The following is a 72089-nucleotide window of genomic DNA, read 5'->3' as shown; positions in this document are numbered from 1 at the left end:
CGTTAAAGGAAATGACATTGAAACTGAAATGATGTAAAAAATATGAGCGTTTAAGAATGGGAGAATACTGAAATGAATGGAAAATAAGTACCAGTACAAACTAAATCAGTTACTTACACAAAAACACCAAAGTAAACACTATTTACGTACGAAGGGCTTTCACCCTTTCACAGTAATGTGTGAACAGCACATGCCATAAAGCCCCACAGTATTCTGCATTGTTTCATTCCCCCTGATCTGATAAATACTTGATATAGCTAAACAGATAATTGCCCGTTCTTCAGATCACGCAGAATCACATTTAAATAACTTTATAAATCAAACAAACAACTTCATCGTACCAACTTTAAGCACATCTAGAAAGTGTAAACTGGTGTCAAACTATGTGTTGCCAGGTTTGTTGTCATGTGAGCACTGCCCTGTTTATAGAACACTGAATGGAAGAGTGACACCTGTCATTGTTAGATCACATGAAACTCAACATTCTAAATTCTAAAAAGAGATAAAACACAAGTAACAGCTTTTTTTTAACCAAACAACTGTTGGTCTTATGTAAATTTCAAAATGGAAAAAATAGGATTGGGATTGGTTCTTTTCCTATTCTTTAACTCCTGTTTTGGGGAGGATACAGGTGAGAAAAGGAGATTAATAACTTTAAAAAAACAGGCGCAGAAGGTGCCATCATATAACAAATAACAAACAAATATATAAATGTTTCTCCTGAATATAAAATTAATTTTAATGTAACATCATAACCTGTTATAAATGTCAATTATTGTTTAATTTAATTTGATTAGAATGGAACCCAGTTACTTATTTATTATTATTATTATTATTATTATTATTATTATTATTATTTATATTATTATTATTATTATTATTATTTGAAATCTAAAAAGTAAAAAAAAAAAAAAAAACCTGATAGGATCTGTTTGCTCCTAATTGGTTGTTCAGTGTTTCAAAGCGCATACTGTGCCGTACCATTCCTATTCGGTGTGTTCCCATAGTTGCTGATGATATTGGGCTACACCAGATGGACCGGATTTCTAATCTGCTCGCCCCCACTGAGTGCCAAGATCTGCACCAGTTCCTGACCAACCCAGAGCAGAACATCCTGGAGGAAGTAGACCGGATGTCCAAACAAAACAGCAACCTCGACATTAATGAGAAACGGAAGAAGCGATCCATCAGTAAGCATGCGCTTAAATTCACAATTACTTTCAGTGTCTGATCGATCTTTGATTTGTGGCTATTATATATATATATATATATATATATATATATATATATATATATATATATATATATATATATATATATATATACACACACACACCATTGGAAGACCAGTTTCTTGCCCTTGGGCAAAGCAGATCATAACAAGTGGGATGTTTGGAACGCACATTGGAAAGGAATCCTGACACAGAAGTACTTAAGTGCTTAGGATCATACCGTCATGATACCAGAAATTTACAACGTGAAAAGGCTACCACGGTGGCATCATTCTTGCCAAGAGTCTTTGTGCTTTTGTGCAATTGCCTCTTAGTACAGACCCACTCTATTGCCATTGAAAATTATTTGGTAGTGGAAATTAACTTCCATCCTTGGAATTACCCCAGTGCCATTGCCGGTGCTGCACACAGAGCCAAATCATTGGTGTCTTCCATGCTGTCCCCTGTTCACATTGTAAATAGTGATGATTAAAATCATCCCAGTTTTGTTTTCATTGCAATCTAAATATACCCTGCTATTACAAGCCTGGTCCATCTGTATGTATAACATAATCTAACAGATTGCTTGTGCGTGCATGCGTGCGTGCGTGCGTGCGTGCGTGCGTGTGTGTTTCAGCTACCCCTGCAGAGTGTACGAGGATCATGAAGGAGTGGCTGCTGGCCACTGCTGGAAACAGCATGTATTACGATAGACTCGCCAGAGCATTGCGGAAGATCGGGAGGTCAGATGTCTCAAGAGGTCAGACAGGGCATTTTTCTAAACTAAGTGCTGTAATCAGTGCATAAATAATTAGAGTCATTTGAACAATAGTAGTTGTTCAGTTAGCAGTTTTAATGATCTTAGCAGGAACTCTTAATGGACTTTGATAATAGATACTTTACACCATCTACACATATCTTATCAAGTGAGTTGTCCATTGTTTCTACCGCTGTTTCTTCTAAGGTTATTATTATAATTTAATATATTTTAAAACTTTGTCTGATTCAGAAAAGACTCTTATGTGAAAGGTGTGTGAAATGTTTACCCAACTCTGCAACTTTGGAAACGTTGAGTTTGTAATACAGAAAATCTCTTTACAAAATAATAGCAATCGAAAGGAACAAAATTTCTATTTTTTGGAACTCGTTTAACGAAGTGTCCGTAGTTGTTTTGTTCCCGCCAATGGATTGAATTCCTGTTTTCAATTTCTATGTCATTCTAAACAGGTGACTTGTCACCATAGCTGCAGTCTAGTTCAAATACATCGAAGTTCACTTTGGTTCATTTCCAGTGCAATTTAGCAGTTTTCCATGCTTTTCCCATGCTAATTAATTTACTTACCAGACAGCTGAGATTTACCAGCATGTGTTTTTATATGTTTTTACTACTCTTGTTCTGTGCTTTACTACAGTTTGCCATGGTGCAAAGTCATGCAGAGAATTAATTGCAATCAATGTCATTTTATTTATTATTCTTTGTTGTTTTTGTGTTCAGAAATGGGGAAGAACATCAACCAAGACAAGTCCTTGGGGATGAAGAAGTATGTGGAGGACTTCCAGAAGGGGGTCGAAGCCATGAAGTCTTCCATGATAGCAGCTGACTCAGACAAGTCTGCAGACAGGCTCCGCCAGGAGAGAGAATGTAAGACAAGACAGGCAGACAGACATGCTGTCAAACAAACGGATAGGCAGGCAGACAGAGCTGATATATAGAACTGTTCCAAAGATTTAATTTCACACTACCATCTACGTCACACAAAGTAATTAGAAATAAGTAATTCATATTTAATGGAATACAAAAATGCTACACCTCTGATTGCTGGGTCTTTTACACAGTGCTAGAGACGAACTGGGCCGACTTGGAGCTGATCATCGAGAGACAGCAGCTGCCTCCGTACCCTAGGAAACTCTTTGACGGGATTCGGCCTCTGATTTACGGGATCTTCTATGGCTTTTCCGGGGCGTTTCTTGTCGGCGGGATTGCTATCTTCTTCTCCATTAGGATCACGGAACGAGACTTTGAGGAACTGTTAATGCGTTCAACCTCCAGGAAGAAGCCCTGTCGCTACCAGAGGCTGCGTCACCCAGCCGATGTTCCATCCTCTTCCGATGAGGACAAGAGTGAAGACCACAAGAGCGAGCCCCCGAAGGGCAGGAAACCTGCAAAGAGATTCCGCGACTACTTCCCTGCCTTCAACCTCGGCAAAACAAATACTGGAAAGAATAAAGTCTGATGTACAGAGGGGGTTGTTGTTGATGTGACTCTGTGAATGGATGGTCACCTTAGTAAATACTGTGGTGAGATGATTGTTTTCATCTATATGCTATGCTGAGACACAGTGGTGATACAAATTTTGAACTGTCCCCTTTTTGTCACGTATTGGTTCAAAACAATCAGAAGTAAGCCTAGAAACAGTGCTACACATGCAGTGAATTGAATGTAAATACAAGTATAATTACACTACAAAGCTACTCGAGTGTGCTGGTGATTACGAGTTGAATTACTCAGAAATGTGGCAGTGTAATTGTCCACTGAATTCAGACAATGCTATGTTTAGCTCAGAACTAGTTTTGCTAGGGAACGCTCTGGCACCACATGGACAATTCTATCAGCAGTTCATTAATTAAACTGGTAGTGCTACTTATCACATCCAGTTAAAGAGACAATCACTCTTTTCTGCAGTTACATAAAGGGTGGAGGATACCAGATGATTATTAAGGCATAACCACAAATAATCAGCAAGGTGAGGAAAGATATGACTAACGAGGAACAAAGTCCTTCCTTCTGGACTGTGGTATCGGTCACAAAAAAAAACAAGCTCTCAAGAGAAGAGATTGAAACTGGAAACCAGATCAAGCCAATCAGACGGCACTCTAAATTAGCTTTCGACTCTTTTCAGGCGTTTGACTGACACACACATTATCCCTTAGTTTGTTTTCATTTCCACAAGGTGCCAACGCGTACATAATTGGATTCCCCATAGGACCCCCAGTCCTGGTTTATATTCTCAACAGTGCAAATTAAGAAACTTCATTAGGAAACATCATTCGCACTTAAACATTCAGCAGATTGCAAAGCAGTGGCTAATTATAAAAGCAACGGGTGGATGTCAGGAAGAACTGAAGGCTTAAATGAAATTTGCAGCCCATGACGTCAGTGCTGTTTCTGCTATGTTAGGATCAGGTTAGGGTGCACATCAGCTGGAGTTTCATTGTCTGTTTTTTTTTATTTGTTTTTTATTTAGATAATAATTCTGGTATCCATTTTTAATTTGATTTTGTTATGAATATTCAGATTTTAAAGAATGAATCACAGTCACGCAAGCAATGACAAAGTACTGATCCCATTAATACGAGCTGTCCCCATTAAATATTCCTGAATATTGAGTTGGAGCAGGGTGTTCCGTGGGGGAAGGGTTAGGGCAACAAGGCTGGATTTGGATTGGTAGATAGAGTAATTATTATTTTTTTGGTTAATTTTTTAGGCTTCAGGGTCAGGATGCATTGTATTGTGCAAGTATAGAAGTTACTAAAGCATTTTTTAAAATTAATTAACAGGGAAAGAAAGAGATCTGTTTGAAAGTGGTTAAAGATGTTTGTAAAAAGAAACATTTTTTTTGGCATGTGTGGACAAAACATTATTCATAACTGTCAAGGTCTCTTTATGAAACCAAGAGCTGTAGCGCCAAAACAAACAAACAGATTTTTGTCACATTGAGACTCACTTAGTTCAATTGAAATCCTCATTATTGGAAGAGAAGCGACATCATTCTGATTACATCAGCCAGTACAGGCAGCCTCACCATGCACTTTCTCCTGCACCTCCATTCACTTCTGGAACCAGTAGTTTTGCAAACTGTTGCCACTTTCAATCATTTCTCTCACCAACATAATTAGCGGATCTGGTGTTTGCATTTGATGTGCTATCGAAATTAGACAGTGCTAATTCCGGTCCTTGCTGAAACACTGTTAAAACGATGGGTATCCATGTCAAAGTACTGAGGAAAAGCTTAGCAAGCCAAGTGGGGCGAGCGTGCCGGAAAAACGGCTTCCTCTGCCAAGAACAGCAGAAACTACTTGGATATGCAGTACAGTATATAGTAAAGGTACATTTCGCACATACAAAACACTGGTTCAGTAGGTCTAACACTTTTATATTGCTACTTTCATATTTTAGTCATTAAAACCTCACAGATTGTCTCAGCCATTATCACCCCAGCAGAATATCTAAGCTTAAGTGAAACACAGTGATGAATTAATGGCAGTATAAAAATAATGTGGTAACACTTTAGAGTGATGGCAACATTCCACATGACAACATTCCACATATATATATATATATATATATATATATATATATATATATATATATATATATATATATATATATATATATATATATACACACACACACACACACACATATATATATATATATATATATATATATATAGATAGATAGATAGATAGATAGATAGATAGATAGATAGATAGATAGATAGATAGATAGATAGATAGTCGTTGATAGATGAAATGGTAGCCGTATAAGTCCAGAGATGATAGACAAAGAGAAGGAGATGTGGTCCCTTTAATTGGACTAACTAAATAATTAATCACAAGCTTTCAAGACATCAAAGGTCTGTTCTTCAGGTGAAAGTAGGAAAGAGAGATTGATGTTTACAATCTCAGTATTATAATCTCACAGTGTAAAAGGTATCAGATCTCCTTCTCTTTGTCTATATATATATATATATATATATATATATATATATATATACACACACACACACACACACAAAGAATATATAACTGCAGTGAACAAAAATGCAAAAATAAATGAAAACAAAAGAAAAGTTTTTCTTATTGGGTATTTAAATTAGTTCATTCTTGCTGGTGTTGCCTCTCTAATTGAACTAATTGCTTCATTATACAAATCTTGCCTAATGTGCTTCAGAAATCAGACAGCTCGCATTTATATTGCAGTGAGCTAAACAGCCATTAGAGATGTTTAGTTCTCAAATCCACATCTGAGCAAATCACATTGCATCAGAGCATTAACCTGAGTCCAGGAGAGGGGGTGATGGGTGCCGATCTCACTGTGTGTATGGCTGGCAGATTCTTTATTATTGATGGATCTCAACTGTGAGGACTGATACATGTATTTGCTATGAGCAACACACACACAAAGACTAGAGACTTCCTCAGCTCTGTGTGCTAGACTGAAATCTGAAATGAAAACAGCGCCACAAAACAGTTAGGAAAGAAGTACTAGAGTAAAGCCGAGCAAAACCATTCAAGTTGGAACGTGTTATTTATATTACTTTATTGTAATGGCATTCCTATTGAGCACAGAGAAAGTAATGTCAAATTTATTTAATCTCAAATGCATGTATTTGACCTTGAGATCTACATCTTTATTGAAAGGGAGTCCATATTGTAAAGTACTACGTTATTTTCAAGCATTTACTACAGCGTCACCTGTTGTTATTGTATCTGCGATACCTCTGATTCCGTACTTACGGTTACACTTTCTCAAATTGATTTGGTCTGTGGTTCTACTCTGCTTATAAAGCTAAGTTTTATGTTTGGAGATTTGTTTTGCTGTTTTGGCCAGTCATCTTCTCAATTTAGTTGTGTCCTGGATACAACATAAACTATGATGAATATTAAGATATTAAGAGACATTCTGGAGAGCTGGATCTGATATTCTGCACAACTAACCTTTCAAGTCCACCATTAAGCTGTTGTCTTCACAGTCTCACAGCTCTGGGGTGCCTGATCTACCGCAATGCATCTCAGCTTGTTGTTCACCTTCCTGTTGGACAGAATGATAACAATGGGACTGACAGCGGCGTAGAGGGAAGCAAAGAAGATCCGCAGGTCAGAGATGATGGAAGTGGCCAAAGTCTCGCTGATGGACAAGGTGTAGACCCACAGGATGTTGTCTATCCCGAAGAACAAGATATACAGGGTGACCAGAGTGACCACGGTTTTGGCTGCTCTCATCTCTGCCGACTCCTTCTGGTTCTGCTTGGCGCTCCTGATCAGCTTGGCATGCTTGCTGTGTCTGTATAAAATCACGAGGATGAAGATGTTAGCCAGGAGCATGAGGGTCATGGGGACCACATCCCTGGCGATTTGCACGGCTCCCACCGACGACTTCCACAGCTCACTAGGATATTTCACAAAGCAGAACATGATGTTGATGCTGTAGTTCAGTGAGGTGGAGTTGCTGTCTTTGCTGGCGGAGAACATTGCACTGGGAGCACTTAGGATGGTGTTCAAGATCCAAATAAAGACAAAGACTCCCACCAGGTACTGTGGGGCATGGAGTTTGATGCTGGACCACTTGGAGCCAGTGGGAGCAATGCTGAGACATTGGAATGCACTCAACACAAAGGTCAGCCATATGGAGAGAGCTCTGCAGGTCCTGTAGATGTAGATGACAATCTTGCAGCCCAAGTCAGTGAAGATGTTGACCACGTAGAAAGATGCCAAGGTCTCAAAGAGGCAGCGTTGAACCACCAACGTGAGGTTGACCACCATGAGATGAAGGACAATGATGTCAGCTGGCTGGAGCTTGCGGTCGAAGTAGGCTATGTGTGAGAAGGCAGATATGACCATCAGATTGCCTGGGATTCCCACAACTGTCAGGAAGAGATAGAGCAGTCCCCTGATGACCTCTTGCTCATTCATTATGTGCGTTAAGGAAAACAGTTGACAGTAATCTGCAGAAACAAAAGTTGACACATTTTTGACGAGGTACCTATCCTGAAGGTGAGACTGACATCTTGAAGAAATATTTGTCTACATTTTCAGACCTTTTCATTTGGAGGAATTAGGATTTTATGGCTAGGTGCATTTCACTTGACATGGATGACATGGCTAATAAATGACCTTTCCCACCTTTAAATGTGTTTACCTGAATGATTTAAAAATCTATATAATTTCCGTCAAATAGACAGCTAGCCCCTTGATGCTAAGCACTTGGCCTGACCTAATAGAAAGGTAATTCTGTTTGTGTTTGGTTATGCACAGACACCTGGTTGACAGGTTTCAGCTGTGTGACTGACGTGGAGATTAGGACAGTCAGCAGTGAAAATGCATTGACACTGAGCCTGATTAATGCTGCTGATGCCATATAGCACATAAGCACCATAGGAGCAGATCCGTGTTATGAAAAACAATGCATTTATAAAAGTGAAGGGTTCAATATAAGAAAAGTACATGCCTGTTTTTTCTTTTAAATTACAGGATGATCTGGCTACTTTTGCAACGCAATGAAGTCTTTAAAAAAAAAAAAAAGTAGTGCTATTGAACATGGAAAAGCCCATTATGACTTTAAAAAAAAACACATTATCCCTCATTCTCTTGGGCTAATCATGTCTTCTAGTGCAACCCAGTTAAAATGATTGAAAATAGGCTTACCTGATGGGGTGAAGCAGGTACCAGTAGTGCCCTCACCTCCCAGTTTGCCTGTATTTATACTGCAGGAAGCCCATGGGGAGGAGGAGAAGGAACAGCAAGGTGGATGAACTGGGCACTGAACTATAGCATAATGGTCCCAATATCCAGGGAGAGGGTGGTCTCTTAGGGTTTAAACAGCACAGAAGTTTTTAAAATCTTCTGGTGCTTTGCCTCTTTGAGTCATGCATAAATAACATTGAACCCCAAAGGTTGACTGAAGACTCTCATTATTATCACGCTCCTCATGCACATCACTTTAGAATGAGTTCTCAGAGGACCACTTTGAAAACTGCTGTTTTTTGCCTTTTGTTTCCCACTGAAAGCAATGTGCTGCATGTTAAACATGTATGGTTTTAAAAAGAGCAGATTTTGATATCACAACTGGGTTTTTTGTCATGTTTGCACCAGTGCTTTTCACCACAACTTTGCACCGATGCAAGTAGAACTGAAATCTAACCATACCATTAACTTGGCATCGGCAGGCCTTATGGGTAACACGTTTCGAATGAATGTGTATTTATATAGTAATTATTTAGTAAATAAATGTGTACTTACACATGACTGCAATGTTATTATACATAATTACAATGTGCTTAATGTGTACATATTTTTGCATAATATATGTAAGTACACAATTTTATCACAAAAGGGTTAGGGTTAGGATTAGGGCTATATAATGCAAAAAAATGCACACAGTAAATACATTGTGACAATGCATATTAGCATTGTAATGATGTGTAAGTGCACATGTATTTACAAAGCAACTGCTATGTAAATACACAGTAATTAGAGACACTTAATGTAAAGTGTTAGTGTTTTATGTTTGTTTTTACTGAGATCTGAGGTGGGTCCAATTACTGGTGCAGTTTTGGGCAATCTGTTATTTCTTCTGGAATTCATTTTAGAATGTGGTTAAAGTTTAATACTAACAGCCTTCATACCCATGAATTATCAGTGATAACCATGGTTACAAAATTACATTGCCTCTTGTTGCATAACAACTAGGAATGACCTGTACTGGCAGGCATATTCACATGCAGCGTGTTCCTTTTCACAAGGCTACAAGACTGCTTGTACATGTAGACAACCTCAATCCCAGTTTACTTCTTTAACCCTTTAAGCCATCATAAAGGCACATTTAACAAAACACCTATTAGAAACCTGAAATAATTTTTGCGAGTGCGCATTGCTTTATGAACATTTCATTTGAATGAATATGAAACAATACGAGTCTGTTCCGCCACATTGGCCAACACACCATTTGTTTTTATTTTATTTGAGGTGCTGTCATGGTTCTTTGGCTCCTTCTTCATTGACGTACTGTATTAAATGGGTGGGTTAAAGACAAATATTGTAACGGTCCGTGTTGTGTTTTCTAGGTCAGAACTGTGGCACGAGCAGGGGGCGTGGCCACGGACTGCGTGTTCTGTGATTGGTTGCTTATGTTCTGTTAATGTTCTGTTGTTAGGCACACTGGACCTGCAGGGCGGTGCTAGTAGCCTTCATCCTAGCCCTTGAAAGGATGGTCACAGAACTGTTCACGTGAAGCACACTGTCTGGTCTGTGACTGTTCACACGTAAACAGCACCTAAGAGGGGGAATAACTGCATGGGGGAGGGGGGGGTTCTGGTTGGCTGAGGGGCAATAACAATGTATCTGTTCATGTTTACCTGTTCAATCTATCTGTTCAACTCATTTACCCACTTTTTTATTTACCACTACACCACTGTATACAGGCACCTGCCTGTTCCCAATACCTGCTATCCTCACAAATGACAATATGGAAGTACCCCTCCGGACACTCCATTGGGTTCTGCTCAGTAAATATATTTCTATACTGTACAGTATATGGACCATGCTGTTTGGTTCTTTGGTGGCCTCGGGTGTATTGTTGTGTTGTCCGCTTTATTTCAAAGGTTTTTCCTCCTTTCTTTTTCCTCTGTGAGCATTTTTATTTTTTTATTTTTTTACTCTATTACTTCACTTACAAAGGCAGTTCAATAATGCAACACTGCTCTCTTGTGGTTGAATTGAATACTTCATAAAATATTAGCAATGTATTTGTGAATTGAGAATTGCATTGGAAGCGTTGTCAAACAGACCTGACCTCGAGCAAGGTTTGTAATGAAGTGTGTGTGGAGTCAGTATCAGGACCAGAGCCAGTAGTGAGTAATGATAATTAGGGTTGTTATGATTAAGAAGGTCACATTAATTGATTCTAGGTGACCTGGGTTAGAGTTTGGGTTTTGGGTTGGGGTTGGGGTTAGGGTTAAGGTTAGGGATGTGGTTGGGGTTCGAGCAAGACAATCAGTGCCTACAGGCCTTGTGGCAATCTATTTGTATGCATATGCAAGGTGTCAGCAGCTATTTGAGAAAGCAGACGTTTAATACGTCCCAATAACAATACCGGGAATTAAGAAGGCTGTGTGGTCCAGCGGTTAAAGAAAAGAGCTTGTAACCCCAAGGTCCCTGGTTCAATTCCCAGTCACTTAACCTCCTTGTGCTCCATCTTTCAGGTGAGATGTTGTTGTAAGTGACTCTGCAGCTGATGCATAGTTCACACACCCTAATACTTTGTAAGTTGCTAAACAAACAAATAATAATAATAATGCTGCCAGTTAGAAATCTCTCTCTGGAACTGCATGCTTCTATGCATCCATGACATTCAAAGACCACATTCAGATTGCATAGTTGTGCAATTGAAAACAGGATGACTTCTAGAAGCACTGATATGTACAGTGCTCCAAGTGGCTTTATACTGAGCTAGTCTGTTCTTTTTTAAAGCATTGTAGTTACTGTAAGGTGTTCATCACAGAGAGACAGAGAGAGGGTTGGGTTTGAGATTTTCACTGTCCCTTGAATTACACATTCTCTGTTTCTTTCCTGTCATTCATTGATCACCTTAATTCTTAAAATAAGATATCATTAATAGCCAATAAGTCGAAACCTCTATCAATTCATAGCAGTTGACAGAACAATTTGATCTGATTGATCACAGGTGCAGCTATCTGATGAGATCAGCATTAATTTACACTTAAATATAGTCCACAATTAAATAAAGCCCACAAAGCTTATCCATGCAATCACGTTTTTTTTTTTGTTCAAACGCAAGTCAAAACGAACACGAGGCCAGCGATGCTTCCTCTTTAATCTGATTCAGTTGCAGTTCAGTGGGGTTCCTACCTTATGCTTCATAGATGTGATTTTCAGACACAAACCAGACCTGTTGTACAAGGTTAGTATAGCACCGTGGCGAATGTGGAAGTAAATCTGCTGTTCTACTGATAGCGATAATCTCTCACTTTAAGTCTGGATAGTGTATTAGTTTTACATTACCAGAGTATACAGTCTGATCTCTATGGCGATTTCCTCACTCTCCCTCAGGCTCCCAATAACCAAGGGTTTTCTAGTTTTCTAACACCTGTCCCTACTAATGCGGTTTGCCTTACATCAATAACGGGGTTGGTCTTAATAAGAAACAAACTATGGCAAGTGCTGAGTGCACATGGCTACAGCAGCTCTCCTAGAAGAGCAAAATAATCCTCTTGGGTGTCCCCAGCCCTTACAGAATAGCGCTACAGCCTGAAAGCTACAGCTGCTCCAAGCATTGGCTCAGCTCATGTGTGCCTGTTTAGAGAACATCATTCCTCCGTGGGGATTTATAAAGGGCTCTCCCTGGAGTGGAAACGTGTTTACTTGTTGTCTTTGCACTTTAATTAGTTCTTTACTGCTGATAAGACACCCCCACTGTATTAACAATTATTAATGAATGTCGAGGGAAAACACACTGCATATGTAATTGTTGAGTAAAAAGCAGCATGCTGTGAGTGTGTTTTTGATTCTGTTTGTCTGCTGCATTTTTAATTCCTAAATGTTTCTTTTCACCCTTTAATTCCGAAGTGGTTTATTCTCACCAAAGACATTTTTTTTTTAATTAATAATATTTTTTTAAAAATAATAATTATAATAAAATAATATATATAATATTATATATATATATATATATATATATATATATATATATATATATATATATATATATATATATAAATCAAGCACAAAGACAAATTAAAAAGCAAAACTGCTGGAACGTTATATGAGGATCAAAAAATAACCTAATTCGTTTTTTGACTTTCGAATGCGCTTGGCACAGTAATCAGTTTGTTTCATGCATTTTATCAGAGGAGGAAAGCAAGTGTGGACTTGCTAGTTAATTAAGGCTGCTGCTTAGAAGAAATCTCAGTTTGCGTCACAGTGTTTTCTCCATTACCTCGACCTAATTGAACACCGGAGAGAAGGACTCACTGAAAACTGCTTTATGCTTTAATTATTAACACAATAATTAGAGAGAACCCTTATTGCACTCTAATTAGCTGATATCAGTTGTAATTAAATTACAGGAAAGAAATAGCATTTAAATCATCTTTTTATGAAAGTTCTGTGATTTACTGAAATCAAGGAAAGCCATACAGGTTGCACCGCTCACCGCCTACACACAGAAGCAAAAAGAGGAGTGAACAAATTTTAATGTTAATGATTCATGTTGCAACACTTATGTTCTTGACCTCTTTAAAAATCCTCTCTGAGTAGTCTTTTTTCATTTCAAATGCTACTTTTTTCTTTTTTAATCTGGCATGAAGCATTTGCTAAAAGAAAAATGTTACAAAACTCATTTAAATGTTTTTTGTTTTTTTTTCTTTTATGTTTTGAAACATCGCAAGAGGCACAAAGGCAATCAAACTAACTGCCCAGGCAGCAGGTTTCCTAAAGATAGAAATGTATATATGAGTTATCATTCCCATAGCATTCCTGGGTGGAAAAACACAAGCAAAAAGACTATTTTCAAACTTATTGTACGGCTTCAGTAGCCATTACGTTTTTAGTGCTGGGGAAGAGAGAAAATAAAAACACCTTTTTAAGAGGAAACCTCTGTGGATTTTGCTGGTCACCTGGTTTAAACCCTACACATACTGTGCTACATACCCCTTTTAAAGTGATGTTAACCTGTAGGCGATGGCAAGGAAGTCCAGGCTGACAGTACAATCGCCTCTGTCAGGTCAAAATTTAATGTGTTTTGTGCTTCACGGTTTTCAGTGGACTTTTGGAAGATGGAAGTCGCAGTTTTTTGTTTCTTTGCAAGTAAAGCGGTCACGCTACTGCTCTGGATTTCTCTTTCCCTGAATAACTGAATCTAAATGCCTGTCAACATCCGCTTCTCAGCAGTGATCTACAGTAACGTTGCAGGAGGTACAGAAGAGCTTACCTCCATGGCTGTGTAAACTCCTGCCGGATGCTGCTTTACATGATCTGCTACAGACACAGTTTTTGTCTATTTAGAGACATTCGTTTTCTTGTTTACAGTGTGTAGTATTTTAATTTCCTGCTAGATTGCATGTAGTGACATGACATAATCACTGGACAGCACTGTACATGGTGAATAGCACACGCAGGCACACAGCAGAGCTGTACAGCTTCATTAATGCGATTATTTTTTTTGCATGAAATACAAATAATAATTATGAAATAATTTATTTTTATTTCTTAAGAATATAGTATTGTGCAGCCTGTGAAATCATGATTTACACAGGGCATTAATTATTACCAATATCGATACTCAATATTGGTGACCATGCCTAGTTATATATTACTTATTCTGTATGCAATAGAAAATGCTTAATAAAATCACAGGTTCACTGAAACAGTAGTTTTTATACCACATCTCAAAGTGCATTTTGACCTTTCACTAAATGCTTAATACACACAACAGATGCTTAAGGTATTTTCTGTGAGGAGAACCCATGCACCTGGCGTGGACCAGAACAGATGTGAAATATTCATTGTTGGCCAACTGCAAATCTAGGAGTTCTTTTGTGTTCCATTCTGAAGTTTATAGACTGTTACTGTTAAGTAGTACATCAATAAACTTTGCACCTCAGCACAAACGGGAAAGAAGAATGCTATGCTGCTAGGATTCCTGTATTGGATGCTTATCTATCTATTTATCTATCTATCTATCTAGTGTGACACGTTGTCTTTTGTATCTAATGGAAGTTGACATACTCAAGATCTCATTAGCTCTTGAACTTGTTCTCTGTACATAATATGAATTACATTTTGAGACTCAGGGGGAAGCCAGGCTGGCTGCTATTCATCTTGCACTTTATAGCTGAGGCATATGGAGAATAAACACTCATGCAATCACTTTTTAGCTGAAAGTTTTTAAAATACCAACAAAGTAGAGCTAGTATTAATACAGGACGTTGCTCCAGGCTAAAAATGAAACAAAAGTTACATAGGCAAAGGAACTTTCTTCAAGGAATTTTAATGATCGAGAGCTTTGTAATCATTTCTAATGATATATACGTGTCATTGTATTATATTGTATTGTATTTACTATCTGCATCTTAGTAATTCAATGCCCTTTAATGTCATGCTGTTTTGCTATGTGATGGTTTTTGAATGAGAGTCCTGGCATCATGCTGAGTATTTTTTTAATGTATTTTTAATGTTATGTTGGTAACACTTTATTTTAAGGTGCTGCTTACTAATGTTTTATACATGTTTTATAAATGTATAATAGATGCTTAATAACTATGTTAAAGCATTATAGATTGTTTAGAACCATACAATAGTCATAGATGGAATTACATTTTTATAAAGGGGGTAGTTTTTAGCCACCTATTCTACTTTGGGATGTTTAAATGTAATTCCGTTGATGGCTATTGCATGGTTGTAAACCATCTATAATGCTTTATTAACACTTTATAACATAGTTATTAAGCATTTATTATATACTTCTAAAACATTTTTAAGCAGCACCTTAATTTTAAGTGTTACCGTTATGTTACCCTGTCCTGTGTTATTCTTTTAACCATTTTGCCTCAAAAGAAAAAAAAAAAAAACACTTTAAAAACTTTTAATTTTTTAATTTATTTATTTTTTTAATTACATGTCAAGGCTAAGATCATGAAAAACATTAGGCTTGTTCTTTACAAATATTCCATCAAGTTGAAATGGTCATAGAAGCAATGCCGTATTTTGGGCACATTTATTTAGGAATATAATGTAATATACAAACAATATTTTCCAGGTAATACCAGACAAGACCAGAGTGAGTATATTATCTCTTAAGTGTGTATTTACACTCCCAAACAAGATACTGCATCCAATGTGACACCGAATCATTGGTGTCCCAGTAAAGTTATGTACAGGGGCCTCAGGCAATATAAATAGTAAAGTTTAGAATAAAGTCAGTATCTCCATGACAAGTGGGAACACTTCTAAATCAGAGCTATGGTAAGATTAAAAACAAATCTGTTCCATTCACTTTTAAACCTGTTAAAACAGATAATGCGTTCCTAATAATTCTCCAGACACTACAATTTCACTATATATACACACACACACACACACACACACACACACACACACACACACACACACACACACGAGTAAAAGACAAACCAAAGTCCACTTGTTTGTTGTTTGCAGAGACTCGGTGGGTCGCACACTGAGGATGGCTCAATTGTATCCCTAATTCATTTTAGACTTGATGTTCAAGAAAGTAACAAGTAAGCGGCAATGTTTTACATGTAATGCATATATGTGTTTTTAAGTTACGGCACGGCAGCTTCTAGAACTCCATAGAGTTCACACAAAACGCTTCAAATGTAATTTAAAATGGTTCTATACTAATATTATATAATGCAGAAAACCATGTCATGTAGAGTTCTACAGTCCCTTCTTTTCTCTACATCAGTGGATTTGTGAACAGCAAATCTTATGTTTGCCATGTTTCAGATACTTAAGTTACAGTACTTTCCTATCGTTGTATGAAACCCTTTACTTACCTTTTACTGTGAGCATGGGTTCCCACTGCCATGCTCACCCAGAACGTAGAGTACCATTGCTTAGTCCTGATCTATTACAATGATCATTTTATCCAATTCTGTTGAGCATTTTGAATGTGTGTTCTACTGTACTTTTGATATGGTTTTAATCTTCTTCAGCTGCCTTGTTCACCATCTCCTTTTCAAAGCAGGTAAGCATTTAGCATGCAGTGTGAGAAAGGCTCTTCAGAATCATATTCAATTGTGTGAACAGCAGTGATGTAAAATTGATTTCAGTCACGCTTCAATGTATATTATAATAAAATACCATCACTGCAAAACAGTTTGTATGCTTGCACCAATAAACTGCAACGCTTAGGAATCAATAAGCAGATTGCCAAAAAAGTGGCTATAGCAAATATCTTTAATTCATACCGTTACATTATATTTCAGAACTTGTTAAAGCTCACACAAGCAATCATGTTCAGTCTTTACAATTGTGTCCCATGCTAATGTAGTTTAGTCTTAACTGTACTTCTGCACAAAGCATTCACGTTTAGTTGCATCACCCGATCCTCCCTGGCACAAATCCTCACCTACTCTTTTGCAGCAGTAGGATGTTATTATATATTGACATATTGAAGCCTATATCGCCAGGATTTCATTTCAGCTAAGGGTGAAACCTAAGAAAACCTAAGAACTAAGGGTCTTACAATACTGAGTACTCAGCCTGTTAACACTTTCAAATAATGGCTGCAAACTCCTAGTGAATTCCATCTGGATACCATAGACAGTGCTTACATCCACCATGAAAGAAAGACAGATTGATGACCACGATCAGTGCATAAGGGTCTCTCCAAAATGAAAATCGAAAGTTTCTAGCTGCACAGCAACCCTCGGGGAAAACAAACGAATGTGATCAGTACGTCTTTCTGCATGTTGCTCTTACCATGAAACCCTTGACATCAGGAATGATGAACTATTTACAGTTCTGTACGAACGTCTTGAAAGAATGTTCTAATATGTCAAACTGATAAGGCTCTAGACAAGCTTACCGCCAATTGCAAAACTTAATTAAACAGTAAATTATTGCAAGCATGGGCTTGCAGCCTAATTAATAGTTATGTAATTAACCACCTCCTTACCAGAAAAAACATTCTTAATTTATATGTTTTAATTAGTCTCCAGAGAACAATACCAAATGGTTTATTAGCGTGGGATTATCATAAGCATTAATTAAAATGATTTTTTAACAACCCCATGTCTGAGTACCACTTAGAAAGTGGACCACAAACAAAATCCACTGGCAACATGTTATACACCAGCAACCTGTTATTTTCAAAAGAACCAAGTCAGCTGAACAAAAAGTGACAAAAAGCAAGGTTTTTTGCTTTGCTAGCTCACCATTTGCATCTATTTACATAAATCTTATTCCAAAGGAAAGAACCTTTTTTTATTAATCATTTTGTATATATTACTACTTCACTTGATAAACTATCCCATATCTTTTTTAAAACTCCTTAGCAGTTTTAAAAAAGTTTCCAAAAATCTGTTCTGAACATGCATTCACTTTCCCCTCTCACCCTACACTCTGCATTGAATTGAAGTCATATCTTGGGTTAACTAGTTAAGATGTGTATTAATAAGGCATTAGCATGCCAATAAATGCATCAGACTGCAGTCCATTTTCCGGCAGACAATGTTTTTGAAAGGTGGTTTGGTGACCTAGCTGGATACGTCTGGGTTTCACTACTCCTCCGGCCAGGTCCCAAGTTAAGTTCGGTGGTCTCATCCGACCAACGTCGGAAATCCACTTCATAAATTGACCCAAAAACCTGCAGACCTTAATTGAGTGTAATTATTCGATCAGGAGTGGAGTGACTGGCATGAGGGGAATCACCTATAGTTTCATGAACATTACATTTCACAAGCACCAAAAGAAATAGACTTATCAATACAGACAATTTTGGGTAACACTTTACATTAAATGGCTCTAATTGATGTGTATTTACATAGTAGTTACTTGTAAATACATGTGTACTAACACATAATTACAATTTTACTATGCATAGTTACAACGTACTTAATGTGTACATTTTTTTGCACAATATAACCCTAGCCCTAACCCTATCCCTAAAACTAGCCCTAGAGCTAACCCTATCCCTAAACCTAACCCTAGCCCTAAACCTATCCCCCCTAACCCTAGCCCACCTAACTCTAAACCTAACCCTTTTCTGGTACAATTGTGTACTTACATATATTGTGCAAGAAAATGTACACTTTAAATACCTTGTAATGATGCATAATAACATTGTAATTACACAATCATTACAGAAACTTAATGTAATGTGGTACCTTGTTTAGTACATGTAGCCCCATTCAATATGTCTATATGCATATTTCTCCATTTACATTTTTGAAGTTTGCATCCATGTTCATTAGTGCTGCAATCCTGTTGGCCAGTGAATGGGAATAAATACTATACTATGTAAACTTTCCCAAAACTGCCCGATGTTCTGAACTGTGTGTTGCTTTTGAGCTGTGCTGAACAACTGTCTACTGCAATTGAGAGCTGTGTTGTCCTTTACTAGACATTTCAAACAAACTGAGTTCCTATACAGAATAATTGCACATGTGCATCCATAACAAAGTGTGCAGTAGGGGATGTTTCCTAATCCCTGTTGCTTCTCCAGCCCCCAGACACTCCCCCATCTCCCCCAGAGGGAGTGTTCTCCCTGGGGCCACCCTTACTCTAGTTCTCCAGACAGCAAGCATATATATTTGTTTCCTGGTTAAATATTCAAGATAAATGGCAAAGTTAATAAAGGATACTATGTGGCTATTATCTCAAATGCATGACACTTATAGATTAATTGATACTCTCTAAGTGTCACTCTTGGTAGGAGGGGGGGGGGGGGGTAATTAATATAAGTGCTGGCTACATTTTAGTTCTCAGACATGGCCAGACAAAGTCAAAACTGGCAGCAATCCTGCTGAAACCAAGAGAGAAGATAAGAGCTGGGATTAACGTGCCTCAAATAGCAATTGCACTGCTAATCAGACAGTGTAATATTTTGCTACTAATTGTTTATTTCTTGAAATTAATTTCAATGGATCATTTTAAATGCGCAGTCATGTTTGATTTTCCGAATCATCTTATACTGGAATATCTGTGGATGTCGTATAAAATGTATAAAATATATATTAGCAGTAGCATAATTAATGTATTTTCTGTCTTCTTGCAGGAAGAATGCAAGAGTGCTGTATGGACAATTAGTTAAAATCCCTGAAATAATTACTGGTTTAAAGTGCCTTACAGTAGTAGTTATCTAATTTGGCATCTCTATTTTATTTTTAGATTTCCATTCATATTGCTTTTTAAATAAGCATGCATGCATATGATTATAGGAACATGCAGTCGGCTCCAATGGACGCTACAACTAAAGTGAAATTCCAAAGGATTCCCTGTTCCATTCCTGGAGATTAACTTCATGGTTCCTTGCAAATCCAGGTGGAATATCAGACACAAACCAACATGTCCTCAGTAACAAAGTGGAAATATAACATTGGGAAGATGGCATCTCTATTTTATTTTGCAATCTTGTGTAACTGGAATACAGAATGGAAACCGGATCGCAAAACGGAATCATCCAAGATCACAACAGTATTATGCAATTGAAATAGCTCTGGGATATTGGTCTCCATGTCTATCAGAAATATCAGGATTGTATTCATTCAACAAATTACAATGATCCAGCTTCAGCTGCACACCTGAAAGGGATTGTTAAATAATGCTACACCAGAACATAGTACTACAGTCCTGTAATTGTACACTGCTGATCTGGAATTTCCCAACTCTCTGTGCTATATGTTTTCGTCCCCTTATTGCAGAGCCCCATCAAGCATCCCCCTGCTCAAGAGAGACTACATGTATCCCACCCTACCACCACGTGTAAGCCTGTAGCCTTCAGACTGGAAAAACCAGAGTTCCTTGACAGTTTCTTCAACAGAACATTTTAAGTCAAACATATTTCAGGTTTTAAGACCGTTGACATTTTTATTGCAAATGCAGATATTCCCAATACCCCTCCCAGCACCTCCCATTGTTATTTGTCTTTCCAAAGGACCCATTGTTTGTTAATTGTTATTATTTCCTTTTAATTAGGAAGCTAATACCAGAGGTTCCAATTTGTGTCTCCCTCACATAATCTGTTCTCTTAAGTGGCTCCTTTAGTGATACCCACAGGATACCAACATTGTCCTACGCAATATATTTGTTTTGTTATTCCCTTGTCATACTTCCCTGCGCTTTGTCATTCTTGACAATGCTTTACCATGCTTTCTTTACATTGCACTGTGTAAAAAACATGGTAAAGCATTGACAAGGATTTGCTGGGAACTGTCTGAAGAAGAATGCCAAATTACCTCTCCTTAACAGCTTTGCACTGTTGCACAGTGCTTCTACATTATTGTACAGCAGTAGACTTGTGACCCAATTACTCCATGTACTGTACACTACAAACTACCTGCGTCAGCTTTCAGTAACGTGTACTCATTAAACACCTGCTCATTTGTTTTTCACAGCACTGTAAGCACATAAGCACAGTGCAATTATCAATATGAAATTAAGGGGGTCTAATTGCCCGTTGCTTTAATTGGAAGCAGTGGGAATGGTGGCAGGTGATCCGTGTGTATTTTGCTACTGGTATTAACCACTGTCAAGGGAGTGGGCATTTGGACTGAAAGTCTTTTGATCTAAACTTTTTCTTTCTTAGATGTTCACAGTTCAACTGTAAAAGTCGTTCTTTATCATCTCGTTTGCTCAGGTAAAGAAAATGAGACTAATATATTATTTAAACACCACTTGGACATACAAAGATACTGAAATGTGCTTATGAACCATTGGGATAGCATTATAATCCCAATATATTACCTGGGAGACACCATAACAGAGCAATTAGTAATCGTTCCAGTATACAGTATATCACATAAGCAACATCATTAATTCCCTACATTCTTACCTCCATTAAACCCTGGCTCACAGCCAAAATGTAAAAACAGTGCACACACAGTGAGTCGCACTGCACAAACCCACACAGCTGGATCTATCAGAATACCCCACAGTTTTGGCAATCCCCATTCTAAGAAGGATAACTGTCCAAACTTGTAATTGTGTCTCAGGCCACACATACAGTGTAACATGCAGAAAGAACCCCCCCCCACCCCCCACCCCTCCAGGAGACAGTGGGAGTTCAAATATAAGCAGGGTCGTATTCTCTATGTATCTCCCAAAAGTAAAGGAAAAGAAAGTAAAGCAGAAGGAAAAATGCACAGCTACTTTAATACATATATTCACACTGGTTATAAAGCTGCGAACCAAATAACCGATACACACGGACGGAATAATAATGGATGGGGTTCTATAATGAGTTTATTATATAAAGTACTGTTTAGCGTTCAATCTATTTGCTACTCATTAAAACGGTTTACCTGGTACAGGTTTTTGTTTTGTTTCATTCGCCTATGTTCAGGACCATTAGTTGTATTTTTATTCTTCTGGGTATATGTTAAAATTGGCCAGGGGTCCTTTTTACCACCTGCGTTATTACACTATAAATACAGGATGCACCCTAAGCCTGCAATCCCAGCCAGCTCAGTGCTCTGTAAGGTATGTAGAACAGATGTGCTTTTAGCTTGGAAGATGTAAACAGCCTCTGTATATTAAGGAAGTTATGTCTCATAAAATAAGATATGTTCAGGTAATTTTCAGTGTTGTAGCATATGTAGCATATAGAGACTAGCTAAAGCATGTATTTTAAAGGAAATGTGTTTTTTGTTGATAACTTGGATTTGTTTTGTTAAACAAATTACTTAATTTAATTTAAATTCAAATAAATTAATTTAATTTAAGGCAGCACGGGCAGGTGGCAAGGTGTTTTGTTTTGTTAACTCTCCGTCATTTTCCAGGGATCGTCAGCAGGTTAAAGAGGCCAATGGATCTGCCAACTATCCTGAAAGCTGCGTCCAACCTGCTTCTCATTGCAGTGGGGATCCCGGGAAACCTCATCGTTCTGCTGGTGTTTGGCCACATTGGTTGCGTGGAGCGCAAACTACTGCCAGCCGACAGCATCGTCTTCATGCTGGCGTTTGTGCACCTGCTGATAATCCTCACCCGAGGAGTCCCACAAACCCTCTTTACACTGAACTACCGAGGTTTCTACGACTCCTCAACCTGCAAGTTTCTCATTTTCATCTACAGAACATCCAGGGTAACGTCCATGTCCATGACCTTCCTCCTCAGTGCTTACCAGAGCATCCTAATCGCGCCGGCCACCTCCCGGCTCTCGTACCTCAAGCTAAAGCTCCCCACGTTGATCCTGCCATCCTTTGTCTTCTTGTGGCTCCTGGATGGGGCAACGTCCATCCACGGCATCCTGTACACATCTCAGATCCGGAACATCACTGGTCTCAAATTCACTCTCAATCTGAGCTACTGTCTTGTGGAGTATCCTGACGAAGCGACCTACATAGGGACTGGCACCATGGAACTCACCAGAGATCTTTTTTTCGTGTTTTTCATGGTGGTCACCAGCGCGTACATTTTGTTTGTTCTCTATCGACACCGCCAGCAGGTAAAGGGCATTCGGAGCTCCGAGCAGAACCAGAACACACCAGAAATGCGGGCGGCCAAAATCGTGGTCACTTTCGTCACCCTCTTCGTGGTTTTCTTTGGAGTCGACAACATGACCTGGATCTATACCTTGACTGCGCACAAGGTCCCTGTCGATTTGAACAACGTGAGGGTTTTCTTCTCCTCGCTCTACGCCTCTGTCTCTCCCATAATCGTGATCGCTTCAAACAAGAAAGTTAAAAGCAAGCTGCAGTGCACTAAGACGGTTAAGATTTCTCAATCCAAGACAACTACTGTTTCCACTGCTTAGTCATACTGTACTTATTCCTCTGCTTTGTCGTTTACAGTAAAACTACATTTAAAATGTCCCAATACAGGAAGAATCCCTTCTAGATAACGTCCATCAAACTGTTTCTTACTTCTTGCTTTGGCATATGAACCATCAGTCACTCATAAAAGAAAAAGTCAAACCAGTTTTAATTGTTTTCTACATATGAAGATGCAGTAGGTTTGAAGCACAGAAGTGAGGGTCGGAGTCAGTCCACTGCTCTCGTGAAATATATGCATTAGGAGGTTTAATCAATGAATGATTAATCCCACCTGTGGGCTTTTTGCATTCAAACAGCATTATGTTAGGACTTATCTTTCAATACAATTTCACATGACTCGCAAACAGGTGTGATGAATCGATTTGCAGCAGTTTCCACACACAGGTGTAGTACATAATATCATTACATGTAGTTTTTCACATGCTTATTGAGCCACCATTGGGATTTAACAATGCCTATCACTTAGAAGAAACGGCAAGAAGATTTCTAATTGCTACTCTTATGTAGAATTGATTCTGTAATAGGTTTGTATCTGGCTCTTATCGTTACAGTACTGTTTCTAGCAATATTCATAGTTTAGCAGTATGAAGCATACACCAAAACATCACACAAGCATAAGAGTTGTTTTTGTTGTTTTTGTACCCCTTACTAATGCTGCCGTTCCCATACTGCTTATAATTGTGTTTAAAGTAACATGAATTAAAAATGTTCATTGTAAGAAACTTAATTTACCTGTAACTGTTTTTTGCAGGACACAATTGCAAATCTCAGCTGACTGATTCCTATTGCAGGTTTAAAGGTTTTCACTAATAAACATTGGATCACATTGTGATTTAAAATGCGTTATATGTTATATACATGTATTTCTTGGAGAGTTGCTACGTATTATAAAGTGCTATTGCTAGCTCTCTGGGTGTATTCCACTTACTCTCATTACATGATAGCTTTTGATTCCTAACTCACAGAAATAGAAACTCCCTGAAGGATCACAGTAGAGGAAAAACTAAAGAAAAGTGCACATTTAGCTTGTTTAATAAACAAAGCAGAACATCACAGCCTCACGTTGAAAGTTACTCAGCCGTCACCCTCATTGCGTGGGGAATAAGTAGCACAACCTCCCCAAGCACCACACATACACAAATACTTCTCATTTGAAATCTCCTTGGATCGAAGCATACTGTTCTTTTTATTTCAGTGTATGTCAGCTGTTACCCGCCTCAGAAAACACAGCCCTGACAGGCCCTCGACTGCACCTGTCCTATCCCAAACTTCACAGGTAGCTTTATAACAGGACTGCAGTGTAACCACCAATTGGGAGAGCAGGGAGATATGATCGGCCTCATTCAGCAGCGAAGCATCCAAATAACAATCTGCTCAAATATGATCAGAGCAGTTATACACACTCTGAAATGTTGCACAGAGTTCAATATGCAAGGGGATTTATTTATGGTCTATTTGACTACACTTGGAAAGTATTGTGACACAGCCGGTACACTCTTCCCTCAACATCAACTACACCATGACAATTCCTGATGCACCATACAAATATTAAAACAATAATAAAATAAAACATTTAAATGTGTGAAATATACACTCCATTGCCAGTCCAGCAATGTATAAGCATGCATGTTTTAGGGGAGAAAAAAAAAAAACCAGTACAGCACCTCCTTGTATGAGCAATGTAGTGCTTGTTATGTCACTGCAGGTAAGCATATTATTTAATGATAAAGGGATTATGGCACACCCTCATGGTAATTCTTATAAATGCTGGCTTTCAGGAGAACAAAATTACAAGAAACTCCTTTAATCAGGTATACTAAAATGTAGTACTGAAGATGCTAAACCACAACCAGCCTGTTTAAGCACGGTTATCATGCACAGTACAGGTGTGGCCAAATCTGTTTAAGAGATGGGTATTTCTTGCGGATTAGCTATCACTCTGATATATCCCTTTACATATTCACAGCAGCTACTGGATTAACAATAGAGAATTATACAGCGAATTATAATACTGGCTATTCTTGAACCAGGATCTAAAAAAAAAAAAAAAACAGAATCATTCGAAATGATTTTGACAAGGATACCTTTATCAAAGTTTACCATGATGAAAAGAGGGGACCTACTGTATCCCCATTTACATTTTTGAAGTTTGCATCCTTGTTCACTACTGCTGCAATGCTGTTGGCTGGCGAATGGGAATAAATACAATACTATGTGAACTTTCCCAAAACTGCCCGATGTTCTGAACTGTGTGGTGCTTTTGAGCTGTGCTGAACAACTGTCTACTGCAATTGAGAGCTGTGTTGTCCTTCATTAGCTGTAAAGTTAATCCATTAGTCATATTCACGACTACATTTAAAATCAAGAGTCTGGGTGTGCGACACACATACACAGACTGTGTATATATCTATATCTATATATATATATCTATATCTCTATCTATCTATCTATCTATCTATCTATCTATCTATATATATATATATATATATATATATATATATATATATATATATACTGTGTGTATATTATTATTAGTAGCATAATTAATGTATATTCTGTCTTGTAGGACATATTCCCTGAATATGATCGTGTGTATTAATGATATAACTGGATTAATTAATAAAACTGCTGTATTTTAGGAAAAAGAGCAAACTGCTGTGATTTAAGAAAAATAGCTCCTTTGGTTTCTGGCAGGAATACTGAACTGAAGATTACCAGGGCTAGGAGGAGGGCATCTGGACTGGATGAGGCTGAAAGGACAGTGAAGATACTGCAAAACTGCAAACACAAGCGGTTTGGTGCAAGGAAGACATAAAGTACAGATGTCAACCAGTCCCAACTGCAACAACAAGCTGCTGGACGAAAGGAAGCAGACAAAGGACAAATCTCAAAGATTTGTGAGTTAAAAAGGCAAGATACACAAACGATCTCATCAAAGTGGCTACTTAGCAGAGTGATAAGACTTTTGCGCTCCACATCAAATGCTAAACAAGGTGCTGTCACTCAGCTAAGCAAAGCTGCAACTCCGGGACTCTGCCTAAAAACAGAATCAAGATGGGACTCTACCTAAACCGACCCACGATGAGGAAGCAAGCTGCAGCAAGTCAATGACCACAAGCAACGAGACTGAGGCCTGGCTAGACAACGATTGTTACCAGACAAACCAGTCTGGGTCTGCTTTACACCTGAAACCACAGTGTCCAAAAGAAGCTGTGCCCTGCTACCTGCGTAGCTAAAAGATTCAACGAAGAGGACAGCGCGGATGGGCACTGTTGTGGATCCTATACCGAGGACTGAAGACTTTGTTGCAGCTGTTTGTTGATTCTGTCAAGAATTGAAAGTTTTGTTGCTGAGTTTGAACCAAAGTGGAATTGAAGACATTGTTGTGGAGAGGAGTGTGTGTGTGTGTGTGTGTGTGTGTGTGTGTGTGTGTGTGTGTGTGTGTGACAGAGCAGACACACAGGAGACAGGCGGTGCCATATTTCAACTGCCTGCTAGTCAAACATGAATGTAGAGAGAGCTTTGGAATTGTCTTTGTGCTTAGAGACTAAGAGATTTACTTTATAACTTTTCTGTTTATTATTTGTATACTTAAGAAAATACTACTATTGATTAACCATTCCTTGTGTCTGCGCGTGAATGTGTGTTCATAGTAAATCCTGGATATTTGGAACACATCAAAATTAAATATTGTTAGTAAGAGAAGTAATAAACCTAGATAAATATTAATTTATCAATTATTGAATTGTCCATACAGTCTTCTTGCAGGAAGAATGCAAGAGTGCTGTATGGACAATTAGTTAAAATCCCTGAAAGAATTACTGGTTTAAAGTGCCTTACAGTAGTAGTTATCTAATTTGGCATCGCTATTTTATTTTTAGATTTCCATTCATATTGCTTTTTAAATAAGCATGCATGCATATGATTATAGGAACATGCAGTCGGCTCCAATGGACGCTACAACTAAAGTGAAATTCCAAAGGATTCCCTGTTCCATTCCTGGAGATTAACTTCATGGCTCCTTGCAAACCCAGGTGGAATATCAGAGACAAACCAACATGTCCTCAGTAACAAAGTGGGAATATGACATTGGGAAGATGGCATCTCTATTTTATTTTGCAATCCTGCGTAACTGGAATACAGAATGGAAACCGGATCGCAAAACGGAATCATCCAAGATCACAACAGTATTATGCAATTGAAATAGCTCTGGGATATTGGTCTCCATGTCTATCGGAAATATCAGGATTGTATTGATTCAACAAATTACAATGATCCAGCTTCAGCTGCACACATGAAAGGGATTGTTAAATAATGCTACACCAGGACATAGTACAGCACTTTCCACTGTATTTAATGTACTATTTCATGTATTATGCTACTATCATGTATTATGAACTTTCCACTGTATTTAATGTATTATGCTTTTTTTTTTTTTTTTTTTTTTACTTTACTGTAACCTACTGACGACAATACAATGCATGTATTATGCATTTCTCTGTATTTAAAGTATTATGGATGTTCTTGTTGTCCACTATTAAAGGAGCTATATAAAAATATATATGTGATGGTATTCCACTATTAAAGGAGCTATATAAAATAAATACTGATTGATTGATTGACTGATTGATAGTTCTACGGTCCTGTAACAGTACACTGGGGGTTTGGGACTTCGCAAACTTCTGTGCCATATGTTTCCATCCCTTATTGCAGAGCCCCATCAAGCATCCCCCTGCTCAAGAGAGACTACATGTATCCCACACTACCACCACGTGTAAGCCTGTAGCCTTCAGGCTGGAAAAAACAGAGTTCCTTGACAGAACATTTTAAGTCAAACATATTTCAGGTTTTAAGACCGTTTATATTTTTATTGTAAATGCAGATATTCCCAATACCCTTCTCAGCATCTCCCATTGTTATTTAGCTTTCCAAAGGACTCACGGTTTGTTAATTGTTATTATTTCCTTTTAATTAGGAAGCTAATACCAGAGGTTCCAATTTGCGTCTCCCTCACATAATCTGTTCTCTTAAGTGGCTCCTTTAGTGATACCCACAGGATACCAGCATTGTCCTACGCAATATATTTGTTTTGTTACATATATTATTACTTTATTATTCTTGACAATGCTTTAGCATGCTTTCTTTACATTGCACTGTGTAAAAAACATGGTAAAGCACTGACAAGGATTTGCTGGGAACTGTCTGAAGAAGAATGCCAAATGACCTCTCCTTAACAGCTTTGCACTGTTGCACAGTGCTTCTACATTATTGTACAGCAGTAGGCTTGTGACCCAATTACTCCATGTACTGTACACTACAAACTACCTGCGTCAGCTTTCAGTAATGTGTACTCATTAAACACCTGCTCATTTGTTTTTCACAGACTGTAAGCACATAAGCACAGTGCAATTATCAATATGTAATTAAGGGGGTCTAATTGCCCGTTGCTTTAATGGGAAGCAGTGGGAATGGTGGCAGGTGATCCGTGTGTATTTTGCTACAGGTATTAACCATTGTCGAGGGTGTGGGCATTTGGACTGAAAGTCTTTTTATCTATCTATCTTTTTTGTCTTTTTTTCTTAGATGATCACAGTTCAGCTATAAAAGTCGTTCTTTATCATCTTGTTTGGTCAGGTAAAGAAACTGAGACTAATATATTATTTAAAAACCACGTGGACATACAGAGATACCGAAATGTGCTTTTGAACCATTGGTATAGCATTATAATCCCAATATATTACCCTGGAGAAACCATAGCAGAGCAATTAGTAATCATTCCAGTATACAGTACATCACATAAGCAACACCATTAACTCCCTACATTCTTACCTCTCTTAAACCCTGGCTCACAGCCAAAATGTAAAAACAGTGCACACACAGTGAGTCGGACTCCCCAAACCCATATAGCTGGATCTATCAGCATACCCCACAGTTTTGGCAATCCCCATTCTAAGAAGGATAACTGTCCAAACTTGTAATTGTACCACACACTGTCTTCTTAGGCTACACAGACAACAGGAGTTCAAATATAAGCAGGATCATATTCTGTATGTATCTACCAAATGAAAAGGAAAAGGAACGTAAAGGTGAATGAATAATGCACAGCTACTTTAATACATATACACACACTGGTTATTAAGCTACAAACCAGACAAACGATAGAAGTAGATGGAATAATAATGGTTAAGGTTCTATAATGAGTTTATTACATAAAGTACTGTTTAGTATTCCATGCATTTGCTACTCATTAAATCAGTTTACCTGGTACAGCGATTAGTTTTTGTTTTGTTTGGCTCGAATATGTTAAGGACCATTAGTTGTATTTTTATTCTTCTGGGTATATGTTAATATTGGCCAGGGGTCCTATTTCCCACCTGCATTATTAAACTCAACTATAAATACAGTATGCGCCCTGAGCCTGCAATCCCAGCCAGCTCAGTGCTCTGTAAGGTATGTAGAACACATGTGCTTTTAGCTTGGAAGATGTAAACAGCCTCTGGATATTAAGGAAGTTATGTCTCATAAAATAAGATATGTGCAGGTAATTTTCAGTGTTATAGCATACGTAGCATATAGAGATTAGCTAAAGCATTTATTTTAACACAGATGTGTTTTTTGTTGATAACTTGGATTTGTTTTGTTAAACAAATGACTTCAAATAAATTAATTTAAGGCAGCATGGGCAGGTGGCAAGGTGTTTTGTTTTGTTAACTCTCCGTCATTTTCCAGGGATCGTCAGCAGGTTAAAGAGGCCAATGGATCTGCCAACTATCCTGAAAGCTGCGTCCAACCTCCTTCTCATTGCAGTAGGGATCCCGGGAAACCTCATCGTTCTGCTGGTGTTTGGACACATCGGTTGCGTGGAGCGCAAACTGCTGCCAGCCGACAGCATCGTCTTCATGATGACTTTTGTACACCTACTGATAATCTTCAACCAAGGAATCCCAGAAACCCTCTTCTCACTGAACTACAGGGGATTCTACAGCTCCTCAATCTGCAAGTTTCTCATTTTCATCTACAGAACATCCAGGGCTATGTCCATGTCCATGACCTTCCTCCTCAGCGCTTACCAGAGCATCCTGATCGCGCCGGCAACCTCCCGGTTTTCGTGCCTAAAGCCAAAGCTCCCCACGCTGATCCTGCCATCCTTTGTCTTCTTGTGGCTCCTGGATGGGGCAACGACCATCCAAGGCATCGTGTACACATCTCAGATCCGGAACATCACCGGTCTCAAATTCACTCTCAATCTGACCTACTGTATTGTGGAGTATCCTAACGAAGCGTCCTATGTAGGGACCGGCACCATGGTCCTCTTCAGAGATCTCTTCTTCGTATTTTTCATGGTGGTCACCAGCGCGTACATTTTGTTTGTTCTCTATCGACACCGCCAGCAGGTAAAGGGCATTCGGAGCTCCGAGCAGAACCAGAACACGCCAGAAATGCGGGCGGCCAAAATCGTGGTCACTTTCGTCATCCTCTTCGTGGTTTTCTTCGGAGTCGACAACATAACCTGGGTCTACTCCTTGACTCAGCACAAGGTCCCTGTCGATTTGAATAATGTGAGGGTTTTCTTCTCCTCGCTCTACGCCTCTGTCTCTCCCATAGTCGTGATCGCTTCAAACAAGAAAGTCAACAGCAAGCTGCAGTGCACTAAGACGGTTAAGATTCCTCAATCCAAGACAACTACTGTTTACACTGTTTAGTCATACTGTACCTATTCCTCTGCTTCGTCATTTACAGTAAAACCAGATTTAAAACGTCCCAATGCAGGAAGAATCCCTTCTAGATAACATCCATCAAACTGGTTCTTACTTCTTGCTTTGGCACATGAACCATGAGCCACTCATAAAAGAAAAGAAAAACTTCAATCCAGTTTTAGTTGTTTTCTACATATGAAGATGCAGTAGGTTTAAAGCACAGAAGTGAGGGTCGGAGTCAGTCCACTGCTCTCATGTATATATGCATTAGGAGGTTTAATCAATGAATGATTAATCCCACCTGTGATCTTTGATTGATTAAAAATAACTGATTGCTTAATCTTGTCTATCTGAGAGCTGGATCAAAAAACTGGTCAATTTATATGTAAGTAAATATATGTATATTAAACATTAGCTGGCATTATAACATATTTGCATTAGAAGCATTATGTTAGGACTTTACTTGTAATTGTCTTTCAATACAATTTCACATGACTCGCAAACATGTGTGATGAATCGATTTGCAGCAGTTTCCACACACAGGTGTAGTACATAATATCATTACATGTGGTTTTTCACATGCTTATTGAGCCACCATTGGGATTTAACAATGCCTATCACTTAGAAGAAACTGCAACAAGATTTCTAATTGCTAATCCTCTGCAGGATTGATTTTGTAATAGGTTTGTATCTGGCTCTTATAGTTACAGTACTGTTTCTAGCAATATTCATAGTTTAGCAGTATGAAGCATACACCAAAACATCACACAAGCATAAGAGTTGTTTTTGTTGTTTTTGTGCCCCTTACTAATGCTGGCGTTCCCATACTGCTTATAATTGTGTTTAAAGTAACATGAATTAAAAATGTTCATTGTAAGAAACTTAATTTACCTGTAACTGTTTTTTGCAGGACACAATTGCAAATCTCAGCTGACTGATTCCTATTGCAGGTTTAAATGTTTTCACTAATAAACATTGGATCACATTGTGATTTAAAATGCGTTATATGTTATATACATGAATTTCTTGGAGAGTTGCTATGTATTATAAAATGCTATTGCTATCTCTCTGGGTGTATTCCACTTACTCTCATTACATGATAGCTTTTGATTCCTAACTCACAGAAATAGAAACTCCCTGAAGGATCACAGTAGAGGAAAAACTAAAGAAAAGTGCACATTTAGCTTGTTTAATAAACAAAGCAGAACATCACAGCCTCACGTTGAAAGTTACTCAGCCGTCACCCTCATTGTGTGGGGAATAAGTAGCACAACCTCCCCAAGCACCACACACACACAAATACTTCTCAACTGAAATCTCCTTGGATCGAAGCATACTGTTCTTTTTATTTCAGTGTATGTCAGCTGTTACCCGCCTCAGAAAACACAGCCCTGACAGGCCCTCGACTGCACCTGTCCTATCCCAAACTTCACAGGTAGCTTTATAACAGGACTGCAGTGTAACCACCAATTGGGAGAGCAGGGAGATATGATCGACCTCATTCAGCAGCGAAGCATCCAAATAACAATCTGCTCAAATATGATCAGAGCAGTTATACACACTCTGAAATGTTGCACAGAGTTCAATATGCAAGGGGATTTATTTATGGTCTATTTGACTACACTGGGAAAGTATTGTGACACAGCCGGTACACTCTTCCCTCAACATCAACTACACCATGACAATTCCTGATGCACCATACAAATATTAAAACAATAATAAAATAAAACATTTAAATGTGTGAAATATACACTCCATTGCCAGTCCAGCAATGTATAAGCATGCATGTTTTAGGGGAGAAAAAAAAAACCCAGTACAGCACCTCCTTGTATGAGCAATGTAGTGCTTGTTATGTCACTGCAGGTAAGCATATTATTTAATGATAAAGGGATTATGGCACACCCTCATGGTAATTGTTATAAATGCTGGCTTTCAGGAGAACAAAATTACAAGAAACTCCTTTATTCAGGTATACTAAAATGTAGTACTGAAGATGCTAAACCACAACCAGCCTGTTTAAGCACGGTTATCATGCACAGTACAGGTGTGGCCAAATCTGTTTAAGAGATGGGTATTTCTTGAGGATTAACTATGACTCTGATATATCCCTTTACATATTCACAGCAGCTACTGGATAAACCATAGAGAATTATACAGCGAATTATAATACTGGCTATTCTTGAACCAGGATCTAAAAAAAAAAAAAAAACCAGAATCATTCAAAATGATTTTGACAAGGATACCTTTATCAAAGTTTACCATGATGGAAAGAGGGGACCTACTGTATCCCCATTTACATTTTTGAAGTTTGCATCCTTGTTCACTACTGCTGCAATGCTGTTGGCTGGCGAATGGGAATAAATACAATACTATGTGAACTTTCCCAAAACTGCCCGATGTTCTGAACTGTGTGGTGCTTTTGAGCTGTGCTGAACAACTGTCTACTGCAATTGAGAGCTGTGTTGTCCTTCATTAGACATTTCAAACAAACTAAGTTCCTATACAGAATAATTGCATGTGTGCCTCCATAACAAAGTATGCAGTAGGGGATGTTTCCTAATCCCTGTTGCTTCTCCAGCCCCCAGACACTCCCCCGTCACCCCCAGGGGGAGTGTTCTCCCTGGGGCTACCCTTTGAGGCAGTGGGTGTAAAAATACAAAACCAAAGAACTATTCGCCTGCAACAGGACAACATGCCGGTTGACCCTTTGTGAACAAGCATCAAGGTAAGATTTAAACAAAAAGATATGCAGTATAGATTTATTTATAGCAATATAACATTTGTATCATTTAATATGGTGTAGCAAGCACAACAACAAAATTAATATTGAACAAACGGCTGTATTTACCATTACCAGAAAAAAACAGTAAAACATTCTCTGCTTTCAATTAAAAAATGTTCAGCTAGTTTATACACGATCAAGTCAAAAGTTCATTTTTATTTTCTACATTACATGTTTTTTATTCCTGTTCATTGAAAACATACAACATGGAAATGCTTTGCTGCCTTTATATGCAAACTTAATGCCTATATCAATTTGTTCCAGTAAATATATTCACATACAGTAGGGTTATATTCTAATTATCCAGACAGCAAGCATATATTTGTTTTCTGGATAAATATTTAAGATAAATGGCAAATTTAATAACGGATACTATGTGGCTATTATCTGAAATGCATGATATTTACAGATTCATTGATCCTCCCTAAGTGTCACTCTGTGGTGGTGGTGGTGGTGGTGGTGGTGGGGGGGGGGGTTGAGTTCCATTAATCAGTATTCACGACCGATGTAAAATCAAGAGTCTGTACCCAATGTTTACACATACATGGGTATGTATATATATCTATATATCTATCTATCTATCTATATCTATCTATATCTTATCTATCTATCTATCTATCTATATATATATATATATATATATATATATATATATATATATATATATATATACTGTGTATATATTATTAGTAGCATAATTAATGTATATTCTGTCTTGTAGGACATATTCCCTGAATATGATCGTGTGTATTAATGATATAACTGGATTAATTAATAAAACTGCTGTATTTTAGGAAAAAGAGCAAACTGCTGTGTCTTAAGAAAAATAGGCCCTTTGGTTTCTGGCAGGAATACTGAACTGAAGATTACCAGGGCTAGGAGGAGGGCATCTGGACTGGATGAGGCTGAAAGGACAGTGAAGATACTGCAAAACTGAAAACAGAAGCGGTTTGGTGCAAGGAAGACATAAAGTACAGATGTCAACCAGTCCCAACTGCAACAAGCTGCTGGACGAAAGGAAGCAGACAAAGGACAAATCTCAAAGATTTGTGAGTTAAAAAGGCAAGATACACAAACGATCTCATCAAAGTGGCTACTTAGCAGAGTGATAAGACTTTTGCGCTCCACATCAAATGCTAAACAATGTGCTGTCACTCAGCTAAGCAAAGCTGCAACTCCGGGACTCTGCCTAAAAACAGAATCAAGATGGGACTCTACCTAAACCGACCCACGACGAGGAAGCAAGCTGCAGCATGTCAATGACCACAAGCAACGAGACTGAGGCCTGGCTAGACAACGATTGTTACCAGACAAACCAGTCTGGGTCTGCTTTACACCTGAAACCACAGTGTCCAAAAGAAGCTGTGCCCTGCTACCTGCGTAGCTAAAAGATTCAACGAAGAGGACAGCGCGGATGGGCACTGTTGTGGATCCTATACCGAGGACTGAAGACTTTGTTGCAGCTGTTTGTTGATTCTGTCAAGAATTGAAAGTTTTGTTGCTGAGTTTGAACCAAAGTGGAATTGAAGACATTGTTGTGGAGAGGAGTGTGTGTGTGTGTGTGTGTGTGTGACAGAGCAGACACACAGGAGACAGGCGGTGCCATATTTCAACTGCCTGCTAGTCAAACATGAATGTAGAGAGAGCTTTGGAATTGTCTTTGTGCTTAGAGACTAAGAGATTTACTTTATAACTTTTCTGTTTATTATTTGTATACTTAAGAAAATACTACTATTGATTAACCATTCCTTGTGTCTGCGCGTGAATGTGTGTTCATAGTAAATCCTGGATATTTGGAACACATCAAAATTAAATATTGTTAGTAACAGAAGTAATAAACCTAGATAAATATTAATTTATCAATTATTGAATTGTCCATACAGTCTTCTTGCAGGAAGAATGCAAGAGTGCTGTATGGACAATTAGTTAAAATCCCTGAAAGAATTACTGGTTTAAAGTGCCTTACAGTAGTAGTTATCTAATTTGGCATCGCTATTTTATTTTTAGATTTCCATTCATATTGCTTTTTAAATAAGCATGCATGCATATGATTATAGGAACATGCAGTCGGCTCCAATGGACGCTACAACTAAAGTGAAATTCCAAAGGATTCCCTGTTCCATTCCTGGAGATTAACTTCATGGCTCCTTGCAAACCCAGGTGGAATATCAGAGACAAACCAACATGTCCTCAGTAACAAAGTGGGAATATGACATTGGGAAGATGGCATCTGTATTTTATTTTGCAATCCTGCGTAACTGGAATACAGAATGGAAACCGGATCGCAAAACGGAATCATCCAAGATCACAACAGTATTATGCAATTGAAATAGCTCTGGGATATTGGTCTCCATGTCTATCGGAAATATCAGGATTGTATTGATTCAACAAATTACAATGATCCAGCTTCAGCTGCACACATGAAAGGGATTGTTAAATAATGCTACACCAGGACATAGTACAGCACTTTTCACTGTATTTAATGTACTATTTTATGTATTATGCTACTATCATGTATTATGAACTTTCCACTGTATTTAATGTATTGTGCTTTTTTTTTTTTTTTTTTTACTGTAACCTACTGACGACAATACAATGCATGTATTATGCATTTCTCTGTATTTAAAGTATTATGGATGTTCTTGTTGTTACTGTGATGGTGGTCCACTATTAAAGGAGCTATATAAAATAAATACTGATTGATTGATTGACTGATTGATAGTTCTACGGTCCTGTAACAGTACACTGGGGGTTTGGGACTTCCCAAACTTCTGTGCCATATGTTTCCATCCCTTATTGCAGAGCCCCATCAAGCATCCCCTTGCTCAAGAGAGACTACATGTATCCCACACTACCACCACGTGTAAGCCTGTAGCCTTCAGGCTGGAAAAAACAGAGTTCCTTGACAGAACATTTTAAGTCAAACATATTTCAGGTTTTAAGACCGTTTATATTTTTATTGTAAATGCAGATATTCCCAATACCCTTCTCAGCATCTCCCATTGTTATTTAGCTTTCCAAAGGACTCATGGTTTGTTAATTGTTATTATTTCCTTTTAATTAGGAAGCTAATACCAGAGGTTCCAATTTGCGTCTCCCTCACATAATCTGTTCTCTTAAGTGGCTCCTTTAGTGATACCCACAGGATACCAGCATTGTCCTACGCAATATATTTGTTTTGTTACATATATTATTGCTTTATTATTCTTGACAATGCTTTAGCATGCTTTCTTTACATTGCACTGTGTAAAAAACATGGTAAAGCACTGACAAGGATTTGCTGGGAACTGTCTGAAGAAGAATGCCAAATTACCTCTCCTTAACAGCTTTGCACTGTTGCACAGTGCTTCTACATTATTGTACAGCAGTAGACTTGTGACCCAATTACTCCATGTACTGTACACTACAAACTACCTGCGTCAGCTTTCAGTAATGTGTACTCATTAAACACCTGCTCATTTGTTTTTCACAGCACTGTAAGCACATAAGCACAGTGCAATTATCAATATGTAATTAAGGGGGTCTAATTGCCCGTTGCTTTAATTGGAAGCAGTGGGAATGGTGGCAGGTGATCCGTGTGTATTTTGCTACTGGTATTAACCATTGTCAAGGGAGTGGGCATTTGGACTGAAAGTCTTTTGATCTAAACTTTTTCTTTCTTAGATGTTAACAGTTCAGCTGTAAAAGTTTGGTCAGATAAAGAAAATGAGACTAATACATTATATAAACACTACGTGGACATACAAAGATAGTGAAATGTGGTTATGAACCATTGGGATAGCATTATAATCCCAATATATTACCTTGTAGAAACTATAGCAGAGTATTAGTAAATATTACAATGGGAGTTCAAATATAAGCAGGATCATATTCTGTATGTATCTCCCAAAAGTAAAGGAAAAGAAAGTAAAGCAGAAGGAAAAACGCACAGCTACTTTAATACATATACTCACACTAGTTATAAAGCTGCGAACCAAATAACCATGGACAGAATAATAGACATGAACGGAATAATAATGGATGGGGCTCTATAATGAATTTATTAAATAAAGTACTGTTTAGCGTTCAATTTATTTGCTACTCATTAAAACGGTTTACCTGGTACAGGTTTTTGTTTTGTTTCGTTCGCCTATGTTCAGGACCATTAGTTGTATTTTTATTCTTCTGGGTATATGTTAATATTGGCCAAGGGTCCTTTTTCCCACCTGCATTATTAAACTCAACTATAAATACAGTATGCGCCCTGAGCCTGCAATCGCAGCCAGCTCAGTGCTCTGTAAGGTATGTAGAACACATGTGCTTTTAGCTTGGAAGATGTAAACAGCCTCTGGATTTTAAGGAAGTTATGTCTCATAAAATAAGATATGTTTAGTGTTATAGCATATGTAGCATACAGAGACTAGCTAAAGCATTCATTTTAAAGCAAATATGTTTTTTGTTGATAACTTGGATTTGTTTTGTTAAACAAATTACTTCAAATAAATTAATTTAAGGCAGCACGGGCAGGTGGCAAGGTGTTTTGTTTTGTTAACTCTCCGTCATTTTCCAGGGATCGTCAGCAGGTTAAAGAGGCCAATGGATCTGCCAACTATCCTGAAAGCTGCGTCCAACCTGCTTCTCATTGCAGTGGGGATCCCGGGAAACCTCATCGTTCTGCTGGTGTTTGGACACATCGGTTGCGTGGAGCGCAAACTACTGCCAGCCGACAGCATCGTCTTCATGCTGGCGTTTGTGCACCTGCTGATAATCCTCACCCGAGGAGTCCCACAAACCCTCTTTACACTGAACTACCGAGGTTTCTACGACTCCTCAACCTGCAAGTTTCTCATTTTCATCTACAGAACATCCAGGGCTACATCCATGTCCATGACCTTATTCCTCAGTGCTTACCAGAGCGTCCTGATCGCGCCGGCCACCTCCCGGCTCTCGTACCTCAAGCCAAAGCTCCCCATGTTGATCCTGCCATCCTTTGTCTTCTTGTGGCTCCTGAATGGGGCAACGTGCTTCCACGGCATCCTGTACACATCTCAGATGCGGAACATCACTGTCCTCAAATTCACTCTCAATCTGAGCTACTGTCTTGTGGAGTATCCTGACGAAGCAACCTATTTCGGGACTGGCACCATGGAACTCACCAGAGATCTCTTCTTTGTGTTTTTCATGGTGGTCACCAGCGCGTACATTTTGTTTGTTCTCTATCGACACCGCGAACAGGTAAAGGGCATTCGGAGCTCTGAGCAAAACCAGAATACACCAGAAATGCGGGCGGCCAAAATCGTGGTCACTTTCGTCACCCTCTTCGTGGTTTTCTTCGGAGTCGACAACATGACCTGGATCTACTCCATGTCTCTGCTCAAGGCCCCTGCCGATTTGAACAACGTGAGGGTTTTCTTCTCCTCGCTCTACGCCTCTGTCTCTCCCATAGTCGTGATTGCTTCAAACAAGAAAGTCAAAAGCAAGCTGCAGTGCACTAAGACGGTTAAGATTCCTCAATCCAAGACAACTACTGTTTCCACTGATTAGTCATACTGTACTTATTCTTCTGCGTAGTTTACAGTAAAACCAGATTTAAAGTGTCCCAATGCAGGAAGAATCCCTTCTAGATAATATCTATCAAACTGGTTCTTACTTCCTGCCCACATGAACCATGAGCCACTCATAAAAGAAAAGAAAAACTTCAATCCAGTTTTAGTTGTTTTCTACATATGAAGATGCAGTAGGTTTAAAGCACAGAAATGAGGGTCGGAGTCAGTCCACTGCTCTCATGTATATATGCATTAGGAGGTTTAATCAATGAATGATTAATCCCACCTGTGATCTTTGATTGATTAAAAATAACTGATTGCTTAATCTTGTCTATCTGAGAGCTGGATCAAAAAACTGGTCAATTTATATGTAAGTAAATATATGTATATTAAACATTAGTTGGCATTATAACATATTTGCATTAAACAGCATTATGTTAGGACTTTACTTGTAATTGTCTTTCAACACAATTTCACATGACTCGCAAACAGGTGTGATGAATCGATTTGCAGCAGTTTCCACACACAGGTGTAGTACATAATATCATTACATGTAGTTTTTCACATGCTTATTGAGCCACAATTGGGATTTAACAATGCCTATCACTTAGAAGAAACGGCAGCAAGATTTCTAATTGCTACTCTTATGCAGGATTGATTTTGTAATTTGTTTGTATCTGACTCTTATCGTTACAGTACTGTTTCTAGCAATATTAATAGTTTAGCAGTATGAAGCATACACCAAAACATCACACAAGCATAAGAGTTGTTTTTGTTGTTTTTGTGCCCCTTACTAATGCTGGAGTTTCCATACTACTTATAATTGTGTTTAAAATAATATAAATTCAAAATGTTCATTGTAAAAAACATAATTTACCGTAACTGTTTTTTGCAGGACACAATTGCAGTAGGATAGCTGTCTCTATCCTATTGCAGGTTTAAATGTTTTCACTAATAAACATTGGATCACATTGTGATTTAAAATGTGTTATATGTTATATACATGTATTTCTTGGAGAGTTGCTACGTATTATAAAGTGCTATTGCTAGCTCTCTGGGTGTATTCCACTTACTCTCATTACATGATAGCTTTTGATTCCTAACTCACAGAAATAGAAACTCCCTGAAGGATCACAGTAGAGGAAAAACTAAAGAAAAGTGCACATTTAGCTTGTTTAATAAACAAAGCAGAACATCACAGCCTCACGTTGAAAGTTACTCAGCCGTCACCCTCATTGCGTGGGGAATAAGTAGCACAACCTCCCCAAGCACCACACATACACAAATACTTCTCATTTGAAATCTCCTTGGATCGAAGCATACTGTTCTTTTTATTTCAGTGTATGTCAGCTGTTACCTGCCTCAGAAAACACAGCCCTGACAGGCCCTCGACTGCACCTGTCCTATCCCAAACTTCACAGGTAGCTTTATAACAGGACTGCAGTGTAACCACCAATTGGGAGAGCAGGGAGATATGATCGACCTCATTCAGCAGCGAAGCATCCAAATAACAATCTGCTCAAATATGATCAGAGCAGTTATACACACTCTGAAATGTTGCACAGAGTTCAATATGCAAGGGGATTTATTTATGGTCTATTTGACTACACTGGGAAAGTATTGTGACACAGCCGGTACACTCTTCCCTCAACATCAACTACACCATGACAATTCCTGATGCACCATACAAATATTAAAACAATAATAAAATAAAACATTTAAATGTGTGAAATATACACTCCATTGCCAGTCCAGCACTGGTCTACTCAGAATGTTCCTTAATGTATAAGCATGCATGTTTTAGGGGAGAAAAAAAAAAACCCAGTACAGCACCTCCTTGTATGAGCAATGTAGTGCTTGTTATGTCACTGCAGGTAAGCATATTATTTAATGATAAAGGGATTATGGCACACCCTCATGGTAATTCTTATAAATGCTGGCTTTCAGGAGAACAAAATTACAAGAAACTCCTTTATTCAGGTATACTAAAATGTAGTACTGAAGATGCTAAACCACAACCAGCCTGTTTAAGCACGGTTATCATGCACAGTACAGGTGTGGCCAAATCTGTTTAAGAGATGGGTATTTCTTGCGGATTAGCTATCACTCTGATATATCCCTTTGCATATTCACAGCAGCTACTGGATTAACAATAGAGAATTACACAGTGAACGAAATTATAGTACTGGCTATTCTTGAACCAGTATCTAAAAAAAAAAAAAAAAAAAAACGGAATCATTCAATGATTTTGACAAGGATACCTTTATCAAAGTTTACCATGATGAAAAGAGGGGACCTACTGTATGTAGATGCGTGTGGCTGCAGCGTGCTATGAATTCAACAGGCCTTCATGTTAGTTTTTAGTTATGCATACAGTAACTGTATTTGAATTGCTGATGCTTATTATAATGGTACAGTGAAACGCAGTCAAACAGACTGCGCATTTGTGTTTCTTGTCTTCTAGTTACGCCCTACAGCTTCCAAACCGCAGGGTACTGGAGGAATCTCATGCACACTTTCAATACATTGTAACTATGCATAACAACATTGTCATTGCACAATCATTAGAGAAACTTAATGTAACAGGGTACCTTGTTTAGTACATGTAGCCCCATTCAATATGTCTATATGCATATTTCTGAATTTACATTTTTGAAGTTTGCATCCATGTTCATTACTGCTGCAATGCTGTTGGCCAGTGAATGGGAATAAATACTGTATTATGATAACTTTCCCAAAACTGCCCGATGTTCTGAACTGTATGGTGCTTTTGAGCTGTGCTGAACAAATGTCTACTGCAATTGAGAGCTGTGTTGTCCTTCATTAGACATTTCAAACAAACTAAGTTCCTATACAGAATAATTGCACGTGTGCCTCCATAACAAAGTATGCAGTAGGGGATGTTTCCTAATCCCTGTTGCTTCTCCAGCCCCCAGACACTCCCCCGTCACCCCCAGTGGGAGTGTTCTCCCTGGGGCTACCCTTTGGGGCAGTGGGTGTAAAAATACAAAACCAAAGAACTATTCGCCTGCAACAGGACAACATGCTGGTTGACACTTTGTGAACAAGCATCAAGGTAAGATTTAAACAAATATATTTATTTGTAATATAGATTTATTTATAGCAATATAACATTTGTATCATTTAATATGGTGTTGCAAGCGCAACAACAAAATGAATATTGAACAAACGGCTGTATTTAACATAACCAGAAAAAAACAGTAAAACATTCTCTGCCTTCAATTAAAAAATGTTCAGCTAGTTTATACTTGATCAAGTCAAAAGTTCATTTTTATTTTCTACATTACATGTTTTTTATTCCTGTTCATTGAAAACATACAACATGGAAATGCTTTGCTGCCTTTATATGCAAACTTAATGCCTATATCAATTTGTTCCAGTAAATATATTCACATACAGTAGGGCTATATTCTAGTTCTCCAGACAGCAAGCATATATTTGTTTTCTGGTTAAATATTTAAGATAAATGGCAAATTTAATAAATTTAATTATCTGAAATGCATGATACTTACAGATTAATTGATCCTCCCTAAGTGTCACTCTGTGGTGTGTGTGTGTGTGTGTGGGGGGGGGGGGTAATTAGTATAAGGGCTGGCAACATTTAAGAGACCACTGCAAAATTATCAATTTCTCTGGTTTTACCATTTATAGGTATGTGTTTGGGTAAAATGAACATTTTTGTTTTATTCTATAAACTACTGACAACATTTCTCCCAAATTCCAAATAAAAATATTGTCATTTAGAGCATTTATTTGCAGAAAATGACAACTGGTCAAAATAACAAAACAGATGCATGTTGTCAGACCTCGAATAATGCAAAGAAAATAAGTTCATATTCATTTTTAAACAACACAATACTAATGTTTTAACTTAGGAAGAGTTCAGAAATCAATATTTGGTGGAATAACCCTGATTTTCAAGCACAGCTTTCATGCGTCTTGGCATGCTCTCCAATAGTCTTTCACATTGATGTTGGGTGACTCCTGGCGCAAAAATTCAAGCAGCTCGGCTTTGTTTGATGGCTTGTGACCATCCATCTTCCTCTTGATCACATTCCAGAGGTTTTCAATGGGGTTCAGGTCTGGAGATTGGGCTGGCCATGACAGGGTCTTGATCTGGTGGTCCTCCATCCACACCTTGATTGACCTGGCTGTGTGGCATGGAGCATTGTCCTGCTGGAAAAAACAATCCTCAGCATTGGGGAACATTGTCAGAGCAGAAGGAAGCAAGTTTTCTTCCAGGACAACCTTGTACTTGCCTTGATTCATGCGTCCTTCACAAAGACAAATCTGCCCGATTCCAGCCTTGCTGAAGCACCGCCAGATCATCACCGATCCTCCACCACATTTCACAGTGGGTGTGAGACACTGTGGCTTGTAGGCCTCTCCAGGCGTCTAACCATTAGACGACCAGGTGTTGGGAAAAGCTGAAAATTGGACTCATCAGAGAAGATGACCTTACTCCAGTCCTCTATGGTCCAATCCTTATGGTCTTTTGCAAACCTCAGCCTGGCTCTTCTTTGCTTCTCATTGATGAAGGGATTTTTTCTAGCTTTGCACGACTTCAGCCCTGCCCCTAGGAGCCTGTTTCGAACCATCCTCGCCGTGCACTTCACCCCAGCTGCCGTTTGCCATTCTTTTTGTAGGTCACTTGATGTCATCCTACGGTTGCTGAGTGACATTCGAATGAGTTGGCGGTCATCCCGGTCAGTGGAGAGTCGTTTTCGCCCTCTGCCAGTCTGTAGCTTTGTTGTCCCCAATGTGTGCTGCTTGACCTTGTTCTTATGAACCGCCATCTTTGAAATTTTAAGGACGGAAGCAACCCGACCCTCACTGTATCCCTCTGCCAGTAAAGCCAGAATTGAACCCTTCTTTTCCTCACTCAAAACTTTCCTTTTCAACTCTTTGGGCATGGTCAATAGTTATTTTTTGATTCCAATTACTTTTGAGGTACTACTAGCACTGTTTTGCCATCCAGCTGGTCCTATTGCAAGAGGATAGTGATGACCACAGGAGTGGTTTTTATACTTTTCCTCGTTAAATAAGATTTGGTTCAGGTGATCCCCTGATCAGTACCTCATTCAGTAGAATTAGGTGTGCCTGTGTTGGAATTCAACAGACACTGGAATGGAACGGCTGCCATACATGTAGAGATGCTGATTTAAGAAAAATTTGCAGTGGTCTCTTAATTTTTTCCAGAGCTGTATATATCTATCTATCTATATATATATATATATATATATATATATATATATATATATCTATATATATATATATATATATATATATATATATATATATATATATATATATATATATATATAGATATATATGTATATATTATTAGTAGCATAATTAATGTATATTCTGTCTTGTAGAACATATTCCCTGAATATGATCGTGTGAATTAATGATATAACTGGACTAATTAATAAAACTGCTGTATTTTAGGAAAAAGAGCAAACTGCTGTGATTTAAGAAAAATAGCTCCTTTGGTTTCTGGCAGGAATACTGAACTGAAGATTACCAGGGCTAGGAGGAGGGCATCTGGACTGGATGAGGCTGAAAGGACAGTGAAGATACTGCAAAACTGCAAACACAAGCGGTTTGGTGCAAGGAAGATATAAAGAACAGATGTCAACCAGTCCCAACTGCAACAAGCTGCTGGACGAAAGGAAGCAGACAAAGGACAAATCTCAAAGATTTGTGAGTTAAAAAGGCAAGATACACAAACGATCTCATCAAAGTGGCTACTTAGCAGAGTGATAAGACTTTTGCGCTCCATATCAAATGCTAAACAAGGTGCTGTCACTCAGCTAAGCAAAGCTGCAACTCCAGGACTCTACCCTAAAAACAGAATCAAGATGGGACTCTACTTAAACCGACCCACGACGAGGAAGCAAGCTGCAGCAAGTCAATGACCACAAGCAACGAGACTGAGGCCCGGCTAGACAGCGCTTGTTACCAGACAAACCAGTCTGGGTCTGCTTTACACCTGAAACCACAGTGTCCAAAAGAAGCTGTGCCCTGCTACCTGATTAGCTAAAAGATTCAATGAAGAGGACAGCGCGGATGGGCACTGTTGTGGATCCTATACCGAGGACTGAAGACTTTGTTGCAGCTGTTTGTTGATTCTGTCAAGAATTGAAAGTTTTGTTGCTGAGTTTGAACCAAAATGGAATTGAAGACATTGTTGTGGAGAGGAGTGTGTGTGTGTGTGTGTGTGTGTGTGTGTGTGTGTGTGTGTGTGTGACAGAGCAGACACACAGGAGACAGGCGGTGCCATATTTCAACTGCCTGCTAGTCAAACATGAATGTAGAGAGAGCTTTGGAATTGTCTTTGTGCTTAGAGACTAAGAGATTTACTTTATAACTTTTCTGTTTATTATTTGTATACTTAAGAAAATACTACTATTGATTAACCATTCCTTGTGTCTGCGCGTGAATGTGGATATTTGGAACACATCAAAATTAAATATTGTTAGTAAGAGAAGTAATAAACCTAGATAAATATTAATTTATCAATTATTGAATTGTCCATACAGTCTTCTTGCAGGAAGAATGCAAGAGTGCTGTATGGACAATTAGTTAAAATCCCTGAAATAATTACTGGTTTAAAGTGCCTTACAGTAGTAGTTATCTAATTTGGCATCTCTATTTTATTTTTAGATTTCCATTCATATTGCTTTTTAAATAAGCATGCATGCATATGATTATAGGAACATGCAGTCGGCTCCAATGGACGCTACAACTAAAGTGAAATTCCAAAGGATTCCCTGTTCCATTCCTGGAGATTAACTTCATGGTTCCTTGCAAACCCAGGTGGAATATCAGAGACAAACCAACATGTCCTCAGTAACAAAGTGGGAATATGACATTGGGAAGATGGCATCTCTATTTTATTTTGCAATCCTGCGTAACTGGAATACAGAATGGAAACCGGATCGCAAAACGGAATCATCCAAGATCACAACAGTATTATGCAATTGAAATAGCTCTGGGATATTGGTCTCCATGTCTATCGGAAATATCAGGATTGTATTGATTCAACAAATTACAATGATCCAGCTTCAGCTGCACACATGAAAGGGATTGTTAAAGTTGCATAGTACAGCACTTTCCACTGTATGTAAAGTACTATTTTATGTATTATGCTACTATCATGTATTATGAACTTTCCACTGTATTTAATGTATTATGCTTTTTTTTTTTTTTTTTTTTTTACTGTAACCTACTGACGACAATACAATGCATGTATTATGCATTTCTAATGCCAACTGTATTTAAAGTATTATGGATGTTCTTGTTGTTACTGTGATGGTGGTCCACTATTAAAGGAGCTATATAAAAATATATATATATAAATATTAATATATATAAATATAAGTATTTATATATAAAATAAATACTGATTGATTGATTGACTGATTGATAGTATAACAGTCCTGTAACAGTACACTGGGGGTTTGGGACTTCGCAAACTTCTGTGCCATATGTTTCCATCCCTTATTGCAGAGCCCCATCAAGCATCCCCCTGCTCAAGAGAGACTACATGTATCCCACACTACCACCACGTGTAAGCCTGTAGCCTTCAGGCTGGAAAAAACAGAGTTCCTTAACAGAACATTTTAAGTCAAACATATTTCAGGTTTTAAGACCGTTTATATTTTTATTGTAAATGCAGATATTCCTAATACCCTTCTCAGCATCTCCCATTGTTATTTAGCTTTCCAAAGGACTCACGGCTTGTTAATTGTTATTATTTCCTTTTAATTAGGAAGCTAATACCAGAGGTTCCAATTTGCGTCTCCCTCACATAATCTGTTCTCTTAAGTGGCTCCTTTAGTGATACCCACAGGATACCAGCATTGTCCTACGCAATATATTTGTTTTGTTACATATATTATTACTTTATTATTCTTGACAATGCTTTAGCATGCTTTCTTTACATTGCACTGTGTAAAAAACATGGTAAAGCACTGACAAGGATTTGCTGGGAACTGTCTGAAGAAGAATGCCAAATGACCTCTCCTTAACAGCTTTGCACTGTTGCACAGTGCTTCTACATTATTGTACAGCAGTAGGCTTGTGACCCAATTACTCCATGTACTGTACACTACAAACTACCTGCGTCAGCTTTCAGTAATGTGTACTCATTAAACACCTGCTCATTTGTTTTTCACAGACTGTAAGCACATAAGCACAGTGCAATTATCAATATGTAATTAAGGGGGTCTAATTGCCCGTTGCTTTAATGGGAAGCAGTGGGAATGGTGGCAGGTGATCCGTGTGTATTTTGCTACAGGTATTAACCATTGTCGAGGGTGTGGGCATTTGGACTGAAAGTCTTTTTATCTATCTATCTTTTTTGTCTTTTTTTCTTAGATGATCACAGTTCAGCTATAAAAGTCGTTCTTTATCATCTTGTTTGGTCAGGTAAAGAAACTGAGACTAATATATTATTTAAAAACCACGTGGACATACAGAGATACCGAAATGTGCTTTTGAACCATTGGTATAGCATTATAATCCCAATATATTACCCTGGAGAAACCATAGCAGAGCAATTAGTAATCATTCCAGTATACAGTACATCACATAAGCAACACCATTAACTCCCTACATTCTTACCTCTCTTAAACCCTGGCTCACAGCCAAAATGTAAAAACAGTGCACACACAGTGAGTCGGACTCCCCAAACCCATATAGCTGGATCTATCAGCATACCCCACAGTTTTGGCAATCCCCATTCTAAGAAGGATAACTGTCCAAACTTGTAATTGTACCACACACTGTCTTCTTAGGCTACACAGACAACAGGAGTTCAAATATAAGCAGGATCATATTCTGTATGTATCTACCAAATGAAAAGGAAAAGGAACGTAAAGGTGAATGAATAATGCACAGCTACTTTAATACATATACACACACTGGTTATTAAGCTACAAACCAGACAAACGATAGAAGTAGATGGAATAATAATGGTTAAGGTTCTATAATGAGTTTATTACATAAAGTACTGTTTAGTATTCCATGCATTTGCTACTCATTAAATCAGTTTACCTGGTACAGCGATTAGTTTTTGTTTTGTTTGGCTCGAATATGTTAAGGACCATTAGTTGTATTTTTATTCTTCTGGGTATATGTTAATATTGGCCAGGGGTCCTATTTCCCACCTGCATTATTAAACTCAACTATAAATACAGTATGCGCCCTGAGCCTGCAATCCCAGCCAGCTCAGTGCTCTGTAAGGTATGTAGAACACATGTGCTTTTAGCTTGGAAGATGTAAACAGCCTCTGGATATTAAGGAAGTTATGTCTCATAAAATAAGATATGTGCAGGTAATTTTCAGTGTTATAGCATACGTAGCATATAAAGATTTGCTAAAGCATTTATTCTAACACAGATGTGTTTTTTGCTGATAACTTGGATTTGTTTTGTTAAACAAATGACTTCAAATAAATTAATTTAAGGCAGCATGGGCAGGTGGCAAGGTGTTTTGTTTTGTTAACTCTCCGTCATTTTCCAGGGATCGTCAGCAGGTTAAAGAGGCCAATGGATCTGCCAACTATCCTGAAAGCTGCGTCCAACCTCCTTCTCATTGCAGTAGGGATCCCGGGAAACCTCATCGTTCTGCTGGTGTTTGGACACATCGGTTGCGTGGAGCGCAAACTGCTGCCAGCCGACAGCATCGTCTTCATGATGACTTTTGTACACCTACTGATAATCTTCAACCAAGGAATCCCAGAAACCCTCTTCTCACTGAACTACAGGGGATTCTACAGCTCCTCAATCTGCAAGTTTCTCATTTTCATCTACAGAACATCCAGGGCTATGTCCATGTCCATGACCTTCCTCCTCAGCGCTTACCAGAGCATCCTGATCGCTCCGGCAACCTCTCGGTTTTCATGCCTAAAGCCAAAGCTCCCCACGCTGATCCTGCCATCCTTTGTCTTCTTGTGGCTCCTGGATGGGGCAACGACCATCCAAGGCATCGTGTACACATCTCAGATCCGGAACATCACCGGTCTCAAATTCACTCTCAATCTGACCTACTGTATTGTGGAGTATCCTAACGAAGCGTCCTATGTAGGGACCGGCACCATGGTCCTCTTCAGAGATCTCTTCTTCGTATTTTTCATGGTGGTCACCAGCGTGTACATTTTGTTCGTTCTCTATCGACACCGCCAGCAGGTAAAGGGCATTCGGAGCTCCGAGCAGAACCAGAACCCGCCAGAAATGCGGGCGGCCAAAATCGTGGTCACTTTCGTCATCCTCTTCGTGGTTTTCTTCGGAGTCGACAACATAACCTGGGTCTACTCCTTGACTCAGCACAAGGTCCCTGTCGATTTGAATAATGTGAGGGTTTTCTTTTCCTCGCTCTACGCCTCTGTCTCTCCCATAGTCGTGATCGCTTCAAACAAGAAAGTCAACAGCAAGCTGCAGTGCACTAAGACGGTTAAGATTCCTCAATCCAAGACAACTACTGTTTACACTGTTTAGTCATACTGTACCTATTCCTCTGCTTCGTCATTTACAGTAAAACCAGATTTAAAACGTCCCAATGCAGGAAGAATCCCTTCTAGATAACATCCATCAAACTGGTTCTTACTTCTTGCTTTGGCACATGAACCATGAGCCACTCATAAAAGAAAAGAAAAACTTCAATCCAGTTTTAGTTGTTTTCTACATATGAAGATGCAGTAGGTTTAAAGCACAGAAGTGAGGGTCGGAGTCAGTCTACTGCTCTCATGTATATATGCATTAGGAGGTTTAATCAATGAATGATTAATCCCACCTGTGGGCTTTGATTGATTAAAAACTAATTGATTGCTTAATCTTGTCTACCTGAGAGCTGGATCAAAAAACTGGTCAATTTATATGTAAGTAAATATATGTATATTAAACATTAGTTGGCATTATAACATATTTGCATTAAACAGCATTATGTTAGGACTTTACTTGTAATTGTCTTTCAATACAATTTCACATGACTCACAAACATGTGTGATGAATCGATTTGCAGCAGTTTCCACACACAGGTGTAGTACATAATATCATTACATGTAGTTTTTCACATGCTTATTGAGCCACCATTGGGATTTAACAATGCCTATCACTTAGAAGAAACTGCAACAAGATTTCTAATTGCTAATCCTCTGCAGGATTGATTTTGTAATAGGTTTGTATCTGGCTCTTATAGTTACAGTACTGTTTCTAGCAATATTCATAGTTTAGCAGTATGAAGCATACACCAAAACATCACACAAGCATAAGAGTTGTTTTTGTTGTTTTTGTGCCCCTTACTAATGCTGGCGTTCCCATACTGCTTATAATTGTGTTTAAAGTAACATGAATTAAAAATGTTCATTGTAAGAAACTTAATTTACCTGTAACTGTTTTTTGCAGGACACAATTGCAAATCTCAGCTGACTGATTCCTATTGCAGGTTTAAATGTTTTCACTAATAAACATTGGATCACATTGTGATTTAAAATGCGTTATATGTTATATACATGAATTTCTTGGAGAGTTGCTATGTATTATAAAATGCTATTGCTATCTCTCTGGGTGTATTCCACTTACTCTCATTACATGATAGCTTTTGATTCCTAACTCACAGAAATAGAAACTCCCTGAAGGATCACAGTAGAGGAAAAACTAAAGAAAAGTGCACATTTAGCTTGTTTAATAAACAAAGCAGAACATCACAGCCTCACGTTGAAAGTTACTCAGCCGTCACCCTCATTGTGTGGGGAATAAGTAGCACAACCTCCCCAAGCACCACACACACACAAATACTTCTCAACTGAAATCTCCTTGGATCGAAGCATACTGTTCTTTTTATTTCAGTGTATGTCAGCTGTTACCCGCCTCAGAAAACACAGCCCTGACAGGCCCTCGACTGCACCTGTCCTATCCCAGACTTCACAGGTAGCTTTATAACAGGACTGCAGTGTCACCACCAATCGGGAGAGCAGGGAGATATGATCAGTCTCATTCAGCAGCGAAGCATCTTAATAACAATCTGCTCAAATATGATCAGAGCAGTTATACACACTGAAATGTTGCACAGAGGTCACTATGCAAGGGGATTTATTTACAGTCTATTTGACTACACTGGGAAAGTATTGTGACACAGGCGGTACACTCTTCCCTCAACATCAACTTCACCAGTGTTGCACAAACATTTTAAATGACCCCCCCCCCCCCCCCCCCCCCAATATTAAAATGTTTGACCTTAAATTAACAGCTGTTTTTTCCCCCAATTCCATGTAAATCGCGTATTTTTCCTTAATCAGAAAAAAAGTCTAGATTTAACTAAATACACGCGTATCACAAATTTTCAGCATTTTAAATCATTCTATATATATTTTTTGTTCACTTAGCCAGTGAACATTTCGCTGGGTGAATTTAAGTATTTTGTTTACACATGGCAAGTCAACATTTAGCTAACATTTCAAACAAATAAATCAGTAAAATAAAAAAAATCCAAGTAACTTATTTATTTATTAACTTTTACTGGACAGATAAATCTGAAAAACTTCATCGTTCAGCAATTAAATCTTGGGTTTTCACAAAACAAAGTCTACACACCGGGAGCGAAGTGAAAGACACGAATACAGCAAGAGTACAAACAAATGATATAGCTAGTCATGAAAATACTCTCTCCCTTCACTCCTTCTGTGGAGACGAAATAAAATAAATAAAACACGGGTACACCACACACTAAAAAAAGGTCAACATTATTAAAAACAAAGAAGCTTCATTTTATAGAAATACGAAACCGGTGTGTGGCGCTCCCTGTCACTTTGACTAAAATTAAGGTGAAATAAAGAGAGATAGATGTACCGTCAATTCCCAGTTGTTCTGCTATTTCTTGATAAGTGGCGTTCTTTTTATTGTCTTTATAGCCACTGCCCTCATAAAGAACATTTTACTTTTCAACTTTAATAATTCTCATTGATGTCGATTTTTATTTATTTTTATTTCTGTGGTAATCTCTGCGCGAGCGAGACACTGACAGTCTGACAGCCACTGCCTTTATTTCTGATTGGTCCGTTGCGACGCGAACAGCGCGTAGCAAAATATAAATAAAACAATGTATTTCTGTATTTGTTCGCTTCGCTTGCGTTGTGCATTACTCCATTTAAATCAATAGTTTTAATTAGTTTTGATTCTCAAGCTCGCGTCCGGTGTGCATAGCTCTTTAACGTGCAAGCCCGTGCCCACTGACTCGTTTGATTTGGCATATTTGTATGTTGCAGAGCTGCGCTTACACTCCGACTTTTAAGAATGTGTTTGTTAACCTTTATGTATTTAGCTAAAGCTGGACTTTCTGTTGTTAAATCTAGAAACAAAATACGAGATTTACATTAAATCAGGGAAAAGGGTGCCTGTTAAAACATTAGGGTTTCTTTTTACACTTGTCTCCACTGTTCACTGCAGTTTCACTGACACACTCGCAAATTCAAACATAATTTCTCTGGATCTAAGGTGATCATCAACAGCTCATTTGAAAGGTAAGAACTTGGCCTACTTAGCTGTCATTTATGTATTTATTTAAAATGTTATAAAATGCTTATATTTTTACAGAACTGCCCCTTTAGTCATAGTCTCGCCCCCCTTGGTGACTCTCCACCCCCAGTTTGCCCATCACTCAACCATACCATGACAATGCCTGATGCACCATGCAAATGTTAAAATAATAATAACAAAAAAAACATTTCAATGTGTGAAATGTACAGCCCATTGCCAGTCCAGCACTGGTCTACTCAGAATGTTCCTTAATGTATAAGCATGCATGTTTTAGGGGAGAAAAAACCCAGTACAGCACCTCCTTGTATGAGCAATGTAGTGCTTGTTATGTCACTGCAGGTAAGCATATTATTTAATAATAAAGGCATTATGGCACACCCTCATGGTAATTCTAGTAAATGCTGGCTTTCAGAACAGAATTACAAGAAAATCCTTTATTCAGGTGTACTAAAATGTAATACTGAAGATGCTAAACCACAACCAGCCTGTTTAAGTACGGTTCTCATGCACAGTACAAGTGTGGCCAAATCTGTGTAAGAGATGGGTATTTCTTACGGATTAGCTATCACTCTGTGTGGCATTGTGAGCACAGGGTTGCACAAATGAGTTCACAGTCTGGGATTCAATTACTAATTCACTATTCACTTGAGTCCCAGCACGTCAACTAATTTGTGCAACTCACATATTGTTACGTACTTTATTTGCATGTGAAGTGCCTAACTACAACTATATATTTTAAATCATTTGTGCTACACAGACCCATTTATATCCTGTGCACCAATGCCTATACACCAACATTAACACATCACAAGCAACACATAACACAAAATCCACACATGGGCGGGGAACACTGCCACATACCTCCCCCCTTGTGCGCAGCACACATGGCCAACGGCCACCACCCCCTTTAGTCCCAAAGTCCCAGTCATAGTCTCGGCCCAGGAACAGGGGCAGTAATTTGTCCATGGGTGTTGGCCATGGTCTGAGGTCCTCCTCCCAACCCAACACTAGCCACGGCCAAGTTGACCATGCACCAGCTGGCTCCTCCATCCAAGGCAAACCAGGCATCCGACTGACCTGCTGTAGGGGTGGTATCCTGACCGTGCCCCCTCCTCCTCCAGGCTCGGCAGGGGTGCACGGGCATCCCCCTGCAATGACGAACGGGCATCCCTGGGCATCTCCCTCATGTGGTAGTGAAGGTGAAACCAGCAGGCATTCTCACTCTGCTGGGGGAAGTGAAACCAGCAGGCATTCTCCCTATGCTGGGGAATGTGGGAGCAACAAGTAGTATTCTCACGACGGTGGAAGCAGAGGCAGCTGCTGCTGCTCTCTCTCTGGCGGTGGAGGCAGAGGCAGCTCCTGTAGCTCTCCCTCTTACGGCGGAGGTGGGAGTGGCAAGCAGCCTCCCCATGGCGGCAAAGGTAGGAGCAGCGGGTAGTCTCCTCTGACGCTGGAGGTGGGACAGGCAGACAGTCTCCCTCTTGCAGGAACAGTAGTAGGAACAGCTCCCTGTTGGGTGTTCGGACACCGGCCCCGCTTGGGGTCTGGATGTTTGTGCTCCCCCGTCTGGGCACTGGACGCCCATGCTCCTCTCGTCTGGGCTCTGGACGTAGTGACCTCCCCCCCCCCCCCCCCCCCCCCTCCCCACCTTCTGGGTGCTGGACGCACCTGCGTGCCCGAACCCCCACCTGGCAGGTGAAATTGAGACGCTGCGGCGCTTAGTACCTTTAATTGAGTGAAACAAATAAAATATTTAAATAAAAAACAGCACACGGCACTTGATGTCAAAATAAATAAGCAAACAAAACAGACAGGGTGAGTCAAAGCAACTGTTATATTTACTTTTTCTTTCTTTTAGTTTTTAATTCTCTCCTTTCCACACCCGTTCTCCACTCACTGAACACACAACCCTGAGTGAGTAAAATGTGCATCTAAATACTTGTGCCTAAATACAACTATATCTTTTAAATCACTCGTGCTACACAGACCCATTTATATCCCGTGCATCAACACCTATACACCAACATTAACACACCACACGCAACACATAACACAAAATCCACACATGGGTGGGGCACACCTGCCACACTCTGATATATCCCGTAACAGATTCACAGCAGCTACTGGAATAACCGTAGAGAATTATACAGTGAACAAAATTATAGTACTGGCTATTCTTGAACCAGGATCTAAAAAAAAAACAAAAAACAGAATCATTCGAAATGATTTTGACAAGGATACCTTTATCAAAGTTTACCATGATGAAAAGAGGGGACCTACTGTATGTAGATGCATGTGGCTGCAGCGTGCTATGAATTCAACAGGCCTTCATGTTAGTTTATAGTTATGCATACAGTAATTGTATTTGAATTGTCGATGCTTATTATAATGGTACAGTGAAGCACAGTAATACAGACTGTGTTTCTTGTCTTTTAGTTACGCCCTTGCTAACCTTTTAAGAAATAAGTACAGAAACAGTATGTGATGGAGTGTCTAACATCATTTTGATAAACACATTTAATTGCTCCCTGATGTTGTGTGAGAGCCCATTAACAAATCAGCTTCCAAACCCCAGGGTACTGGAGGAATCCCATGCGTGGCAATTAGGGGTAACATTAGCAAGTCATTAAATGGTAATGGGTTTTGTTTTGTTTTTTATCCACAACTGTCTTTTCCCAACTGCATAAATAATAATAAAAAAGTATAACATGATGTATATAAAATCAGCTTTGCTTTTCTTAAATGCCATGGATTGCTTCTTTGAGAAGACTGCTCACCTAACCAGTGAGTGCACCTTTCCCCAGCGAGCATGCTGTCACCATGGCCTGATGAGCGCTGTCGTTCTGAGCGCTTCCGAGTTCTGACTCGCTCCAGCTTAGCAGGGTGGTCTGGTACCGAATGATCTGGGAGCATCCACACTCTGATTCTGCTCTATAGAGAATATCATTTCAGCTGTTCCGCTAGGGGACTGAATAGCAATTTTGCAAACTGATAGTCATTTTAAGTTTAGGAGTAGGCTTTGGTTCTAAATCATTTGCCTGTTGATGAAGCAACATTGAGATGTATTCTCTTTTCTATACAGCTGTCTCTGTCCTAGCTTACCCTAATCCTAACCTTAACCCTAACCATAACCCCAAGCTCAAAGCTTTGCAGACAGCTAAATAAGAAGTAAACAAAACATTGAATTGTGTGTGTGTGTGTGTGTGTGTGTGTGTGTGTGTGTGTGTGTGTGTGTGTGTGTGTGTATATATATATATATATATTCTAATATATATATATTATATTATATAGTGTATCATACAAATGCGTAAGGGGGTGTTATGTACCATTTATCATTTATCGTAATACATAATTATGAAACATTGAACAATAACACAAGCTAAGTGTTAAAGTATAGTGACCGTTTGTCATCACTAACTAGCAAACATGTAGTAAATTATCGAGTGTATTAATTACCTAATTATCTTGATGACACATCTCTTATTCTCTTTTTGTTGGATAACTCCTATATATATATATATATATATATATATATATATACAATATATACTATATATATATAAATATATCCTTATATTAATAACATAGACTCCGGTTTATTATAGTGAATATAATATTGATCCAATATAAGAAAAAATATATATATATATATATATATAATATATATATATATATATATGGAATCAAATATTGAGCTGAGCCAAACTTAGATTTGTATGTTTGTTTTAAGATTATTGTGTTTTTGATGCGTTTCTGTTTTATTCTTTTTGAATTTCTTGTACACATTCAATGCAAACTGCTGAAGCTAAATAAACCCTTTGCCATGCTAATTTCATTTTAATATTAAAACAGACGCGCCGATGATTCACAAACAGAACTTGTGCTTCTGCTTCCTGGAGGCACTGCAATGTGGAATGTCGTCGGATCCCAGGAGACTGTGTTGCTTTTATGTTTCTGCTGTCATTTTAAGTTCAAGTGCATGAAATTATGTCTATTCCAGAGGGGCATCAAAAAGATATAAAATGTAATTAACAATGGAAATGCTGCACAAACCAACCCAGAAAACCACCAGCAGTGAATATATCGACGTGGCAATAGAAAAGACACTGGTAAGAGTGATCACACTATGTCTTTTGTTTAAGTTGCTGCATATGTAGTTTTATTGCACTACATTATTTCTGTTTTGCTTGATTGTTATATTACACCTTTGTTTCAATAATTACAAGTTTGCGTACCAGGGTATGTTACAGCCTGTGCAAAGAATCTGTAGCAATTTCTGTAGTTCAATAAGTAGACACAAAAAATGCTGACCCTTTTCCATCTTTTGTACATCTTATAGAATGTCTTTTTTTTAGCTAGGTATGTGCTGCATGCTTTTCTTTAAAAACTGTGGGCCACCTGAAATACTGTCACTTTTAATGTTGGTTTACTGTCTCTTCAGCAAAATACGATTATTTGTTGTTTTGTTCTGTTTGGTAAGGTTGCCTTGGTTGACAGAGAAGTGGAACCTTGAGCAGAATGGATCTCTGTGTCACAATCAAAGGTGTGTCATTCCTCTTGCAAACGGGTCTGGGAATCCTGGGCAACCTGCTGGTTCTGTTGGCTTACGCCCACATCGTCTATTGCGAGCGCAGACTGCAGCCTGTGGATATGATTCTGTTCCATCTCGCGTTTGCCAACATGATGGTTCTCCTCACCAGAGGAGTCCCCCAAACCATGACTGTCTTCCAATTACACAATCTCCTGGACGACGTGGGCTGCAAGATAGTCATATACTCCTACAGAATAGTGCGAGCCCTTTCCGTCTGCATCACCTGCCTGCTGAGCGTCTTCCAGTCCCTGACCATCGCCCCGTCCACTTCCAGGTGGGCCAACCTCAAGACCAGGTTGCCCAAACTCATCCTTCCTTCTTTTGTTTTTCTGTGGCTGCTCAACATGGCTGTCTGCATCGCTGCCCCTTTCTTCTCCGTTGCGCCTCAGAACGGCACCGTCCCCAAATTCACCCTCAATCTTGGTTTCTGCCACGTAAATTTCCAGGACCAGCTCTCCTACGTCATCAATGGAGTAGCCGTCACGGGACGCGATTTCATCTTTGTGGGTCTTATGGTCTTGGCCAGTGGATACATCCTCTTGGTCCTACACCACCACAGCAAGCAGATGAAAGGGAAACGGAGCTCAGATAGGCACCAGAGCTCCACGCTCGAGAGCAGAGCGGCCAGGACCGTCATTACCTTGGTCATCCTCTACGTGGTCTTCTTCGGGATTGATAACATCATCTGGATCTACATGCTGACGGTGTCCAGTGTGCCTCCAGTCATCTCGGACATGAGGGTCTTCTTCTCCTCCTGTTACGCCTCGTTCAGTCCCTTCTTTATCATCAGCTCCAACAAGAAGATCAAAAGAAGGATGAGCTGCGCCTCCGAGGAGCCAGAGCAGCAGTCTCCTGCCTCTGAAATCTCGCACGTCAAACTGTGAACTCCCCTCTGTGCACCCACTTCTTCGAATCCTTGTCTCTTTCATCTCAGGAATGTGTATTGGCTAAGAAATCTTTGATGCAAACTGTTATGGCACTAATGCAAATACATCACAGTAATGTCTCTAATTGCTATGTATTTCCATAGTAGTTACTTAGTAAATACATGTGTACTTACACATAATTGCAATGATTATGCATAGTTACAATGTACTTAATGTGTAAATCTTTTTAAATGATATCACCCTAATCCTAACATTAAACTTAACCCTATCCCAAACCCTAACTCGAAACCTAAATCTAACTCTAACCCCCTAACCCTAACTCAAAACCTAACCCTTTTCTGATATAATTGTGTACTTACATATATTGATGCAGCTGCTGTCTGTGATAACTGTGAAGACAATACACCCTAATTCTAAATGAAAGATGTGTAAATACAACACGACACAGTCAGTAAAATCAATATAATGTATTTAATAAAAAGTTCAATATTCAAGACTGCAGCACATCAATACTCAAACATGAATGCAGTAACTCTCTACGATCTCAATAGAATCTCCTTCAGCAGTCACGCAGAGAACACACACATGCTCCCCGCTATCACGAGTAATGTTTCATGATAGTTTGATTGTTTACATGTTTACACAAAGAGAAAAAAAAATCAAAGAGAAAAATCATCACGATTCGGCAGTACAAATCATTTCTTTAGTGTGTGAATACTTGCAATAAGTAAAGTACTACTTGTTTTCAGGCTGTCAGACAGCCTCAGGTTAGTGCAGCGGTGCTAAGTTGTACCATATTCATTGTTAATAATGTTGTTTTTTTGACTCTACCAACTGGCTTTAGTAGCACATTAAAGAAAACATTTCAGAAAATGACAGTGGAATTTTTTTTTTTTTTATCATAAGTGACTTCAGCCTTGATTTCAGTGCTAGACTGTGGTGACTGAAGCATGTCAAGTGACAATGGGATGGAATTCAAGCCAGGGATCTCCTGTCTCAGTCTGTAAATCTAGCCAGTAGACCAAGGGTAGGCAACTGTGGTCCTTCCAGTACAGGCCTTTGTTCCTTCCATGTCCTAAATTTCTACTGATTCAACTAAACCTCTGGTCAATTCTAAAAAGTACTGAAACAGCTCATTATGAAAACTGGAAACCAATGGCCCCCTGGGAACAGAGTTGCATACCCCTAACACTAACACAAGACCACAGCAGCAAAGCTGGGTTCTAAATGTGCAACATCAAAAAAAAAAAAAACGCCACATTTATTTGCATGCATGAAAGAAAGAGAGGACAGGGCTCCAGCTGGCATGGATCCTGAACTGCTTCCTTGCCCCCCAGGAGAAAAGGAAATTTTAGGGTAGACCTGAGCCATGGCCACTGGGCAATGTGGGGAAGCAAACATTGTACCAGCTGGTCATGTCCCTGGTCAGTGGATTTATAGAGAGGGTAATTCCCTGTATTCAGCGCTTGTTGTTCAGGGAATCCTCAAAGCATTTTTAAATCTATTTTAAAGGAGACTGCTGTAGAAATAGACAGTGCCTTGTATTGCTGTCTCGCTGTATTGGTTGACTCTCAAGGTCTTGGTCTTGCGCCTCATTGCCGTGCGTCGCAATTGCTGGGGCTCGAGGAGACGTGGTCCCCTTTATTGAACATGGATCCAAACAATTCCTGTTGAAAGCAAAGAGAGAATAGCATGAAGTGTGGGTCGGCCAAGGCTGAAACAGTTGCAAATGTCTCAGAAACCACAAATTCGATTAAATGAATCAAAACATGCTTTTAAACAAAACAAAACATTGCTTAGAACAGTCCTCAAAGTTGCTGGGCTGGTGAGCATAGAATTAACTAGCGTAAAGCTTTGAAACGAAGCCCCATGGTCTCATAATGCATGATGGATTGACTGATTGGTTGATCGATTGATTGATTGATCGAGTGATTGTACCGCTTCCAGATCTCTGTCCTCTTCATCCTCTGTTTCATTTTCGTGGTCCTTCTGAGCAGAGTCCTCCTGAAATAAAAAAAATAAAAAAACACCATTATTTTCAACCTACAGCACGGTATTTCCCAGATTGGGTAATCTACTCTCAGTTTTAATGACCTAACACTGGCAGATCTAAACACATGAGCAAGGTAAAAGAATTGGAAACCTTCGTTCTCGCATCTACAGACAGAGCCCTTGTGTTACTACACTGTATAGCACTAGATGGAGCCATTTCCTTCCCTCATACTAGAGCAAGGAAAGCTGTAGCACTTTAGTTTTCACTATGAGACCCTTATGCAACAAACGTGAGTCTCCAAGCTTGTATCATAGATTCCTGTAGACCTTTCGGGTTGCCTTTAGGTAGAACCAAACAAACTATTAAACTAAAACTGATGAACACAAAGATGGGGACCCCCGTGTGTGTGTGTGTAACAGGCAGTGCTGCGTGATGCACTTTCATTCCAGATTCTTGAGATGAGATGAGGTTGAAAGCTCTATAACCTATAATGTAGATGAGTCTCTTTTGCATTGTGGTTAGGGTGCTTGCTTATAGTGTGCAGGTTAGTGCCCAGCCTCAGCCCCTGTTACATGTGCATGCATCTAGTTTTCATAATCCCTTTTAAAACAAATAAAAACCGCAGTTTTGTAACTAAATTTATAAAAATAGATTGAACCTACATGTACTTTTAAGCCATGTGCAGGCTTCCCTTGCAGTGTCGTTCTTTCCTAACCAAAACATAGGCACAGCAAAGCAGGGTTGAATTTAATGTTTACTAAACTGATTTATTTCATTAACATTCAAAAATTGTAAATCCTAATAATAGACTTTGTGACCTCAAGAAGTTCTGATTGCTCCAGTAGGTAAAAAGAAAGGATTCCTGTAATTCACCGTCCCTGAATCTCAAAGGTGAGAAAAAACCTGGCACAGGCAAATGTTCAAGAGCAAACACTGCTCTCCCCTAATGACCCTGACGGCATGTGGATTATCTGGAACAGGTATTTACCAAAGCTTTGGCATTTCCTTATACCATGTGTCAGTAGCATGGCATTCTCAAGCCCCTTATCACTCTGCTTGAGCTGCAGATCTCTTTGTTTTCCAGGCTTGGGATTCACGGTTTCTGCTTCCCAGCCAAGTGACCCGGCAGTGCCCATGCTCTTACCTTGTCCTTGCATTCCTCCCTCGCACGCGCCTCCTCCAGGGCATACAGCACAGCATCGTGAACGGAGAGAAAGAAGTGCTCCGGGCTCAGGCTGCTCTCCTCAAACGCCCCTCCAGCATCCAGCTCCTCAAACACCTGGCCTGCAAACCGAACAAGGGAGTAACTGAGAGCAGGACTTGTGTTTATCAGCAGTATGCAAGAGACTGGGAGCAGGAGCTGTATGTATTTATTAAATGTTAAAACGGCTTGCCATAGCCTTTGTTCTGGGGCTCATTTAGTTTAAAGCAGGGCTGAGAGCAGCAGGCTGTGCTCTCTGTCCTGCACCGAGATATGGGTATATTTTTTACTTGTATGTTGATGTGTTTGTTTAAATCTGTTGTTAATAAAACCATGCAGCAAGCACTTGAATGTGGTCTTCTGCCTCTGTGTGTGCTATTCCTGACGCTAGCCAGCCATGACCTCAATGCTTCCTACCTTGAACGTTGGCCAGGTATAATCTGACTCCTATTTTCTGATAATTGGAGCTCATCTAGACACAGAAGGAAAACAAATAGAAAATTAAAACCTATAGAGTAACACCAACCCCAGTGGCAAAGTGGATTGAGCCCAGCACAGGCAAGCATGGTTAAACCCGAGGCACAATAAGACTCTTAGAAACGTTCGCCATGGTATTTTTGCACCTTATGCTTTGGTCATATTATGCATTTACGATACCCTGGTTTGCCATGTTTATGAATATGCTTTACAGTACCACAGCTCGCTCTTCTTTTCAATGTTTTCTTATGCTTTATCATGCCTTCACTGCGTGGTATTACACTCTGCTTTTACTATGGGAAACGTTCATAAGGGGACCTACATTAGTGAGTGCCTTAATCCCCATGAGGTCCATAAAGCAGACCCCAGCCAGGTCCAGGATGATGGTGTGGGTGGAGGGGACGGGGAGGGACACAGGGTGAGTTGGGGGTGGGGGTGGAGGTGGAGGGGGCCTGGCAGGCCCAGCAGAGCCACTCGTCTCCAGGCCCCCGTATTTGAAGTTGATGTAGCCGACGTGCCTGACCCCTCCAGTGTCCCCATTGTTATTGGTGTCGGCGCTGCTGTCAAAGTCCCTCTGCAGCTCCTGTAGTGACACAGTCTATACAGAGAGAGTTAGGGTTATTGGGGTTAGGGTTAGCATTCAGGTTTGTGGGGTTAGGGTTAGGTTTAGAGTTAGAGTTGACAGGGTTAGGGTTGGGTTACATCATGCAAAATGCTTTACACATTAAGTACATTGCAACGATGCATAATAACATTGTAATTATGTGTAAGTACACGTGTATTTACTAAGTGGCTACTGTGTAAATACGCAGAAACTAGAGACACTTCATGTAAAGTGTTACCTTGAGTCTAAATCTCTTGTCTATAATGTGTTTTTGATGAAGGACTTATTGGATGCCAGCACTGGTGACAGGAAAATAAAGTGAGGCATAAGTCTCTATTCTTTTTGATTGACTATATCCATAAGTGACTTTGTAACCCTAGAAAAGTTGAGATTGCATACAATGCAGACAGACAGGTAGACAGACAGACAGACAGACACGCTATTGACTGATAAACACCTGGCCTTTCATGCATCCCAGGGAGTCCTTGTTCCTCAACCTCTCCTGTTTCTGTTTCTTGAGGAATTTTTTCTGTTTTCGGAGTATCTTCCTAGGGTTCAGTCTTGTCTGTGTAGTGATGACACACACGTTATTGCTCAATATAACCCCACCCAAGGAGGGCAGTATTCCCTGTGTCAGTAGTGCATCGCGGAGCACATCATGCTACACAAGGCATTAAAGCATATCTACCTTTTTGATGACCTTCTGCCAGAATATCTCAGTGTTAGCAAAATAGAGAGGGGCGCAGTAGGTCACAATTTTCACTCCACTCACTTCTTGGACCTGAAATTAAAAGGACAAAGAAATCAGGGATCGCGGCTTCAAGATAAACCCAGTGCATTGTCAATGTGTCCGAGAGACTCCTGCTTTACCTTATTATACACCTTGGGGTTTTTGTAGAGGTCGGTGCCCACAACCTGGCAGAGAGCAGAACCGTTCCGGCTGCAAAGAATAAGTCATGAGAGACCATGAGGTAAGGGGAAGACTGAGGCACTGGTGTCTTCTTGTGACTTCAGAAATGCATTCTCCCTATTCAGTGGCATTAAGTGCTCCCTTGGTTTTTTCACTCTATCAAGAGACAGTGTATTAGTGATTGTTGTGTACACAGGGAAGTATAGCATGTGCACGATGCACATGCCTATCTGTGATTTAACACAGTCTGTGAATTACTGTATCGAGATGAACTGACAGGGACAGCACACAGGCTGCTGGGGGACTGTGCTAGCCACAGAGCACAGGGTGTGTCCGATGGGAAGTGATTCAACAGCAGCTCATTAGTTGAGTTTTAAAGCCTCAGTTACCACATCAATGTACTCACAACTGTGTCTGGAAGACCACCACGAGCATTGAGAAGCCCGCACCCACCGCGACCCCGTAGGGCAGACTGAAGAAGAAGGCTGAGAGGAAACTGACGATCCACACCAACTGGAAGAGAGAGAGAGAGAGAGGGATGGGGAGGTCAAGGGCACTCATGGATACGGTGAGCAGCTATGGACAATCAAAAACAGAGCACTTTAATTCACATCACGTTCAGCGGATATAACAGGAGTCACGTTTTATTTAAAATGTCAAGTTATGAATTATGATTTCTGATTGTTTAAAAATGGTAGCTGGATCTTGTTGCACAGCTGCTCAGGAGGAGCTGAACTGCCTTTAAGTGGGCTCTGTCACTGAGTGGCTCAGTTACTTAACTTAATGCACCCAGCGTATTGCAGGGCTGCACAATAGCAGTCCTGGAGTTCTGAAGCCTTCCTAGTCTTTGTTCCACCTATGATCTAAATCAATGGAGCCAATTTTCAGGTTTAATTATTAGAAAACACCTAGAAAACTTGGAGCACTTCTCCCCTCCAGGAGGCGTATATAGTGCAGTGATTGCACCCCATATCACTGAGTGCATTACAACACAAAACATACAACATGTCCTTTTTTTTCATGGGAAAACAGCAGTTCAGTGCACTTCCTTGCACAAACAACCCCACGAGTAAAACCACAAAGACTGTGTGCTAACTGATATGGAAAAACCATTAGAGTGACTTGAAGGGTTGCCTGTGGGTTTGATCTTTTCTTAATCTACTGTCATTCAGTCGCCTCGCTGATTAATGAGAGTGGCGTGAGGGAGGCATGGGAGTAGGACATTGGAGTTGCATTATTGTTAGTAACTTACACAGTCTAATCGGTTCTTTTTCCAGAGGTAGTAAGGGTCGGATAACTGCATCAAGGTATTCTTCAAGTTCACAGCAATCAGCGCTCCCAACACAGACTGAATAGGAGGAGAAAGAGCATGAGCGAGAAGAAATCCTAGAAATTTAAGGATATGTTTGTGTGACATAATAATTCAGTTCAAAATCCATGTGGCTAGTAGACTCTCACCTTTGGAAGTGGCTTCATGTAAACACCTAATGCCAGTAGGGTGACCAACACCACCAGCATCACACACAAACTTGCAAACTGGGGGAAAACACACAAGTTAATAAGCTACACCCAAGTTGTAATGTCACTGGTATCAACCTTTACTTGAAGGTGATGCTGTTAAGCTAGTTTAAAGAGCTCTCCCTAGTGGGGAGTATGGGTAACTGTCCTCCTTTTTCTACACAAAGCTTGCTACAACAGTGTCTAAAGTATTTTAAGAACCAACCTTTCGTTAAATATTTAAACAAGTGTAACCAAAACCCCTTTGCTGCAAATAAATACTATAATATAATAATAATAATAATAATAATAATAATAATAATATAATAATAATAATAATAATAATAATACTGTAATTCCTTTGCCTCACCTGAGACTTTCCCCCAGCAGCGTCAACTGCCAGAGTGACAGAGAGGGCACAGCAGATTACGTGAATATTAAAAAACGACCCAATAAAGTTACTGCAGCCCAGAGCCACCATCTCCTGCAAACGGCAAGTCAACATTTCATTATGAGAATAACAGTGCATACAAATACCTGACAAGCAGGCCGTCTGTGGCATGTCAGTTTTCTTGCACAATAAGGTAATGTGTTTGCATGTATATGCATTATACAGTATGTGATGACATTTCTACAGATAAGGGGGGAAAAAAAGTGTTACATAAAAGTGATGCCCACCCTCTCTCACCTGATGAATTGCGCCTGCTCTTACCTGGTTGGAGTCAATGTCGTAGACGTACCGGGCTGCCAGAGTCCTGCCAATGGCCAGGTTGATCACATACCCCACGATGGCCAGGGAGAAGGCAGTTCCAATCATCTCACCCCACAGACTCACCCTCGGGAGAATGGGCATGGGTAACCTGGGGACAGGGACAGGATCACTGCTATGAGACGGAGACGGTCTCTGGTGTGAAAAAGGTTGAGGAACTGTTCTGAAGAGCATCAGTGGCTGGGATCTAAGAACCAGCATATAGATTAGCTTACCCCAGGGGAATATGCCCGACTATATCCATCTTGTATATCTCTGGTAACTTCAGCGTTCCGGAGATAGCTGTGGCAGCAATGACCTGAGTGTGAAAAGAGCTCTTTAAACCAAATAGCTCAGTACAGACTGGCAGAAGAGCTCTTTAAACCACACAGCTCACTACAGACTGGCAGAAGAGCTCTTTAAACCACACAGCTCACTACAGACTGGCAGAAGAGCTCTTTAAACCAGATCGCTCACTACAGACTGGCAGAAGAGCTCTTTAAACCAGATCGCTCACTGCAGACTGGCAGAAGAGCTCTTTAAACCAGATCGCTCACTACAGGCTGGCAGAAGAGCTCTTTAAACCAGATCGCTCACTACAGACTGGCAGAAGAGCTCTTTAAACCAGATCGCTCACTACAGACTGGCAGAAGAGCTCTTTAAACCAGATCGCTCACTACAGACTGGCAGAAGAGCTCTTTAAACCAGATCGCTCACTACAGACTGGCAGAAGAGCTCTTTAAACCAGATCGCTCACTACAGACTGGCAGAAGAGCTCTTTAAACCAGATCGCTCACTACAGACTGGCAGAAGAGCTCTTTAAACCAGATCGCTCACTACAGACTGGCAGAAGAGCTCTTTAAACCAGATCGCTCACTACAGACTGGCAGAAGAGCTCTTTAAACCAGATCGCTCACTACAGACTGGCAGAAGAGCTCTTTAAACCAGATCGCTCACTACAGACTGGCAGAAGAGCTCTTTAAACCAGATCACTCACTACAGACTGGCAGAAGAGCTCTTTAAACCAGATCACTCACTACAGACTGGCAGAAGAGCTCTTTAAACCAGATCGCTCACTACAGACTGGCAGAAGCCCAATTGCTCAACAAGAACTGATTGATTGCTGGTCCTGCCAACAATAGAATTGAGACTCTTTTGTTGAAATGTTTGTCTACGGGACTAACAGATAAACTCAATCAGTAAATAAATACTGCACCCACGTATCCCCTGAGATTTCAGACTTCCTCACCCTGGAACACACAACTGCCTTTGCAAAAGTATCACAATCTGTCACCTCTTTCTTTAAATGAGGTTTTAAGAAGGTGAACAAACTTTGTTTCTAAGTAAACTAAAAGGAATTGCTTTCCCTGGGAGGTTAAGGAGAAACTGAGCTAGGACTTCTCCACTTTTTCGCTTTGTCCGCAGAGATGGAAATAAGACTCCTATTGCATAGAAGTTTGATCCATTCCTGAGTTTGTTACCTACACACTGTGGCTAATCAAGCTCGTAGTAACACCTGGAGTGGGTGAAACTGCTATGCAATAGAAGTCTTATTTCCATCCCTGTGTTATAGCTTGAATAATGTCTTTTCCCAAAGCAGTACTCACAACAATGATCTCCATGGGGATGGGAAAGGGCAGCTTGTTCTTGTAGCGCATGTTGAGCTCCTTCACCACAATAAGGGTCACAGAGGTGACCAGCGAGAAGATCAGGGAGGCCACATTGGTCTCGGGCAGATAGGTGATGATATCGATAAGAGTCTAGGAGATTAACAAAGCTTGCACTGAATAAAGGACCATTGCAATGCTAAAATTGTCCATGTCACAGATTGAATCGCAGCAGCAGTGAATGTATCTATCTAACAAATAAACCGGGACTGCCATCTAGTGGCTAACAGGAGGCAAGTACAGTAAGCCTAGGGTCTGTACTTGTGCTGATAGAATGATCAAGCCTAAAGCTAAGCACAGTCAGCTGATAAGGGGTTCATTATGCCGTTGCATTTAAGTACCTTATCCTTAAGTACGTCAACAAAATAGGAAGCAAGGGGGGGAGCTGTTTGCTACTCACGTAGATAGAGGCCAGCGGCCCATTGTAGACAGTGGTGTAAATCCCGAATATGTATTTCAGCACCGAGATGAGAATCTGCAGCCCGGCGGCCGTCATGAACCCCCGGATAAAGGACTCTGACAGGTAGATAGCCACGAAGCCGAACTGCACAAAACCCAAGGCTATCTGCGGAGAGGGAACACAGGTTAGTCCTCCAATCTTAAACTGCAGTGTGTTCCAAACCTCTCTCTCACTCCCTCTTTCTCTCTAGCAGTACCTACCTGTATGAGGGCAGTGAGGCAGGCCAGGGTTCCGGAAATCCCCATGCGAGCTGCATTCATCATCGTCTCATTCAGCACTGTCTTGTTCGAGGTGGCGTTAAAATGCATGAACTTGCTGTCCGGGGCCAGGTCCGTACAGACTACCCCCACCATGATACTCAACACTGCAAAGGTGCCTGTGGATGAAGAACACCACAATCTGCTCACCACAGCTTTCTACTAGCACTCCTTAAAGGTGCTTTGCCATTATTTGGGTGGATCTTACCTGGTACCATTTGGTGGATAGAGCCCATGAAGAAGTAGGGGATGAGAGGGAAGAAGGATGAATAGAGCCCATTGACAGGTGGTAGATTGGCCAGCAGAGCGAAAGCCATACCTAGGTTAAATAAAATGGCATTACATGATTACATATTATTATTATTATTATTATTATTATTATTATTATTATTATTATTATTATTATTATTATTATTATTTCTTGATGCTGCATACTTTTTTTCTGTTTTAAACCATCATGTAATAACATATCATACTGGTGTATGAAAAGCACTATATACATAAAATTAATTGAACTGAATTAAACACACATCTTGGAAATACATATCAGAAGGTGTGAAGCATTCTTCTCAGTGCGGGTGAATTCAATGGCTAGTACTGACCCTGAGGCACCTGGATGGTCCCGGCACTGACCCCACTAAGAACATCGAAGAGCAGAGACTCCCTGGGCTTGTACTTCGGAAACCAGGTGAGGATGGGGAAGAGCCCGAGCAGGAGGGCTTTTAACCGCGGTCCTGAACATCTGAAAAAAAAAAAAAAAGGGTTTCTTCAATCCAAACATGCATCGTCCACAACTACAAACGTTTTACAAGCGCAAGAAATTATCCAGAAAAGAGAAGGGGAAAAAAACTGCAGGTCCCAAACAGCAACGGTACCTGAAGAGCTTCCTGAATTTGGCCCCGGCGGGATAGCTCCTGCTTTTCTTGTTGCAGTCGAGGTCGAAGTCCGGGATGGAGTAAGCGGGCCTGTCAATCACGTAGCGTGGCCGGAGCAGGGCCATTGTCAGCGGGTCTCAAGGAGCAAACCAAAGAGAGGCTCGTTCCTCACGGCAAGGTCCAGGCGACTTGTAGGAATGCTAAAGAAAACGGAAGTAAACCGTAGTACATACCGATTCATTCAAAAATACAACACAACCCTTGTGGAAGCTAACACTGAATGAACATTTCACTGTGCTTCTAGTGTCAAGCCATAGAAAAAAAAAAAAACCTGCAGCCAAAGTCTCGCTGTGTTGGCCTGTTGGGTACTACTGCTTTAAGACTGTTTAAACTATTGCCAACTGATAAACATTAAGGCTGTCATCAGTTAAGACATTAAGCTTTTTGTCCGACAGACAAAAGAACTTTATTCACAGGGCAGGTATGAATTCTTATCTCAAATGTGTGTTCTGTTCTTACTGTAATAGTGTTTAGAATTATAAATCCTAGTACAGTGCAGTGTGGTTTGACAATGGTGCAAAAGGACTATCAATGACCAAATGTGTTTTTCAATATTTACCTTATATTGTAGAACTCATTTTCATGGGCCTTGAACTTGACCTAATACAGCTGCAATCCAATGGTAAATTGTCTCAGTAATTTTGCAGTTTTCCCATGCTTTTCCCATGGCTATACTATGCATTTAAAATAGGTTCCATGGTTTGCCATGTGCTTGAATAAACTTTACCATATATAGCATGCAATAAGTATGGGTCTACACCTAAGAATCTTTCATGTGCTACTATTAGCTGCACTAAAGCTGTTAAGATTCACACAATCCAAACATGATGTAACCTGGCAAGCAGACGGTCAGCAATGGGAATATGCAGAGGTTGCACCAGCTGATGACTCAAAAGTAGAACCCTGATCCATGCCATGCAATCAGTGGCTCTACGGCTAATGTGGCAATGCCTTCTTGAGTGGCTCTTCAAAGAACATTATATTAACCTAGCTGACCCAATACATGCAAAGACTCTGACTCAAAGACAATTGCAATGTATTAAAAAAAACTATTACAGTATACAAACAACACAATAAAAACGTGTGTTTCTCTTCAGCATCTAGACATCAAAGAACAGAATGGATAAGTCATCTATGTGTCAATGTGGACTGAAGCATTGGCAGGTTCTAAGCAATCCCCCAATACGATCCAGAGAAGGAAAGATGATCAGATCCCATCTTCATCCTGTGATGGAAACAGTGCTGTGTCTTCGGGAGTTGACCTGCAAAAGAGAATCCTCCCGTACGTGTTGGAACCCTTGAAACAGCCACATTAAGCCATGAAAGACTTGGATGTCATCAATAGACTTGACTTGAGTTCCTTGGCAGCGGAAGGTAAGGACCCGCTACGCTGTTATTGTCAATACCCCTGCACTATCTGACCTTGAAATAACTCCTTACCTCATCCAACAGTCTGCCGTCCTGCAATTGAATAAGCCCTCGAACATACAGGAGTTAATTCAAGAATCACAAAAAAGTGCCTGTTCTTAATTAATTAATTGGTAAATAGTCTGTTTATAAAGCCAAGCAAAAAGAATCCAGCTTACCTTTTTTTTTTAGTATAACGTTATAACTATAACTAGTATATTTTCTAATAACTTTCTTTGGAGTCCTTTCTAGACGTCCCGTGGTGTGTCGCTCTCTAGAGCCGCACTTTCCTCTACCTGTGTTTGTATAGCTCACAGAAATTTATATAGAAGCCAGTGCAGAGAAGGGGAGGGAACGTGTTTAAATCCTCCCCATCACAGAACTGTGTACCAAATAAAATGCCAACGACAATGTAACTTGTACGCATAGTGGACCTGTATTGTGAAGTGTGTTCGATTTGATTAAGTGAGAATCTGATTTACTAGAGATAGAAAAAACTAAACACAAGCACAAGTGACCTGAACTGTAACTGGACTGCAGCAACACTGGATACAGCACAGTTACACTGTTTATAACCCATAAAACAGTTTGATGACAGGTCATCTGTGAGAGTTGTTTTGTGGTAACAAGATACCAAAGGCAGAAGTGCGGTGTGATTCTAGTGGTTTGGAGCAAAATACCTATTTTGAAGAACTAAATTAGGTTCAATTTTTTTTTTCTTGCTAGTTTTACATTTTATATATATATATATATATATATATATATATATATATATATATATATATATATATATATATATATATATATATATATATATATATATATATATATATATATATATATATATATTTAACAAACAAACACATTTTTTTCTTACTGTACACAACTGAGAAAGCATTGCTTAAAGGCACATGTTTAAAAGCAGAGATGATGTATGGAAATGAACACCTCGACCGCTAGAGAGGAACGTCACATAGGATCCCATTGACAGCACAGCGCGGCAGCCTGTCGTTAAGTATTCAGCTGAAGGCAGACTAGAATATGATCCCACGGTGGTATAACAATGGACCGATACACACTGATAATCCATTGTAGTACTGTACCACAGTTCTGTATCAGTACCCTTATGTTACATGTTCAAGTGTAATATTAGGCCAAAGCCAATGTTTTACTGGCTGGCAATTCTGCGGTCTCATAATGGTTGTGCTAGCTAGGGTTTCTTTATGACATTCCACTTGTAATGAAATCCCTTCAGTATTTGGTGTGCTACAGCACAACTCAGATGGCCTAAATAAATGAAGGTACTGTGTTGAGCTAAAACAGTTCAGCAGTGCTTCAATGTAGTGGAAACATTCACGGAAAGTGTGGCCCCAATAAAGATCATCTTTACTTTCTGTTGTAGTTGACAATATCACGGTTGCA

General features: G+C 39.5%; 8 protein-coding genes across 13 annotated transcripts in view; 6 read left to right on the top strand and 2 right to left on the bottom strand.

Annotated features, from left to right (window-relative positions):
- The window catches only part of LOC121304639 (transmembrane and death domain protein 1-like), a 7665-nt gene extending 3998 nt beyond the window's left edge, over nucleotides 1-3667 (top strand). For 4 of the 5 annotated variants that reach the window (XM_041235882.1, XM_041235883.1, XM_041235886.1 and 1 more), the window contains 4 exons: nucleotides 1008-1190; nucleotides 1849-1971; nucleotides 2707-2853; nucleotides 3048-3667. In XM_041235882.1, the coding sequence (XP_041091816.1) occupies nucleotides 1008-1190; nucleotides 1849-1971; nucleotides 2707-2853; nucleotides 3048-3445 (851 nt within the window). In that variant the 3' untranslated portion in view covers nucleotides 3446-3667. The remainder of the gene's footprint in view (nucleotides 1-1007; nucleotides 1191-1848; nucleotides 1972-2706; nucleotides 2854-3047) is intronic. The other variant, XM_041235887.1, reaches the window with a different exon arrangement.
- Nucleotides 3668-6947: 3280 nt separating this feature from the next.
- Nucleotides 6948-7907, bottom strand: LOC121304664 (olfactory receptor class A-like protein 1). Its single transcript, XM_041235930.1, has one exon. The coding sequence runs from the start codon at nucleotides 7905-7907 to the stop codon at nucleotides 6948-6950; it is 960 nt and encodes a 319-aa protein (XP_041091864.1).
- A 14593-nt stretch (nucleotides 7908-22500) lies between these two features.
- LOC121304663 (olfactory receptor class A-like protein 1) lies at nucleotides 22501-23448 on the top strand. Its single transcript, XM_041235929.1, has one exon. The coding sequence runs from the start codon at nucleotides 22501-22503 to the stop codon at nucleotides 23446-23448; it is 948 nt and encodes a 315-aa protein (XP_041091863.1).
- Nucleotides 23449-30222: 6774 nt separating this feature from the next.
- LOC121304661 (olfactory receptor class A-like protein 1) lies at nucleotides 30223-31170 on the top strand. The gene has a single exon (XM_041235928.1). It carries the CDS (start codon nucleotides 30223-30225, stop codon nucleotides 31168-31170), a length of 948 nt encoding a protein of 315 aa, XP_041091862.1.
- Nucleotides 31171-38521: 7351 nt separating this feature from the next.
- LOC121304660 (olfactory receptor class A-like protein 1) lies at nucleotides 38522-39469 on the top strand. Its single transcript, XM_041235927.1, has one exon. It carries the CDS (start codon nucleotides 38522-38524, stop codon nucleotides 39467-39469), a length of 948 nt encoding a protein of 315 aa, XP_041091861.1.
- Nucleotides 39470-49049: 9580 nt separating this feature from the next.
- Nucleotides 49050-49997, top strand: LOC121304659 (olfactory receptor class A-like protein 1). Its single transcript, XM_041235926.1, has one exon. The coding sequence runs from the start codon at nucleotides 49050-49052 to the stop codon at nucleotides 49995-49997; it is 948 nt and encodes a 315-aa protein (XP_041091860.1).
- A 7554-nt stretch (nucleotides 49998-57551) lies between these two features.
- On the top strand, nucleotides 57552-58508 carry LOC121304759 (olfactory receptor class A-like protein 1). Its single transcript, XM_041236140.1, has one exon. It carries the CDS (start codon nucleotides 57552-57554, stop codon nucleotides 58506-58508), a length of 957 nt encoding a protein of 318 aa, XP_041092074.1.
- A 455-nt stretch (nucleotides 58509-58963) lies between these two features.
- LOC121304634 (solute carrier family 26 member 9-like) lies at nucleotides 58964-71173 on the bottom strand. 2 transcript variants are annotated; one of them, XM_041235873.1, is made up of 22 exons: nucleotides 70847-71173; nucleotides 69820-69869; nucleotides 69201-69400; nucleotides 68928-69067; nucleotides 68534-68644; nucleotides 68269-68444; nucleotides 68009-68173; nucleotides 67549-67701; nucleotides 66178-66260; nucleotides 65906-66053; nucleotides 65564-65677; nucleotides 65155-65232; nucleotides 64949-65044; nucleotides 64103-64209; nucleotides 63657-63726; nucleotides 63475-63567; nucleotides 63244-63351; nucleotides 62505-62780; nucleotides 62123-62177; nucleotides 61649-61788; nucleotides 60450-60515; nucleotides 58964-60178 (listed from the first exon to the last, which is right to left on the bottom strand). In XM_041235873.1, the coding sequence occupies exons 3-22, from the start codon at nucleotides 69323-69325 to the stop codon at nucleotides 60104-60106; spliced, it is 2379 nt and encodes a 792-aa protein (XP_041091807.1). In that variant the 5' UTR covers nucleotides 69326-69400; nucleotides 69820-69869; nucleotides 70847-71173; the 3' UTR covers nucleotides 58964-60103. The 2 variants fall into 2 exon arrangements, with proteins under 2 accessions (XP_041091807.1, XP_041091806.1); XM_041235872.1 differs by lacking the exon at nucleotides 69820-69869.
- Nucleotides 71174-72089: the final 916 nt, after the last annotated feature.

The sequence above is a fragment of the Polyodon spathula genome, chromosome 39 (genome assembly GCF_017654505.1).
Source record: "Polyodon spathula isolate WHYD16114869_AA chromosome 39, ASM1765450v1, whole genome shotgun sequence".
Lineage (NCBI taxonomy): Eukaryota > Metazoa > Chordata > Actinopteri > Acipenseriformes > Polyodontidae > Polyodon > Polyodon spathula.
This window is presented reverse-complemented; position numbering and strand designations above follow the sequence as displayed.

Coding starts and splice junctions, on each gene's coding strand:
- LOC121304661 (XM_041235928.1), top strand. CDS start 30,223: ATGGATCTGCCAACTATCCTGAAAGCTGCGTCCAACCTCCTTCTCATT.
- LOC121304759 (XM_041236140.1), top strand. CDS start 57,552: ATGGATCTCTGTGTCACAATCAAAGGTGTGTCATTCCTCTTGCAAACG.
- LOC121304660 (XM_041235927.1), top strand. CDS start 38,522: ATGGATCTGCCAACTATCCTGAAAGCTGCGTCCAACCTGCTTCTCATT.
- LOC121304663 (XM_041235929.1), top strand. CDS start 22,501: ATGGATCTGCCAACTATCCTGAAAGCTGCGTCCAACCTGCTTCTCATT.
- LOC121304664 (XM_041235930.1), bottom strand. CDS start 7,907: ATGAATGAGCAAGAGGTCATCAGGGGACTGCTCTATCTCTTCCTGACA.
- LOC121304634 (XM_041235873.1), bottom strand. CDS start 69,325: ATGGCCCTGCTCCGGCCACGCTACGTGATTGACAGGCCCGCTTACTCC. Junction 69,068..69,200: donor AAATTCAGGAAGCTCTTCAG/GTACCGTTGCTG, acceptor TTTTTTTTTCAG/ATGTTCAGGACCGCGGTTAA. Junction 63,352..63,474: donor GGCAGAAGGTCATCAAAAAG/GTAGATATGCTT, acceptor ATCACTACACAG/ACAAGACTGAACCCTAGGAA.
- LOC121304659 (XM_041235926.1), top strand. CDS start 49,050: ATGGATCTGCCAACTATCCTGAAAGCTGCGTCCAACCTCCTTCTCATT.